This window comes from Carcharhinus amblyrhynchos, chromosome 3 (assembly GCF_965287045.1).
Source record: "Carcharhinus amblyrhynchos chromosome 3, sCarAmb.v2.hapA, whole genome shotgun sequence".
Classification (NCBI taxonomy): domain Eukaryota; kingdom Metazoa; phylum Chordata; class Chondrichthyes; order Carcharhiniformes; family Carcharhinidae; genus Carcharhinus; species Carcharhinus amblyrhynchos.
The window spans coordinates 55922730-55994818 of record NC_137326.1 but is presented as its reverse complement, the minus strand read 5'-3'; the positions used below and the strand labels follow the sequence as shown (position 1 = coordinate 55994818).

The 72089-nt window shown below is 43.4% G+C and overlaps 1 protein-coding gene across 1 annotated transcript; it reads right to left on the bottom strand.

Annotated features, from left to right (window-relative positions):
- Window positions 1–41318: 41318 nt before the first annotated feature.
- On the bottom strand, window positions 41319–71839 carry sec13 (SEC13 homolog, nuclear pore and COPII coat complex component). Its single transcript, XM_080184132.1, has 9 exons — window positions 71802–71839; window positions 68703–68747; window positions 60813–60928; window positions 56174–56325; window positions 51639–51772; window positions 49147–49280; window positions 47420–47540; window positions 45235–45381; window positions 41319–42607 (listed from the first exon to the last, which is right to left on the bottom strand). Exons 1-9 carry the CDS (start codon window positions 71802–71804, stop codon window positions 42497–42499), a joined length of 963 nt encoding a protein of 320 aa, XP_080040258.1. The 5' UTR covers window positions 71805–71839; the 3' UTR covers window positions 41319–42496.
- Between the last annotated feature and the right edge of the window lie 250 nt (window positions 71840–72089).

Below are 72089 nucleotides of genomic sequence, written 5' to 3'. Positions count from 1 at the left end.
TACAAGACTGAGCTGCCTTGTTATTCATTAGGAAATGGAGAGACACAGTCAGGTAATGGTGGGCGCAGCAAACAGCTGCTTGTTTGATCAAACTGGTGCATAATTCACGCAGAAGAAGAATGCAACCTAATGCAAGAGGTCATAAGAAAAATTGTAGACTCAGCATTTAATCAACATTAACATAGATGGACAGAAGGTGATGCACTTTGGTAGGATAAACAGAATCATTACTTAGACCTTAGAAAAGAAGAAACTGAATGCAGTAGTACAGCTAAAGGAGGTAGGGATACAGGTAAACTGCTAACAGGACCCTAGCCAGCTGCAAACAAGACATGGAGCGTTCCTTTACAAAGAGAGTTTATTGACTTGTTCAGTCTCAAGCTCTTCTCAACCCAGTGTCCCAGCAATCACCAATCTGTACACTTTTGAAAGAAAACGTGATCAATAAAACTAACAAAAAGGGGCGAGAGCCCCTAGTGTGGTGTTGAAATAAAACAAAACATCAAAGGAAAAATAAAGAACTAAACCAAAACATAATTACCGGGGACAATGATGCACCCCAGCCCCAGCAGCACCCACCAGTCACTCAAGGCATAATGAATATCAATGCACATTGCATGCACCCTCTGCAGAGTCACCTGGCCATGAATTTAGCTGCAGTCGAGGGACAGACAGTTGAGACAGGCAACCCCCTCGACTGGACCTGTTAAAGGCCACCTTGGTCATCCCCTACTGTTATGTGCTCAAAGACAATTAATACCCACCCCTTGTTTCTCTTAACCTTAACAACGTAATTGACAAGACATTAACAGAAGTGAACAATTAAAAGCAGCATCATGGCATGTTAACAAAGCATTGGGATTTATTTCCAAGTGTATCAGATCCACAAGTAGTGAAGTTATGATAGACCTTTACAGGACATGAGGGAAAAAGGCATAGAAAGATCTGCTGAAAGGCTGAAGTGAGGGGGATAGAATGGGAGGTGACTCATGTGGAGGATAAATACCAGCACAGAGCAGTCAGGCAGAATGGCCTGTTTCTGTCTTGTATATTATTTGTAATACCAATAAAGCGGAAAAGGACCCCATCCAGGGCCAGGAACTCTGCTGTGACACAAATTAATTGCCAAACAGAAAATCTATTCTAAATTTTTAATTAGCAAGTTGTTGATATACGAAGCACAATAAAAGTAGCCTGATTACCTACAACTCTAATTAAAAAATAAGAGAAGGGAGAGCTGTGGGGAGTTGATTCTGTGTGAAGCCTTCGTCTTGGTTCTCTGTTAGTTGAATGGATAGATTTTTAAACAGAGGCACCATCTACCTGTGGAGGTGAACACAAAAGGCCCCATGGTACAAATCAAATCAGAAGAGAATTCTCCTGGTTTCCAACTCATTTCTATAAACCCATTAAACCAAATCAAACTAACTGAGGAGCAAAGTAAAAAGAGCAATCCCTTAAAGGGATACTGCCTTCAGCATAAATGAATCACAAATGAGGGGGATTGAATATAAAAGTAGGGAGGTCTTGCTGCAGCTGTATAGGGCATTGGTGAGGCTGCAGCTGGAGTACTGTGTGCAGTTTTGGGCGCCGCACCTGCGCAAGGATATTTTGGCCCTGGAGGGAGTGCAGAGGAGGTTTACTAGGCTGATGCTGGAGTTGAGAGGGTTGAGCTATGAGGAGAGGCTGAATAAACTAGGCTTGTACTCGTTAGAGTTTAGAAGAATGAGGGGAGATCTCATTGAGACGTATAAGATGATGAATGGGATGGATAGGATAGAGGTGGAGACACTCTTCCCGCTCAGAAAGGACAGTAGGACTAGGGGGCACAGCCTCAAGATAAAGGGGAGGCGGTTTAGAACGGAGTTGAGGAGGAACTTCTTCACTCAAAGGGTGGTGAATCTCTGGAATTCTCTGCCCGTTGAAGTGGTGGAGGCTGCCTCGCTAAATATTTTTAAGAAGCGGGTTGATGGGTTCTTGATAAGAGAGGGGATTAAGGGTTATGGGGAGAGGGCGGGAAAGTGGAACTGAGCCACAACAGATCAGCCATGATCTTATTGAATGGCGGGGCAGGCTCGAAGGGCTAGATGGCCTACTCCTGCTCCTATTTCTTATGTTCTTATGTTCTAGAATATCAAATCCAAAGGTGATTCAGGAGATCAATATTGCTCCTCTATCCCTGCAATGCCCAATTAGTGCAGAAGGCCTCCATGGTGCCCAGGAAAACCATATGCTCCCTCTCGAGGGACACCCGGTCGCCAATGTAGTCATGGTAGAGGGAGAGACAGTCAGCTCCAGCAATCCTTTCAGTTGCCCATTGCCTGGGCTTGTTGATGGTGAGTTTAGTCAGGCTCAGGAACAAGCTTGTGAAGAGGTGATCTTCCTTCCCACCACCCTGCTCTGCATCAGATGGCTGTAGATCACGAGCATGGGACTGAAGTGCAAACAAAACTGTAACAAAAGATATTTTGAATAACTAAAGTCAGAGTCAGTTTAAAACATCCTATATACGTGTGGTCCACGGAATCCACGACGCCACAAAAAGGACAGGCACCTTGGGAATCCGTGAACTGATGCAACCTAAGATTCTATGGGAGTGCTGCATGCAGCCACCTTCATCCCACTTCCCCAATGTTAAAAGGGTCTCCTGGTCTCCAAAATGTGTGAAGACAGGTTGGCTGGAATTTTCCCGTTGTGCCCACCACGGGAATTGTAGAGGGTGGTGGTCAGACCCTGTAAAGGTCCACTGACCTTGGGCAGGATTCTTCAGATTTAAGGGGAGCGTGGCCAGAGAATCTCAACAATTATCTTTTCATTCATTCAATTGGTCTTTGTGGGCTAATTTCAGCCAATGGATTACTCTTGAGATGAAGCCAAAGTGCTTTGGGATGTCCTAGAGAAAAAAGGCAATATATAATTGTAAGTTTTATATACCTCCTTTGGCACAGCTCATGATTAGCCTGCAGTCTGCAACAGGTTAGTGATGTCTAGCTGTTAACCCAGTCCACCCATGTAGTAAATGGGCGAATGTAATTTGTCTCTGTTTGGAAACTATTGAGATAATTCACAAAACAGGCTCAATTACTTGCAAATATAAAAATTATTTGCTCTTGGTGTGTTACTGACCCCAGTATTTCCTAAACCTGGCTGTCCCAAGGGCACCCTTTTTTTTATTCATTCATGGGACATGGGCATCGCTGGCTAGGGCAGCATTTATTGCCCATCCCTAATTGTTCTTGAGAAGGTGGTGATGAGCTGCCTTCCTGAACAACTGCAATCCTGTATGGTGTAAGTACATTCAGAGTGCTGTTAAGGTGGGAGCTCCAGGATTTTGACCAAATGACAGTGAAGGAATGGCCAAAATATTTCAAGGTCAGGATGGTGAGTAGCTTAGAGAGGAACTTGCAGATGGTCGTATTCCCATGCCTCTGCTGTCCTTGTCCTTCGTGGGTTTGGAAGGTGCTGTCTACAGAGCCTTTGTGGGTTCCTGCAACCCATCTATAAATGGTAAACACTGCTGCCTCTCTGCATCACTGTGAATGGAGTAAACATTTGTGGATGGGGTGCCAGTCAAGCAGGGGGCTTTGTCCTAGTGTCAAGCTTTTTGAGTATTGTTGAAGCTGCATTCATCCTAGCAAGTGGACAGTATTCCATTACACTCATAATTTGTGCCTCGTAGGTGGTGGGCAGGCTTTGGAGGAATCAGGTGGTGAGTTACTTGCCACAGGATTCCTGGTCTTTGACATGCACTTGGAGCGATAGTATTTATATGGCCATTCCAGTTCGGTTTCTGGTCAATAGTAGTCCCCAGAATATTGATAGTAGGGGATTCAGTGATGACATTGTCACTGAATGTCAAGGAGCGATGGTTCAATTCTCTCTTGTTGAAGATGGCCATTGCCTGGCACTTGTGTGGCACAAATATTATTCGCCACTTGTCAGTTCAAATCAGATATAGCTGCATTTGAACACTGATTGAGTGTGTGATGTTTATAAATGCTCAGCATAGAGAATGAAGCATAAAGAATTATAAGATCACCTTTCAGGTCCTCAGAACTTTGCAAAGCATTTCACAAGTAGTTGGTTAGTTTGAGAAGTTATTTCCCCTTGTCTGGAACAGTAAACCAAGAGGATACTACCCCTGCTCAAAGAGTTGTAAATCAAAACTAACCTGTGGAAATATTCAAATACCAATTAGGTGGATTTATTTCTGAAAGTAACTGTTTTGGAATACGCTTTGAGCAGTTTGAGGCCTGACATGTGGTAAGTTTTGTATTCTTGAGAGTAAGCAGTGCCTTAGGATCTACAATTCCCAGAGCTCTCCAGCACTGGGGCTTTCCTCGTCTCATGCCTGGATCTGTTGTTGACTAATTGATAGAGACTGATTCTCATGATTAGTTGACAAATACATTATTGTATCAAGTGACCACCAGGAAGGTCCTAAGGAAAGCAGATGGGATTCCCACCTTAAATCCCATCTAACTGCAGTGCCTGTTGTCTTGTAGGTGAATGCAGCAGGCAACCTATGCACCTACAGAGACAGTTATCATTTAACCTCTTCTCCAGGGCAGCGGTAAATGTTTGCCGGGATACAAGGGGAACACTGATCTGTCCTTCATTAGAACATGGGATCTTATAAATTCACATGAATGGGCAGACAAAACCTCAGTTCACATTTGAACAATGTCTCTCCAGCAGACCCTGAGTACTCCACTGACCAAGATTACTAGCTCTAGGCCAGGATTGGGGCTTGAGTCTATAGCTTTCTGCTTCAGCACTGCAAGTACTACCAACTGAGCCAAGCTGACACAAATGGATATGTTGCTCGTGATAAGTCCGGTACTATCTGTTATCTAAGGATGCATTGTTAGAGAGTATTGTGTCGCTGAATGAGGATGTCTAACTGCTGGTGAGGTCAGGGTTTAATTTCTCTTCATGCCACAGCTCTAGCTTTCTTCAACACTTGCGTCTTCTAAGGTTACTCAGAAGTGATCCTATTTTGACCCCAGCTTATTATTTTGTGATGGTGCTCAATATTTATTAATGCCAGTCTCTCAGAGAAATCCACCAGCAATTGGAAACCTGCCAGTGGCCTTCAAGGACATACAGAAGTGGCCAGGAAAAGGTGTAACGTGGATGTAAACCCTCTCAGGTTCCTGTGTCTTTCTCACTTAGTGTGTTACTCAGTTCACTGAGTTTACAGATATTCTGGTCCCTTTATTAAATCATAATCACTTTTTTATTTCACGTTTTCATTTATTAGTGTCACAAGTAGGCTTACATTAACACTGCATTGTTCAATGCAGTGTTAATGTAAGCCTACTTGTGACACTACTAAATAAACTTAAACTTAAAATGTGACAAGAGAAACTTTTAAGTCATATTTCAGGTGTGCAGACAGGAGCTGTACAATAAATATTTTTTGGTATTAAACATTCCCAATCCCTTTACACATTCAAACACCATTATTTTTAGCCTTCTGGAAACATACAGCGGCAATCTCACTTTGCTCCCTATCTGCTGCAATGTGATATTTTTCAGTTGTGCTCCACCTCCACAATAGAGTTCTCCCATTAATTGTGAATGAGAATCACATTTCTATTCATCAGGTGGGAATTGATTGAGACAAAAATGATCTCTTGTCAATGTGAGAATGATGAGAGAGAGATTCAAACCAATGATTCCCTTGTCCCTCAGGTAAATTTCTAATCTCAGATCCATGAAAACCAACAACCAGAGGATGAACTTTATTTACTTTTCTCCTAAGAGACTGTCCATAAGTCTGACTCCGATTATGATTGTAGAATTGGGGTGTTGGGGTGTTGGGGGGTGAGGGGGGGCAATGTTCAATATTTATTAATGCCAGGCTCCTGGTGAAATCCCACCAATTGGGAGCCCTCAAGAAGTTACAGAGGATGACAGAAGAAGGTTGAATAGGGCCAGAAGCTACTCTCTCCACACCTACACCCCCGCCATGGCCACAGAAGGGGGTCAATCCATCTACGCAAAGCATAATCAAGCCTGCTGGCTTTCAGCAGTATTCAGGGAAAAAGGAGCAGGAACCTCTTCTACCCTATCTCTCTCCACTTAGAAATTGAGAAGCCATTCCTGCCATACTGAGGGGAAATCATTATAGTCAACTGGATACTTCGAGATGTGGCAGATAGAAGGAAACCTGAGTCAAACACACCCTCAGATCACCAAAAACATCACAGCAATGGACAGGGGAGAAACGGTGGTCCAGGAAAAGGTAGAAGAAAGCAAATTTAGTAAGAAAGTGGTATTGCCCGATTTTGTCCCATTTCTTCCACTTTTTTTTGCTAATAATGTACTTTATTCATGAAATTTAAAAGTACATTACAAAACAGTTCAAAGTTGGTAGTATGTATAGTGCAGAAAAAATCAGCTTCTTTCAATACATTATGTGAAACTCTGACGTACCTCATGACATATAAATTGGCATGTTATTAATATTATTTTTATGTCAGATATGCAGCCTAAAGGATTTTACATGATTCCCAGCTCCTTGGTGTATTATGGAGGAGGAGTTTTAAACAATGCTCTTCCTCACTGAGACTTTACAACAGCTGCCCCAAGCTTCAGTGTATCCCTCAACATAAATGTTGGAATTCTACCACCCTGCCCACCGCAGAATCGGAGCAGGCAAGGGGCGGACAGTGGAAAGTCTGTTAACTGCGTGGGATTTTCCGGTCTCAGGTCAATAGAGGTTGTAAAGTCCTGCCCACAGTCCTGGACCTTGAAATGTGCGAGGCTGCAATGCTTGGCAGTTGTCAGCTTCTTGCATTGGATAAGCAGCAAGTTTCAGGCAGACCAAAGAATATCAGTCACTTGGTTGATGGGACTGCAGCTGCAGTGTATCTCTGTGCCATTACACACACAGTCCTGCATCACAAAGCAGCACAGAGCTGCCAGGGATGAACCTTGACAAAAACCACTGCATCTCTTTCCAGAACACCTTTGCAATGGCACATTCTGGAAGCAAGTGAGCAAAGGCTGTTCTCCACTACACCCCTCAAGGGCATTGTGCAGAAGTGGTGAGATTCTGAGTGTGCGGGGAGAATCTGACAAAGAGTGCCCTTCTCACCAGCAGCCAAGTGAGGTCTTGGTGCTTGTTTGAAAGTTCTGGTGATGACTTTGACAGCCTGCTGCAGGGAACTATTTGAATAGGATACACCATCTCTTTCTCCCAAGGGGCTTCAAGAGCATTGCATGCAGGCCACCGCTTGGTGGACTTGTAGTCAAAACCGTTCTTCTGCATAATCTTTCCCACGAGGGGCAGGTGACATGGTATGGCCCAATTGACTGACACTTCCTGTGATGAAGTGACCAAATCCATCCTTCACAGCACCAGGAACATGTAGACCTTTGGCACATAACGAAAACTAGAGTTTGCATACCTGGGGCTTAAGCCCAGCTTGATGACGCTGCACTTAGCAGGGGAGCACCATTCAACCATAACCGCTCCCCCCTCCCCCCCCCCAATCGGGAAAAAGAGCAAAGGTCATCCCAGAGATAGTCGTACAAACTCCCAGTGGTCATTACAGAGTAAAACTGATAGGATTCACACTTGCCAGCCTCCACGGTTCAGTGATGGTGAGGGGGCGGGCGGGGACGAGATATGAATGAGTGGGTGGGTAATAAATACCATTTATATTAGAATCATCAGGGGTAGATCTGAACTCCTGGATGTAAAACTCTACAGCATCACTCCCCTCCCAAACTGGTCACCTTGTCATATTTAAAGGAAGAAACACTTCGGAAATGTAAGGAAACTCGCCAAAGCAGCCGGATGGAGACATTTGCTGCTGTATATGTTTTTACAATTTAAATGACACTCGTCAAAGGTCAATAAGCAGCGGGACAAGCTGCGGCATAATTAACTCCCAATACCTCCTGAACATCAGACACTTTGATTGCCTCAATTGGACTTTTGAATTGGGCTTTGAACTGGGAACAAAAATCAATTAGGTGCAAATAATGAAACAGTAACATAGTTCAACGAAATCTGCCCTCACCACATATACATACACAACACACACACCAGCTGATGCCCGGGACCCGGTGGCAACTTTCAGGAAACTGGCCTGAAACGAACTCCATTCATATTTAACCCTTACACACATCCAGGCGGGACCGCACTCCCCCCTTCAGTTTTATTTCAAATAAAGATCCACACTTTTTAACCAGGTTAACGTAAACTTCTAAGCACTATTCACCATTCTCTGCCAAGCCAACAAACGCCTTTAGCTGAAACACACGTGTCTATAATGTGGCAATATAAACACAGTCCCAATAATAACACTGCAGCCAGCTCCACTTCCACCTCTAGCTCATTTACAAACACCCAGAACAGAAACAGTAATAGCGATTTATTGCTATTTGCACATTGTATCTAAAGGGACTGGCAGATAGCACTGCATTATTTCACAATTGTTAAAACTGCAACAAACGCCACTATTTACTTTCAATGAACGTTTGATCGTCAATCAACTCTCACACATATATGTATATATAACATATATATAATAAAGATGTGCAAATCCATCCAGAGCCGGACAAGAAACAGGAAGCCAGTGCCTGTTAACCAGCAATTCTCCCTCCCCGCAAGATGCACAGAGTCTGGGTGAGATTGCCTGCACAAAGCCGGGCTCTGCAGCCTCACTGTAAATTCCACATTACAATACCACTTGCCTACCTTCATCGTGCACTCTCTGCAGGCACGAAGTGAAGCTCTTCCTCCAGCCTGGCATCTCGCTTCTCCTGCCCGAATGGGATAGATTTGCGATCAATCTGAAGAAGACGTTAGAGGAGCGACTCCTCTCCCTTTCTGCTCGCCTCTATAGTCCAGGGGTGGGCGGCTGTTGAGTCAGCGCCAGTCGCTGGGCTCCGCGGTTACTGTACCATCCCCTCTCAGCGAGCTGTTCTCTCTCTGTTTCTCTCTCCTCGCCTCGATATCGACTGCCAGCCACAGCACTTGGTAAGCTCGCAGAGATCCCAAGCCGGCAAAACCCCCTGCTCCAGTGAGCGGAGGGACCCTCACCTATCCTGGGGTGGGAAAGAGGGGGGGTCACATCTTTCAAACAGAAACACCTATCTCAGCTCAGAGGCCACCCCCTCCACTCCTCATCACAGTCCCCCCCCCCCGACTCCACACTCCACATCAGAATCCCCCACTCTACATCAGAATCCCCCCTCAAACCACATCAGTCCCCCTAACCCCACATCAGAGACCCCCACTCCACATCAGAGTCTTCCCCCACTCCACATCAGTCTCCACACACCACATCAGAGTCCCTCTCACTCCACATCAGAGTACCCCACTCCACATCAGACTTCCCCCCCATTCCACATCAGAGTCCCCCCAATCCACACCACAGTCCCTCTAACCCCACATCAGAGTCCCCCCACTCCACATCAGAGTTCCCCCCAACTCCACATCACAGTCCCCCTAGCCCCACATCAGAGTGCCTCCCACCCTACATCGGAGACCCCCACACCACATCAGAGTTCCCCCCCACTCCACACCACAGTCCCTCTAACCCTACATCAGAATCCCCCCAATCTACATCAGACTCCCCCCCCCCACATCAGAGTCCCCACCACTCCACATCAGCATCCCCCCAACTCCACATCACAGACCCCCTAGCCCCACATCGGAGACTCCCCCCCATGCAAAAACCTGAAATGTTCACAAACAGTCGAACCACCCTCTCCCCCCTGTACAAATGTATCCGAGAACTCAATGAACCTTTCAGACATTCAGTGGTAACACAGCTCCTGGATTGATCTTACTCTGCTCATTATTAATCTGCACATTCTCCGATGAAAATGATATTAACACATCTGGTTTTGGAGACTATGGCAGTGATCCATAACAAGCTTTCCCTGCTGGAAAAGGACAACCTGTGATAAAAGTTAAATGCAGTCTCAACAGCATCTTGTGCTCTGTCCCATCAAACAATCCCCACAGCCAGGGCCAAATGGACATGAAATCTCTATGAACAGACCATATAAGGGTCAACCTCCCTGTTTTGTCCCAACAAGACGTTGTGACACTCCAAGCCTCACCCACCCCCACCCTTCTGCCCCCCCCTCCGCCTAGCCTCTGCTACTCTAACAATGCCTCTGGTATCTCTGTGAGCCTCCAATATGTCCTAAACTTTCCTCTGTGGAAAGTGGGTCCTGACTTGCTCCCAGAGTCAAATTTTGGATAGCTTCATCCGACAGCTAAGCGGGAGAATGGGAAAAACCCTTGTATTGTCTTGCCTGGATTCACTCTAAATGGAAAGACTTCAGCAGATGCCATCAAATTCTCAGGGCCTGCTCCCCAAAGTAAATTAGTTGGTTGACCTCAAACCTGTGCCTATTCCTCTGTCTCAACTATATGTTTTAAGATATATTTAATTTCTAGTTGCACACAATAATCCTCCTCTTCCAGGTACCATACCATAAGAGGGTGTTGGTGACTAGGGACTTCCAACGGAATGCCCCATGATTATGCTTGGCAAAGAACTGCAATGGATCACCATTGCCTTCTGCAGTATAGCTGACCAGAAAATTCTCCCACTCGGCATATTGGAAGGATTTACAGGCAGATAATCAATCTGTTTGGCAACGTTACAATTGCACCTTCTTTGGCCATCATACGATCACAAGATGAGAGAGCAGAAGTAGGCCATTCAGCCTATCGCATCTGCTCCAATTAAAATATCTCTGACTCAACCTTGAGAACACTTAACAATCCAACCACTACAACCCTCTGCAATAAAGAATTCTGCAGATTCACTACTCTCTGAGAAAGTAAATTCCTCCTCATCTCCGTCTTAAATGGGTGACCTCTTATTCTGAGATCAAGTCATCTGATCCTGGACCCTCCCACAAAGGATAAACAACCTCTCAGCATCTACCTTGTTGAGCCCTGAAAATCCTCAGTGGATTTAAGGTCACTTCTCATTCTTCTAAACTCCAATGAGCACAGGCTTAACATACTCAACCTCTCCTCATCAGAAAATTCCTCCATACTGGAGTCAGAACCAAAACTTGGATCCATAGCTTCTAGTTCAGAGGTAGGAACACTACCACTATACCACAAGGCTTCCACGTTAGGCACTGCTTAATTATAAAATATACATTGTGTGCATCTATACATTTTACATTGCTATGATTAATTAACAATTCAGTTTTCATTTTGCCAGAATGGTAGAAGGTGAACCAGATGGGTTTAGGCTTTTATTTCCATCTATCAATTTCTAACTTCTTACATAACAAACTGAGCAACATCACATTAAACATTCCCAGGTCTAAAGTCTCAGTTTCTACAAAATTGGAGTCTCAGCACAACTGGGATAAGAGAGGGAACCTAAACAGCTAGCAGTTCTCAATCCTGTGTCTCCTTGCTGGAGTTTGTGGGCATTGGAGGGAAACCATGGATCCACCTCAATTAAAAAGTGGCATACTTATTACCACTCACCAGGCAAGGGTCACACAACAAAATAATTGAGGCATACATCCCAGATTTTTTATTAGTTGAATTTAAATTCCTTCAGCTGCCACAGAGGGATTTGAACCCATGCTCCCAGAATAGTAGGTTTTGGGAGAGCTAGAATATTATTGCAATGCCATTACCACTACACCACCATCACTTGATTCCATTGAGTAAGAAATGGCCACTTGAACACTCTGTGGAACTATATTCCCTCAGGGAAAGGTAGACAGAAGAAGAAGCATGTGCAATTTGGACCTTCAAATCTTTTCTATTATTTAGTAAGATTCTGGTTGATCTGGATCTTGAGTCCAACTACCCGCCTTAGTTGCAAATCTCTTATTACTCTTGCCTAATAAGAATCTATCAATCTTAGTTCTGAAGTTTTTCAATTGACCACCAACCTGTTGGAGACAGTTCCAAATTTCCACTCCCCTGTGTGTTTCCATGACATCACCCTGGGATCCATTAAATATACGACTTTTCCCACTGGTTCTGGACTCACCACTAGAGAAGATGATTTCTCTCTATTTGCCCCATCAGCTCCTTTAATTATTTTAAATACCTTTGAAACTTATGGAAAAGACATTAAAATTAAATGAGGAGTCTGAATGATCCTGCAGCCAACACATGTTCAATGTCTGAAGAAACGAGTTTAAATAAAATTGACTGAATTCGGTGTGTCAGGCATTACAATACATATAAAAAAAGCAGAATTAAGCAGCGGAACAGGGCGCTTAGAATAAATCAGCAGCTGTCACTCACAGAACGAATCTACAATTATAATCCTACATAGAATTAAAAGGGATTTAGAAAAAAAATAAACAGGCAAGCAGTAGGTTTTGGATAGATAGTAATTTCATTTCAACTTCTGCGTTTTGAACATTTTCCTCAGCAAAAAGTTCTAAATGCCAGATAAGTTCAAAGTGAAAAACATAATGAAGTTGGCAAGCCAATTTCCCAGCCTGATTTCCTCTGTATATTGTAAAGGTGCTGAGGCTTTCTGAACATTTTATTCACCACCCTGTCGCTTTCTCCCCACCTGTCTTGGATGCAATGCCTCACATCGGGACTGCTGTCGACTGGCTCTGGTGGCCACCTTCCATGCACTAGCATCCACAGAAGGGAGCTGACTGGGTTGAGTGAGAAGTGGTAAATGCAATTTTTGCCCTGCTTTCTCTTGGAATGAAGTAACCTTAAGGCTCCATTGAGTCGCTCTGTTCTGCCTCGGTTTGTCATGCTGAGCAATCATGTCTGGAGATCTAAAGATGTCGCCTGGGATTCGCCCAAAAGACTTCTAAGTCCCAATTTGTGATAAAATGGGAGTAACTGCTGCTGTTTTTTTTCAGTGTGATTTTCAGAGCAAACGTCTGACACTCTGTGCATCACTGAGTTCCTTAGCAGGACCTATTCCCACTGGAGAGGCCGGCAGCATAGCGCTGAGTGGGCCATTGCACATGTACCAATCTGTCAGTAGGAAGGTTGGCGCATGCACACCGGTCCCCCATTGTGAGCTTCCAGATCACTAGCCAGTCCAATTGCTTGCCTTCTGACGCACCCTCCATCCCCACACCCCCCACCACCACCACCACCTACAGCTGGCCTCCCGGACCTCCTCAGGCCATCCCCTTTCTCCCCTCCCTCCCCCCAGCCCAGGCCAGCCTTGATCTCCCTGACTTTCCCATCCCCGCAGGCCAGCCCTGATCTCCCGAACACTGGCCAGCCCTGATCTTCTGAACCTCCTCCCACAGCCCTGAACCGTCCTCAGACAGTCCCGATCCCCCACCCTCCCCCATCTAGATGGCCATCTCCAATCAACATCCTCCCTCCATCAGCCCACGATCCTAACTGCAGATTGGCAGCGGGAAGCCCCCAACCCAAAAGGCCCTTCCTCCTCTGGCTCCATCCCCTTATCCTGCCGAATGCCTGGTGGGCAGTGCCCAGGTGCCCTTTTGGCAGTGCTAGTTTGCCCCTTGAGCAGTGCCAGGCTGGCACTGCTCAAGGGGCATCCCTTTTAATCTGTACCTACTGGGGAGGCATCAATGTCCTCTGTTACCTCCAGCAAGGTTGGCCACCTGTTCCCCACTAGTGGGGAGTAGTGGTGAACTTGGTTGTGGGGATGAGGGGAAAGACATTAGCAGGCCCACTAATGACATTAAATCCCAATTTCTATATTGAAATTAGCTCTGTGCTGATATCTCGCGTGGAGCTGACTACTCTGGAAACCTAAGCTGCAGAGGTTCGCAGAGGCCTTGATGCCCAGTAGGAAGTTCACGAGACAGCCTCTGCTGATGTTGCCCTAGTCCGTTGCATGGCTCAAGCAGCACAGCAGGCGAGGAGATTTGCCCCCGTCCTTTCAACTTTCTGGTTCACTCTTACATAGGTCATAGGGCATGCAGAGGGCGAGCCCAGTGGTCAGCGTAATTCCAGGACTGGGCATGGACAAATGAGCAATCTCTTAGGGTAACCCCACTCTAATAACCCATTCAGAACCAGCAGGCAGAGCTGGATAGCCAACAAATGTGGCACCAGCACTTGCTGGGATTGCTTATGAATTGGTATGCAGAAGATGATAGGCAAATTCATTGAAACCTTCAAAACTTTGAGGGGGCCTGATAGGGTGGACACTGAGAGATTGTTTTCATTAGTCAGGGAATCAAAAACATAGGGTACAGTCTCAGGATGGGGGGGTGGGAGGTCACAGTCATTTAAGATTGAGATGCAGAGAAATTACTTCACTCAAACAGTAGTGAATCTTTGGAATTCTCTCCCCAGAGGATAGTGGATGGCCCATTGTTGACTATATTCAAGGCTGGGATAGACAGATTTTTGGTGTCTCAAGGAATTAAGGGATAATGTCAGTGAGTGAGTTGAAGCCCAAGATCATCCACGATCATACTGAATGGCAGAGCAGGCTCAATGGATCGTGTGGTCTATTTCTGCTCCTATTTCTTGTGCTCAGTTGAGATATCATATTCCCAAGAGGAACCACAAGGCAAATAACAACCTAGCACCACAATTCATCCTTTTAGAAGGGGCACTAGATTAAGCATTCTGATATACTTTTCATGCACAGACACAAGAGATACTCACAACTATTGTGCTGATGAATTGGTAGAATTGGGTTTGTACCCTATGTGAAGAATTTTCCCAAAGCTACATTTCAGCAGCAGTTGATGAATGCAAATGTATACAATGTTGGAAAGGTAAAATTCCAGGATATGACACTGGAATACTGCAGTCTGATGACTTCAAGTTTAATTGAAATATTTCTCTATTTAATGTTACATAAAAACAGTAAATGCTGGATAAACTGTTTGGCAGCATCTGTGGAGAGAGAAGCAGAGCTAATGTTTCAAATCTGTAGATTCTCCTTCTGAGCGTTGTTGGATTGGTCTTCCTTGCTGCTGCTCCAGTGGATTTTATATCTCCTGTGCTATTTTTCACGCTGTTGTTCTTACATCTCCTGTGTACTGGTTCCTGATAATATAGTATACCTGGTACAATTTTGTTAGTAAGAAGTCTCACAACACCAGGCTAAAGTCTTATTTGGTAACCTTATTTGATTACAAACACCACTACCTTTCAAAGCCCTGCCCCTTCGTCAGGTGAGTGGGGAGTTCTGATCACAAACAGTGCATGTAGATGCACCCACTCAGTTTACAGAATATTGATTAGAATGCGAGTCTTTACAGCTAGTAAAGAATATTTGGAATTCTCTCCCCAGAGGATAGTGGTAAAATAAAGTTGAAGCCCAAGATCATCCACGATCATATTGAATGGCAGAGCAGGCTCGATGGATCGTATGGTCTATTTCTGCTCCTGTTTCTTGTGCTCAGTTGAGATATCATAAAGATATCGTAAAGACTAGCTGTAAAGACTCGTTCGTGGTGTTTATACCAAATAAACCTGTTGGACTTTAATCTGGTGTAGTGAGACTTCTTACTGTGTTTACCCCAGTTCATCGCCGGCATCTCCACATCACAATTTTGTTACACAGGGTTGGACAATATCTATCAATTCCTATTCTGTATCCATATGCAGCGGTGTGGGGAAATACTCCTCATTACATTTTCATTCTTTTGTTGACAGATTTCAACACTGGTGCCATCAGTCATGATCTGGGAAGGTATCCCGATTCGCCCAAGATCCATAGGATTAAATTCCATATAAGAACCTGGCACTGCTTCATGGCAGCTTTCAGGTTATCCGGTATCTGCTTGCATGATGGTCACATACAATCTCAGGCTCAATATTAACCACTTAAGAACTCTGGACTTCAATTGAATGGAATTCCTCTCTATTCATAAATGCTATTGCATTGGTGGGAGGGGCACCTCTGGTCACACTAGTAAGAGCCTTGTGCTCCTGGCTACCCTGAAAAAGTGACAAGTTTTGTTTCACTTGTGGCTACTCTCCTCTGGAAAAATGAAGCAGTCCGTCCCTCACTTTAATATCAGTGATATCAGGTGCACAGCAGACTGGCTGATCTAGCGAATGCAATGTGAGACAGTTTAAACGCGAGCACTCACCTGGAATGTCAAGGCATTTTACTATCCCAGCCATCCAGCTGTGGAGAAGAGACCAAGGTCTGACAGCCAGGAATTGCAAAGCTCTGAGATTGCCACCCCAATAAAGAATCAGCCAACTAATGAATCTCTTCATCTGATGCCTCAAGTTCTGTTCTTGAACAAGGTGCGATGCCAAACCTGGATTCACAAACAGCAACTAAAAAAGCAACCTTCATTTATATAGTGCCTTTAACACAATAAAACACTCTAAGGTGCTTCATGGGAGCTTTATCAAATAAAATTTGACACAAAGCCACATAGGAAGACAGACGCGAAAAGGTTTTATCAAAGATGTAGTTTTTAAAGAGTGTCTTAAAAGGAAGAAAGTGAAATACAGAGGTGGAGAGATTATGGTGGGAATTCCAGACCTTATAGGAGCTGAAACAGGGCCACCAATGGCAGAGCGATTAAAATCGAGGATTCTCAAGAGGAGCGCAGAAAAGTCGGAGGATTGTATGGAGATTACAAAGACAGGGAGAGGGGAGGCCATGGAGAGATTTGAAAACAAGGAATAGAATTTTAAAATTGTGGCTTAAGCAGGAGCTGATATACGTCAGTGATCACAGGATGATGGATGATTGGGACTTGGTGCAAGTCAGGGCAATGGGCAGCAAAGTTTTGGATAACCTCGAGTTTATGGAAGATTGTAAGAGAAAAGGAAGGATGAGGAATGGTATAACTTCCCAAAGCACTGGAGTCATGGAACAGAATGTAGTAGAGCAGTGAATACTGAAATAGAAAGGAAGAAGACAGAGAGAGGGAAATGATTAGAGAGAGGCTAAATGATAATACCATAGGGAGGAGTAAGAACATGCACAATGCGTTTCGGAGGAGGAGATTTGAGGCTACTGGTGAAAGAAAGATTGTTTTATTTCATATTTCATGAGAACTCTGCAGTTCCTGCGGTGATTATAGAGCTCCAAAATCCATTTGGACAAGCCAACTGGAATGGAAACAATTAAATTCCCTCTCTTTATGTGGCTTTTTGTTGTATTCGACAAACATCTCAAAGTGCTATTCAGTGAAAAAGTGCCAAGTTCAATTGTTGAATTCATGCTGTTGGAGTGCGATGGTCACACCTCTGCAGGAACTTTAGTCTGAGCAAACTTGGTGGCTCCATGGGTAGGTATGCTGCCTTGTGTTGAACTAAACTATACATTCCAAAACCAAGGTCTTGGTTTGCACTTAGTTGATTGCACCTGGGTAATTTGCACTGTAAAGATAATACAGACAGCCTCAGTGTCTCACGATTAAAATGCAGAAAAGACAGCACAGCTCTCAACTCTTGATTACCACTTAGTAACACTGAAAATGTGTGTGCTTGACAGTTGGATGAGAACAATTGATTGAGTAAACTCTTTACATTCATTGTCCATTTTCACACATAATGGCCACTGAAGAGGTGAATCATGTGAAAATGTTCTTTTAATTCATTCTTCAAATGTGAGCACTGCTGGCAAAGAGAGCATTTATGGCCCATCCCTTATTGCCCTTGAGGAAGTAGCAGTGATCCGCCTTCCTGAACTGCCACAGTCCATGTAGTGCTGGTACACTCCTGGTGCTGTTCAGAAGGGTGTTCCAGGGTGTTGACCAAGCAATAATGACAGAACGGCGATATATTTCCAAGTCAGGATGGTGTGTGATTTGAAGGGGAATTTACAGATAGTGATGTTCCCATATCTGGTGGTGGTAGAGATTGCAGGTTTAAAAACTGCTGTTGAGGGAGCCTTGGCAAGATGTTGCAATGTAGGTGGGTTGAGTCAATGTTTAAGTGGTGAATGGGTGTCAAACTACTTAAGTGTTGTTGGAGCTATACTTATTCACTCAAAAAGAGAGTATTCCATCACACTCTTGATTTGTGCGTTGATGGTGGAGGAGCGGATGTTTGTGGATGAGGAACCAGTCAAGCGGAACCTTTTGTATTGGATGGTGTTGAGCTTCCTGAGTGTTGTTAAAGCTGCACTCATCCAGGCAAATGGACAGTATTTCATCACATCCTGACTTGTGCCTTGTAGATGGTGGACAGGCTTGGGGGAGGGGGGTCAGGAGCTGAGCTATTCACTGCAGAATTCCCAGCCTCTGACCTGCTCTTATAACCACAGTAGCCAGAATTCTCCAATCTCACGCATTTCGCGACTGCTGCCAGTGAGAATGGAGGATTTGGCACTCAGCTAGATCTCTGTTCACAGCAGCAAGATCGGATATTTCCAACTATTGGAAGATTGAAGAATTCAGGCTAGTATTTACATGGCTAGACCAATTCAGCCCCTGAGCAATGGCAAACCCCCCCAAGATGTCAGGATGTTGATGGTGGGGGTTTCAACGATGGTAATGCCATTGAATGTCAAGGGGAGATGGCAAGAATCTTTCTTGTTGGAGGTGGTTATTGTCTGGCACTGGTGTTGCAAGAATATTACTTGCCACTTACCAGGATGTTGCCCAGGTCTTGCTGCTTGCTGACATAGATATATATTGGTGCATGAATATTCAACATCAGTGAACATTTCCACTTCTCATCTTATGATGGAGGAAAAGATTATTGATAAAGCAGCTGAAGATGGTTATGACTAGAATAGTGTCCTGAGGAACTCCTGTAGCCACATCCTGGGACTGAATGATTGGTCTACAAACTTCCCAATCTTTGATACAGATATAGCTCCAAACAATGAAGAGTTTTCCCCCTGACTTCTATTGACATCTATTTTACTAGGGCTCTATAATGCCATGCTCAGTCAATACTGTTTCAATGTCAAAGTCAGTCACTCTGATCTCATCTCCTTGTTTGGCTAAGACTGAATGAAGTCTGGAACTGAGTAGCCCTGGCAAAACCCAAACTGAGCGTTGGTGAGCAGATCATTGCTATGGAAGTTCAGCTTGATAGCATGATCAATGCTCCACTCCATCACATTGCGGATGATCGAGAGTAGTGATAATTGACTGAATTGAATCTGTCCTTTTTTGCAGAGAGGACCATAATGGACATTACCAGGTAAATGCTAGCTGGTGTAGCGTGAGTTTGTAGCTGTATTGGAACGGCTTGGCTAGAAGCATGGCTACTTCTAGGGCCGAAATCTCCAATATTATGGCTGGGATGTTGTCAAGGTCTTCAGCCAGTGTCCATCGCCTTCAGCCATTCCTTGATATCACGTAGAGTGAATCATTATGGCTGAAGACTGGCACTGCGGATGATGGGGACCTCAGGAGAGGATAGAATGATAGAATCCCTACAGTGCAGAAGGAGGCCATTCAGCATATTGAGCCTGTACTGACAACAATTCCACCCAGGCTCTATCCCCATGACCCCACACATTTACCTTGCTAATCCCCCTCTCATTATGGGGAAATTTATCATGGCCAATTAACCTAACCTGCACATGTTGGTGTGTGGCAGGAAACTGGAGCACCCAGAGGAAATCCACACAGACACAAGGAAAATGTGCAAACTCCATATAGCCAGTCATGCAAGGCTAGAATTGAACCCGGATCCCTGGTGCTATGGAGTAGCAGTCCTAACCATTGTGCCACCTGTGCCGCCCTAATCATCCACTCGGCACTTGCGACTGAAGGTGGTTGCAAATATTTCAAGCATTGTCTTTTGCTCTGATCTGCTGTGCTCCCTTATTATTGAGGATGAGGGTATTTGGTTAGTTATTTAATTCTAGACTACCAATGGAACAAGACATACCAAGGGATCATGATGGTTAGTATGAATCAGTAAGTATGCCTTTGTAACATGATTAGGTTGTGGGACAGCTGTCCCAATTATGTCACAAGTCCCTATGTGGTACTGAGGGGGACATTATAGGATTGACATGGTTTGCCGTTGTCACTTCCAGTGCCTCAGTCAATGCATTCAGTTTTATTCTTAGTTGGATTTCCTAGAACACTTGATACAACTGAGTGATTTGCCAAGTCATTTCAGACCACATTGCTATAGGTCTGGAGTCACATTTGTGTCAGATGGACAAGGACGGAGATTTTGACCGGTTATGATAATCCAGTAGTTTCACAATCATTATTGATGAGATTATCGTTTTATTCTAGATTTATTAATTGAATTTAAATTCTGCTGTGGTGGGATTTGAACACATGGCTCCGGGAATTTAGTCTGGATTACTAGTCCAGTAACATTATCATTATGCTACTGTTTGCCCTGCCAGCAAGAGTAGCAAAAGTATATGGAAAACTTTATCACTTGCAAATTAGTATTTAAAATTGCACATACGACCACACTTTGTAAGCAATATCATATTGACCTACAGGAATAGTTAATTTCTCTATCATATATACATAAATAAAAACCTTGCTTCGGGTTCACATTTCCTGTCCACATTCACAAATCTTACAACTTATTGCTATGATTTCTGGTCATATTTTTCTGATAACATTTACAACTTTAAGTTGCTCTGTAAACATTCCATATTTTGGTCAATTATTGGAAGGTAGTTGGAGGATCTAGCTGGTAGACAGTTCTGTAAGTTCCTGAAGACTACAAGCATTTGCATTCATCAACCGACCTTGAAAAGTCCAAGGGCAACAATATCTAGAAAGCAGCATTTAAAATGTGCTTGTACTTAGTATGCATTTTGTGCCTTACACTTGAGGCCATGCATTTGCATGATTGGCCCAAGTGTCACGAATGCAAAACTGCAAGAAAATTGGGAAGATTGGGACCAACAATAAAATTACACCTTTCAAAATAATTTTCTGTATAACAAGCCGCAAATAAACTCAGAACTGACGGATGTCAAAAGGAATGTCTGTGAGGACCACTGGGTCATTCCTCCTCCGGAAGATAATGGAAAGACTGATCGCCATGGAAACCTGTGTACCTGAACTGCTTCAAAGACAAGGGACGAGTGTTGAATCAATCTTAGAGAGGCCATTCAAAGGATAAACAGGAGATGAAAGAACTCAATGTAAACATGTAAGGAATGCAAGTCGGAACCCTTGCTTCTGGCCAGTGGACAGTTCTGCAATTGCTTAAGAGTGGCCTCAGTCAAGGAGGTAATAAAATGTTTTGTCCATTTCTCAGCACAATGTTCTCCCCCCAAGGTTGGCCTGATGATTCTTCTTCATTTCTCGCCATATTGAGAAAAGAACACAAACTGCTCCATCACCTGCTGACATTTACAAGGCCTTAGCAGACATCAAAGCCGAGTACGTCTAAAATTTTCTTTAATTGTATTGGAATATTGCAGCACTTCCTCTTTAGCAAATGATGTATTTTGAAAATAGAAGGTGTATTCTTCTTTAAAGTATTTCTAATTACCATAGATTTCATTAATCCCCAGTTGTGTATGGACCACAAATATCAGTGATTTTTATCTCACACCCTTTCTCTGAAACCCTTACCCACAGTTTTATTTGGTTCAGGCTCAACTTTTCTAAAACTCTCCACACTGTACTCCCTGTCAATCCATCCTGTCAAATCATCCAAAATTCCACTGTTTGAAATGAAGTCCTGCTTGCTCATCAATGTTCCCATTGAGTTCCTTGAGCTACTTGTCCCCCACTAAATATCAGTCTCACTTATATACCCCTCCAAGCCCTTACCATGGTCTACAACTGAAACCTTGTCCAACCCAACATCCCAAGCCAACTCCTTCAATCCTGATGACTCTAACCTTCTGTGCAGCCCCATTTCCTTTATTTCTGATGTTCTCTAGGAAAGGTCATGTGCCGAATATTCCAGCCCTCCCCGCCCATGCCAATGGTGACTCCATGCAGCGGATTTCCTGGTAGTGCGGCCAGTGAGCAATACAAAATGCCATTGACATTGGTAAGTCCTGCCACCGGCCAATGGCAAACTGCTTCTGCCACTGGGGGGAATGCAAAATCCTACACCATGTTTATTTTGTAGTTTAGTTATGCAAAATGATCAAATAATCAAAGCATTTTAATCATAGAAACCCTGCATTGCAGAAGGAGGCCATTTGGCCCATCGAGTCTGCACCAAAAACAATCCCACCCAAGTCCTATCACCGTAACCCCATTAATCCCTCTAACCTACGCATTCTGGGACACTAAGGGCCAATTTAGCATAGCCTGTGCACCGAACCCGCACATTGTTGGACTGTGAGAGGAAACCTGAGCACCCAGAGGAAACCCACGCAGACACAGGAAGAACATAGAAACTCCACACAGTCAGTGACCCAAGCCGGAAATTGAACCCAGGTCCCTGGAGCTATGAGGCAGCAGTACTAACCACTGTGTCACCGTGCTATCCAACCGATTAACCTAATGTTATATCCTACTTAATTGCAATCAACAACACTGTTTCCATGTGACTGTATTCCTTGTGAAAAAGCAACTTCCTCTTTACTGGACAAGTGAAATATACCACATGGTTCTTGGCCTCTGCACAGTTATGCTTGTGTACTTTAATTGCAGGCTATTGCGGCGAAGCCCATTAAGGTTGAACAGACCTGAATATGAAACTGTTGTATTCCAGAGCAATTAACACTTACCAGTTTGTACTCAATACCTGAGATTCAAAAAGGGGAGTTAAACAGGCCTATTGTATGAAGAGAACATCTGTGAGTTTTCGAGCCTTCAGCTCTATGTACTAAATTAGCTTAATCTTTTAACTTGCAGTGTTTAAAACAAAAATGATCACTTTATTTCAAAACTATATAACAAGCTTGAATATTGTTTTGCTTCTATAAACTTAAGAAATAAGTTCTGTGCTTTGTTTTTTTTAATAGTTCTTTTGCTCCTATGATTGATGACCTTTTATCAATTGAATGTATCCTGCAGTATTTTGTAAGCTTATCTTGCTACCAGCCTCAACACACTCACTGGGTGGGATTTTCCAGCTGCGCTCACCCCGCCATCAGAAAATCCCACCCAAGCTCAACGGACCTTTCCATGGTCTTCCCCTCATCTGCTATGATTGTCACCCCATTGTCTTTATGCACTGATTTTGTATGCATGTTTTGTGTAGATTTTATGTATGAAGTAATTTTTTAATTTCTGTATCAGTTTATGTTATAAGTTCAGAGAAAAGCATATGATTGCATTAGAGAGGCTGCAATAGAGGAGATTCACTAGGCTGTTACCTGGGCTGGAGAGTTTCAGCTATGAAAAGAGGCTGGTAAGGCTGGGGTGGTTCTCCTTGGAGCAGAGGAGGCTGAGGAGGAACCTGATCAAGGTGCACAAAACATGAGGCATGTAGATAATTTAGATAGAAAGAAACTTTTCTGCTTAGTAGCGGGGGGTCAATAACCAGGGGGCATTGATTTACAGCAGGGGCTGGATATTTAGAGGGGATTTAAAGAAAAGCTTTATCATCTAAAGAGTGGTGGGAACCTGGGACTCACTGCCTGAAAGGGTAGTAGAGGCGGAGAGCCCTCACAATTCTTAAAAAGCATTTAGATGAGCAATTGAAATGCCATAGCATCCTTGGCTACAGTCCTAGTCTTGGAAAATGGGATTACAATACAAAGATGCTTGATGGTTGGTGTAGACATGATGCAGAGAAGGGCCTCTTTCTGTGCCATGAAGCTGTATTACTTTATGAGGCTGACCACATGCTGCCCAAACCAATCGAAGTCCAGGAACACCACTGACCATGAAGATGGTCCGTGCATCAGAAAGAGTTAATAAGCACCCGCTTTCAGTCACAAACCACACTGAGTGGGAAGATGAAGAAGTTAGATCGTGACGAGTAGCAGGGCCACTGCGATGAGCACGGAAGCCCAGGGTGCAGGCCCGGGTGGAGCCGCCGCCGTTGCAGATCTTGTAGTAGCAAACATTCAAATAAGAACTTTGAAGGCTGAAGTGGAGAAGGGTTCCATGTGAGCAGCAGCTGAACATGGGTCAGTCAGTCCTAAGAGTTCTCTCCCAAAGAAGAGAACAGAAGAACAAAAACAAAGAGAGAGGAACCAACCTAAATATTGGCCAAAGTCTATCCAGGCGTCAAGAATCACGTTAAGCCAATAAGGTCACCACCTAATTTTGTTAAGCAGTACCTTTTGTTATGTAATAAATGTTTGCCAATATTATATCACCAGACCATCTCAAAGTCCCAAAAGGACAAATAAATATTAAGGAAGTGAAGACTCATGGAATTAGAGTTCAAACATTCCCAGAAACACTGACAGTTCATTTCTCTTTCTTGAGGAATAGCTTGAGGATCTGTTGTGGATTGACCATCACACACAAATCTCTTGGTCAGAAGGCTGTGGTTTCTATTCCCTGTTCAAATTTTGAGCACAAAATCTAAGTTGACAGTGGGAGTGCTGCAATGCTGGAGATATTGCCTCTTGAAAGATGTTAAACCAAGGGATAATCTGCCCTTTCAAATAGACAAATAAAAATAAAAAAAAAACTCCATAATGAGAAATACTGTTCCGTAGGGAACTGACACCTTGGGGATCCAAGCAGGAGATTGAAGGATTGGGGGTCAGGTTAGCTCAGTTGGTTGGAGAGCTGGTTAATGATGCAGAGAAATGCAGGTTGAATTCCCATACCAGCTGAGGTTACTCTGAAGGCCCCATCTTCTCAACTTGACACTTCGCTTGAGTGTCATGATCCACAGGTTAAATCACCACCAGATAGTGCCTATGGTCTTTTGGGACTTTGGTGACTTTACCTACCATTAAAGGATAACAGCTGTAGGTGACTACTATCCTAAAGAAACTAGTTGCAAACTGACCAGGCCCTCCCCAAAGCAATCAAAGTCCAGGAACACTTGAACATTATAAAGATGGGCTGTGCATCAGAAAGAGTTAATAAACACCAGCTTCCAGCAGTAAGTCATGCAGACTGGGAAAATGAAGAAGTTACAGAGAAGAGAGACTACAAAAACAGATGGTGGCACAGTGGTTAGCATTGCTGCCTCACAGTGCCAGGGACTTGTGTTCGATTCCTGACTTGGGTCACTGTCTATGCAGAAGATGCATGTTCTCCCCATGTCTGCGCGCGTTTCCTCTGGGCACTCTGGTTTCCTTCCACTGTCTGAAAGACATGCTGGTTAGGTGCATTGGCCATGCCAAATTCTCTCTCAGTGTACCCAAACAGGAGCTGGAGTGTGGCGACCAGGGGATTTTTACAGTAACTTCTTTGCAGTGTTAATGTAAGCCTACTTGTGACAATAGTAAATAAACTTAAATTTATTAACTGGATATTATCACAGTGCTGTTGATTTGGATCTTTCTATGCATAAATTGGCAACTATTTCTTCATCATAGCAGTGACGATAATTGGCTGTAAATTGCTTTAGAAATGTCTGAGATCATTAAAATCGTTTCTTAAGTTTCTGTAGTGTGTCATAGGAAAAATGTAAGTTGTTTGCAGATCACAAGCATGTCCAACTGTCATTTTAAACAGTTGCCCGCACCATGCACCTCAGGAGAAAGGCCAAATTAAACAACAATTCTGGTTTAATGGTTAGACATCACAGATGTGCTCCAGTGCTAGAGTACTGTAAGTTGCACCATGGGTGATCCATTAATTCATCAATTTAAACTCATCACTTGTTACTGGAGCAGATGTTTGCCTTTTTCCTTATTTGGTTTTTCAACTGAAGAAGGTGGCCCCAAGCAAAGCGTGTTCCACAGTAGCTTGTGAAATATCGGAATTTGTCTTCTTTGTTTGCCAATGCAGTTAAAGTTACAATAAAGCTGGAAGCATATTTGCTGCAAAATCAGATAATTAGAATGTAGACAATATGCTACAACTGCAAAAATGTGGTGAGTTTGGCTTATTTTGGAATACTATACAGCCCACTGATGGCCTGGGTGCCACATGCTGCCCATGAAAATTCTGAGTGTGGGCATGAGACATCTTGTTGGCCGTTACCCACAGGCGTAGCTGCCACATTCCGTTGGTTTCCATCTACATAGTTTTTGTCCCACCGGTATGACTGAAGTAATACACATGTAAAGCAAAAGCGAGTTAAGTGAGGAGCATGCTGATTGCACACACCATTATGAGGGCCGTGCCCTCCCCCTGTGTCCAATGTGTAAATATTTCTTTTGTCTTTACCATTGACACTTCTATTAATACATGAATGATTAAACACTTTCTATAGCTCGTTATGAAATATTTGGCGTGTTAAAAGTATTTGATCTTATTCGTGGGGGTCATGGTTAGTGAACAAGCCTGATTTCGATCTTGTGGCCCACTGAATTGAAGGAGGACCACACATATGGCCCACTCACTAGCCTAGATTGCCCATCACTGCTATAGACTCATTGTCACTACTGCAAAATAATGATATTCTTGATTTCTAAGTATGGTAAATGGGAACAGATGCCATTTGAAAAGAATTCCCCCAATATGTCTTCAACTTCCACAGGGGCAATAGTTATAGGCAACTATAATTTACCTTCATATCTTTCACTAAGAAAGGTCAATTATCCAGCATTCCTGCTCCCTTAGAAAAGTGCACATATCTAGTGTAAGTTTTAACCTGTAAGCTTTCTCCCAGAACATTTGATTTCCACTAATTAAAAAGAGGCAGCCTCCATAAGCAGATCTCTAATCAACTGATTCCTGGGCACATAGATGTTGTTTGGTAATAGCAACTAACTCTGAATAATCATAAGATGTATTGGAGACTATGTCTCATGTTCAGCATGATTTTTTTGCTGAAAGATGGTAAATATCACATTGTCGGACTGTTACCTTCAACCTAAATCAGGTAAGGAATACAAAAGCTGAAAGCTGAAATCAAGATCAGAAACAGACAAGAGTTAAAATATTCTTTTTGGAACATATTACTTTAATTGTCCAATAAAGTTACAGGATATTTGGTCAAAAGTCTTTAATTGACTTTCCAGAGCAATATAATTCCTGTGTCAACTCTAAGGATTCAGATGATTTGCTCAGAATTGAGCTGAAGATATGGAGAAAAATACCTACAATACATCAAGAATACAAAGATTCTTGATCAAGGTCAAAGACACTGGCTGTTTAGTTTGTTAACTCCTTAAACATTATGGAATCATAGAATGGTTATAATGCAGAAGGAGACCATTGAGCTCATAAAGCTCATGCTGGCTCTGTGTGACAGCAATTCAGCTAGTCCCGCTCCACTGCCCTTTTACTTTAGCTCTGCAAAGTTTATTTCTTTTCACTTGTTTGAACATTCCCTCTTGAAAGTCCAAATAGCCTTTATAGTGAGGGGGATAGAATATAAAAGCAGGGAGGTCTTGCTGCAACTGTACAGGGCACTGGTGAGGCTGCAGCTGGAGTACTGTGTGCAGTTTTGGTCGCCGCACTTGCGCAAAGATATTTTGGCCTTGGAGGGAGTGCAGAGGAGGTTCACTAGGCTGATACCGGAGATGAGGGGGTTGGACTATGAAGAGAGACTAAATAGACTAGGTCTGTACTCGTTGGAGTTTAGAAGGATGAGGGGGATCTTATAGAGACGTATAAGATAATGAAGGGGATGGATAGGGTAGAGGTAGAGAGATTCTTCCCACTCAGAAAGGACAGCAGGACTAGAGGGCACAGCCTCAAGATAAGTGGGGGGGCAGTTTAGAACAGAGTTGAGGAGAAACTTCTTCACTCAAAGGGTGGTGAATCTCTGGAATTCTCTGCCCGTTGAAGTGGTGGAGGCTACCTTGCTAAATACATTTAAGTCACGGGTAGATAGGTTTTTGGTGGGCAAGGGAATTAAGGGTTATGGGGAGAAAGCAGGAAAGTGGAACTGAGCCACTTCAGATCAGCCATGATCTTATTGAATGGCAGGGCAGGCTCGAAGGGCTAGATGGCCTACTCCTGCTCCTACTTCTTATGTTCTTATGTTCAAATTGTATCTGCCTCCACTACATTTTGTGCATTCCAAATCATACCAATTCACTGTATTAAAAAAAGATTCTCATCACCCCTTTGGTTCACTTGCCAATCTCCTTAAATCTGTGCCTTCTGGTTATTGATTCTTACATCACTATCCACTCTGTCTAGACTCATTGGGACTTCCATCACCATTCACTTTGTCTAGGCTGCTTAGGGGATTACTGCCACTATCTACTCTATCTAGATGCCTTATGATTTCCTCCGTTATTAATTCTGTCTAATCTCCTCTCAACCTTCTCTTCTCTAAGGCTTTGGACTTTAAAATTCATCTAGTTCAAAGGCTTTGTGTCTGGTTAATGACCAATTCAATCAACTTGCCCTGTTTTTCGGGAAAAAAACAATGGAATTCCTTCCCAAATTTGAAGTTGAGTAAGGACAGATGATTTTGCATTAGTCTTGTCATTTCAAAACCATAATACAGAGGTTTTCCCTCTGATACACAACAAAAACTTCCCTCTCATCACAGTTGGGTTGGAATGGGATTGTGTTTAGTTGTGAAGCTCCATTTCCAAGTTCTCAGGGAAGAATTCAGAGGTGAACAATGCCTACGGAACTAACTGTTGGAGCAGAGATCTGAAAAAAAATCCACCTTACCCTGCTGTCTTTATCATCTATACCAATTCATCTCACTCCTGCAGACAGAAATTTAAATGAAATTTGTTTTTGGGACAAGTAAAAAGACAAGGTAAAGTATAATTCTGTCATGTGTGCTTTGAGTGATTCCAAGCCAAAAGCTCACTGTCTCTCTCTGCTTCCTGCACACTAAGGCAATAATTGGTTGTGTTTTCTTTAAGGCCGTGTTTGTTCAGTAATCATGCCTTGCTTCTTGGGAAAAGAAGATAAGTAAGCTTTCTGATCACATGACCAACAGTCTTGTTTTCAATATTCTTGTTCCTCCAAATAAGAATGCAGTGGAATTAGCCTGTTTAGTTTTCAAATCACTTGGAAGTGCAAAAAAGCAATAAAGACAATATTAAACAGATACCATAAGGGAACAAGCTTGTATAAGCGGCTATTCACATGTTCCTGCTATACCACAATCATTTCTGTTGAAATCACACTGGGCAGGTCTCTCCTCCAATACTCTTACCTCTCTCCTTCGCAAAATCTTCTTACTCTTTGTTCTATTGATTTTACAAGACAATAATAGGCCATTCAGCCTAACTGGTACACACCGATCTTTATGTTTCATGCCAACCTCCTCCCAACTTATTTTATCTGATCCTCTCTGCGTATCCCCCAATTCACTTTTCCCCCCATATTGTTCCCTAACTGCTCCTTAAATTCTTTCATGCTATTCACCTCAACTACTATCCTCAGTGTATTGTTCCTCTTTTTATTTAATCATTCATGGCTGGCCATCATTTATTGTCCACCCATAATCGCCCTTGAACTGAGTGGCTTGCTAGGCCATTTCACAGCGCAGTTGAGAGTCAACCACATTGCTGTGGCTCTGGAGTCACATGTAGGCCAGACCAGGTAAAGATGGCAGATTTGCCTCCCTAAAGGGCATTAGTAAACCAGATGGGTTTTTCCAACAATCAACAATGATTTCATGGTCATCAGTAGATTCTTAATCCCAGATATTTTTTTTTATTGAATTCAAATTCCACCATCTGCCATGGCAGGTTCTGAACCGAGTCCCCAGAACTTTAGTTGAGTCTCTGGATTAGTAGTCTAGTCATCGCTTCCGCTATCTCCAGGTAAAGAATTTTCTCCTGAATTATTTATTGGATTTAATTGGATTGAGTTTTGGACTGCCCCAGACATGGAAACATCATCACTAGGTCTACTTCACAAAAATCTTTCAAACTTTTGAACATCCCTCAGCCTTTTGTAAGAAACCAACCCCTGTAATACCATTCCTGTTTGCTATAGTCTTTCAGTTCTGGTATGTAAATCTGTAAATATAATCCATGTAAATCTCTTTTGCACCTTACCTGGTGCCTCCATATTCTTCCTGCAATTTTGAGACCAGAAACATGCACAGTAGTCTATAGATTCTTTGCTCCAACGTGACTCTAAATACAATCATTGGAATGGCAACAGGGAGGATTTATTGAGCACAGAAGTGTGAGGGAACATCAGCGGACAGAGAAACAGAGAAATTATCAATATTAATGGTTCAGTATATTCTGCTATTTCAGCTGAGGTACGAACAGTTCCATTCAAAGAATAGTCAAAGGAAGCTTATATGAATGTGTTAAATATTCTTCTGCTACTGTGGCAACCGTAATTTTAGGCATGCTAGATTAACGAGATAGAGAGGAAACTATCTTCGCTTTTTTTCACATCTCTCCAGTCTATGCACTGCTTTACTGGGCAACCATTTAAGAGCATAAGAACATAAGAAATAGGAGCAGGAGTAGGCCATCTGGCCCTTCGAGCCTGCCCAGCCATTCAATAAGATCATGGCTGATCTGTCGTGGCTCAGTTCCACATTCCCGCCCTCTCCCCATAACCCTTAATCCCCTCTCTTATCAAAAACCCATCAACCCTCTTCTTAAAAATATTTAGCGAGGTAGCCTCCACCACTTCAACAGGCAGAGAATTCCAGAGATTCACCACCCTTTGAGTGAAGAAGTTCTTCCTCAACTCTGTTCTAAACCGCCCCCCCTTTATCTTGAGGCTGTGCCCCCTAGTCCTACTGTCCTTTCTGAGCGGGAAGAGTCTCTCCACCTCTATCCTATCCATCCCATTCATCATCTTATATGTCTCAATGAGATCTCCCCTCATTCTTCTAAACTCTAACGAGTACAAGCCTAGTTTATTCAGCCTCTCCTCATACCTCAACCCCCTCAACTCCGGCATCAGCCTAGTAAACCTCCTCTGCACTCCCTCCAAGGCCAAAATATCCTTGCGTAAGTACGGCGACCAAAACTGCACACAGTACTCCAGCTGCGGCCTCACCACTGCCCTATACAGCCGCAGCAAGACCTCCCTACTTTTATATTCAATCCCCCTCGCTATGAAGGCCAGCATCCCATTCGCCTTCCTGACCACCTGCTGCACCTGCAAGCTGGGTTTTTGCGACTCGTGCACAAGGACCCCGAGGTCCCTCTGCACCGCCACCTGCTGCAGTTTTTCTCCACGTAAGTAATAATCCTTCCTACCATTATTCCTACCAAAGTGGACCACCTCGCACTTGCCAACATTAAATTCCATTTGCCAGTTCCTGGCCCATTCGCCCAGCCTATCTAGATCCTTCTGCAGACTCTCCACACCCTCCGCACAATTTGCCTTTCCACCAATCTTGGTGTCATCAGCAAATTTCGACACCATACACTCGGTTCCCTCCTCCAGATCATCTATATATTTCCTTAGCCTCCGTTGATGACTATAAGAAGTTTAAGTGTAACTAAGGCTGATTCCTCCTCTGGCTCAGCTGCCATTTTTTCCAGCAATTACGCTCAGTCTGTGGAGAATATGGCTCATACCATCACTTTAATACGCACCTTGCTGCTGTTCTTGGAGCATTGTTGCACTGCACCAACTGAAATCACTTCATCCAGAGATTTATGCTCCCTGACGTCAATGGGATTTCTAACTCCTCTCTGCCAGTTCCACTTTTGATGGCAATGAGACATAGCCAAACCCAACAATCTCATTATAATCTCATTCAACTTGCATAGGGATCGACTGGTGCATTGCACAGCTTAGTCTTGAAGCCAACATTTGCTGGAATAATAATCGCTTGTTAACAACAAGTTTCTATATTAAAGCACATGGTGGCATAGTGGCACAGTAGTTAGCATTACTGACTCACAGCGTCAGGGATCTGGATTCGATACCAGCCTTGGGTCACTGTGTGGTGTTTCCACGTTCCTCCCATGTCTGCGTGAGTTTCCTCCACGTGCTCCAGTTTCCTCCCACAGTCCAAAGATGGACAGGTTAGATAGATTGCCCATGCTAAATTGTCCTTAATGTCCAAAGATGTGTAGGTTAGATAGGAGTAGCTTTGGTAAATGTATGGGATTACAGGAAAAGGGTGGGGGAGAGGGCATTGGTAAAAATACTCTCTAAGAGTGTAGGTACTGATTCAATGGGCTAAAGGGCCTCATCTGCATCGTAGGGATTCTATGATGATATGATTCACACAGCAAGCTATTGCAGTGAGTGGCAAATCTCCAGATTGTTTTGGTTGATTGCTGTTGCTCCATTGAATGCTACAGAAAGTTATGGTTGGTGATAGTATGAGTATCTCTTCAATGTGATTATTTTTAAGACAAGAAATGGAGCAATTAAAACTTTTTTCTCTTCCTTGCGTGCACTAAATTGTTAAGATTTTAAAAACTTAAAGTTTCACTTTGTTAAAAACAAAGTTCTTCCTGCCTTTTTCCTCAAGCTCATAATCTCTTCCTTGTTTCCGTACCTGCTTTGACTCTAATTCATCCACATTCTTCATTGCCCCTGCTTTCTTTTTCAATCTTTTAATCTTAGTGGCTCTGTTGTTCACCAATGTCCCAGATTCTCCTTTGCCATACACTTACCCACTCACACTTGCAGCAATGGGTGACACAAAGAGCTTGAGCTGAAGGACGAAAATAAAGTAAATAGCTAATGTCATGACATGCCCCACTTGGGCAAGATTGATCCATTGCTTTGGGGATCTAACAAATCACACTAAACACGAGCAACATGATGACATTCTACTTGACACAATGTTTTAAAAAAATTTTAAAAAGAAGGGACTCTTTTCCAAACTTCTTCACAGCTAAATTAATAACTTTTTTAAGGGCACCAGCATTTGTTATGTCTATACAACTGCCAATTTCCACACATCAAGGTCCCACAACAGTATTTTTAAAAAATGAGTCATGGGATGTGGGTATCAGTGGCTAGGCCAATATTTATTGCCCATCCCTATTTGCCTTGAGAAGTTGGTGGTGAGCTGCCTTCTTGAGTCACTGCAGTCATGTGGTGTAGGTACAGTCAGAGTGCTGTTAGAGAGGGAGTTCTGGGATTTTGACCCAGCGAAATGAAGAAATGGCAGTAAATTTCTAAATCAGGCTGATGTGTGAATTGGAGGGGAACATGCAGGTGTTGGTGTTCCTATCTGTCTGCTGCCCTTGTCCTTCTAGATGGTAGTGGTCATGGGTTTGGAAAGTGCAATGGAGCTTGGTGAATTCCCGCAGTACACCCTGTATATGTACGTACTGGTCATGGATTTGGAAGGTGTGAAGGAACCTTGATGAGTTCCTGCATTATGTCTTGTAGATGATACATACTGCTGCCACTATGTATAGGTGCTGGAGGGAGTGAATGTGTGTGAATGGAATGCCAATCAAGCGGGCTGCTTTGTCCTGTATGGTATCAAGCTTCTTGCGTGTTGTTGGAGCTGCACCCATCTAGGCAAGTGGGGGGTATTCCATCACATTCCTAACTTGTGCCTTGTAGATTATGGACCAGCTTTGGGAGATAGGAAGTGAATAACCTGGAGGATTCGTAGCCTCTGACCTGCTTTCTTTTTACCGTATCTATATGGCTAGTCCAATTTAGTTTCTGGTCAATGGTAACCCCCAGGATGTTGATAGTGGGAGATACAACAATGTTAATGCCATTAAATGTCAACCAAGAGAATGATTAGTGAATATGTTTTGGGGGTACCAGCAGGTGACCCTTAATTTTTGATGAAAGGTCATTCACCTGAAATCGTAACTTGGTTCCATTCTTCACAGATGCTGTCCAACTTACTGAGGGCTTCCAACATTTTCTATTTTATCATTCCCTCCTTTGATTCATGACATGGGATTTGTTATATTCCCTTGATTAAGCATACCGAACTTCAGTTCAATGTCTCATCAGAAAGATGGTACCTATCTCCCTCGGTACTACATCTAAGTATCAGCCCAGAGTATATCTTCAAATCCTGGAGTGGGACTTGAAACCCCCAGCCTTGAGACTTAACAGGAAGTCTGAGCCAAGGCTGTCAATTTTTAAAGACTGCACCTAAATAGGATAATTCTACTTTCCTGCATCAGATTCCCATCACTATCACTCAATATCATTACATCTGCTCTATAATATTGTTAACAAATTTATGTCAAGGGACAGTTTCATACCCACCAAAACAATCTCTCCAGCACAAGAACTCTTTAGGCTGTTGTCCATTTTTAATTAATTTTCTGGGCTGCACACTTAATCACATCTCATTCAAGTTTTCTAGCACATTTTTTGTTATTCCGGCAGACTATGCAAGATTTATTTATCTAATTTTGTTAATTTTTTTTCCCAACATGCAATATTAAATACCAGTGTATCAGTACATTTAAGCTTCAACAGTTAATTATGTTGGCACAAATGATCATTCACATGAGTGAATTAATTGAACAAAGCATAGATTAGGGTTATATTCTAGTGAGTTATCTGCGTCAAATTATATTGCTGTATGTAATAACCCGGGGCAGTTGCACAGTTTATTAGTCATTGGCTTCAGGGAATTCCATTTCTATTGCAATATGCATTCAACTTCCAAGCTGTTGGAAAACCTGAAGGCAATCAGTTTATACAGCTATTTATATGTTATCATTAGTAATAATGTTTTTTTTTCTTCAAGCGTCAAATCATTCATACTTGCTTTTAGGTGCTTCTCAATTCATTTTTAAAAAAATATCCCGAGGTACTGTAAAATATCATGTTCTCAACTGCTTTGCTTCATGACATACCTTTAATGAACACCTCACATTCTGAGCTTTTGTTACAAATTGATCTTTTAAGATCGGTTTACTTCCCTCTGCCCTCCAAGGCACACAGCACAATCTGCAAACATTTCTCTCAAGTCGATCTAGCCTCCCATCCTGTACTGGTAGTCAAATCCGCAGTAATTGCTAGCATGAAAACTTACCGACTGTCCTGCATTGAGATTCATAAACTTGCTAAATAATATTGGTTTTCTCATAGCAATATGAAGGCACTCTACGGTGATGCTATTATTGCCACGATGCAGTGCAGAATATTGTCATTTTAAAATGATGGATTACCCATCCTACTTAGATCCTTGAACAGCCTTTTATTTTTGAGCATCTTTCATTTTAACGTACTTGGAAGTTGATTCAAGTGAGCGGCACGGTGCTGGCACAGGGTTCAGCATTGTTGCTTCACAGCGCCAGGGACATGGGGAGAATGTACAAACTCCACACAGTCACCCAAGGCCGGAATTGAACTTGGGTCCCTGGTGCTGTGAGGCAGCACTGCTAACCACTATGCTGCCTAGAGTTAAATTAGCCTTTCCAATACTTAATTATCAGAAAGATTATCTAAATATATTACTGTTCACCATCCACGTCCTGATTGTTGCTTAACATTGGATCTAACAATATCTCTATTCAAGTGAGCTCCTTAACCTGTAATTGCCAACATTTTGTTCAGGATCATCTTTGTTCATTTCAACAGTCTACAGTCCAAATTTTCTGCATCTGGCTGCAGGATTCTGTCCAGGTCTGTCTTGGACACCTCAGTGATCCAGTTTCCTCCCACAGTCAACCTGTAGGGTCAACCTGAAGAAGATACTGCCATGGGGTTTTTCATACACAATGGTACCCGGTTGACTATTACCCTCATTGCTATTCACACTTTGGGGAGTGGACTTGAGGTGAGTCCCTGATCTAGTGCTATTTGCAATGTTTTATTCATCACATCCCTGAAATGGCAAATGCAGCACCTTGCGATTAAGCACTTCCAATTTGTACCACTGGACTTTCCCAGTAGCTAACAGCATTATGACAATGAACTATAGAAATCCTTATGGCTCTCAACTGGCTCCTTCTTGAGTTATGTTGATTGACTAAAGCTCTGTGAATACTAACTTGTGTTAATCCAGTGAGATGATTCTCTCTGTATGTGGATAGCACAGTGGCACTGGGGTTGGCACTGCTTCCTTACAGTGCCAGAGACCCAGGTTCAATTCCAGCCTTAGGTGACTGTGTGGATTTTGCACATTCTCCCCATGTCTGTATGGGTTTCCTCCGGGTGCTCTGGTTTCCTCTCACAGTCCAAAGACGCATAGGTTAGATGGAAAGGCCATGGTAAATGTGCAGTGTTATGGGGATAGGGCAGAGGGTAGGGCCTGGATGGGATACTCCTTCAGAGGGTCATTCAGACTCTTTCTGTACTGTAGGGATTCTATGGTTCTATGTATGGAATCCAATAGTTAGAAAGCTCAAATAGAGGTGTAGAGGATGGGGAAAGATCATTAACAATCCCTTTCATAGTTTATGAATTAACTACGTTTTAAAGAGAAATGGAGATGAAAGCATGGCTGCTTTGGGAAGGGATCAATAATGCCCTGGACTATATTTACAATTCAATGTATTGCATAATTCCAGTAGCCTCTTGCTACTGAACATAACCACAACATCCATCTCTGGATAGCTACATTTATCAGTTGTAGAACTGATCATGGGTGAAGGATCCATTCATGTGGACCAGCTTTGCTTCATTGAACACATTAGCAGAGGTGAAACCTTTACAGCAATACTTAAATCGAAACCCTGTCATGGATTTCTTGGAGTTGATATAGATATGTAGGATCCCAACTGACTGTTTAAAGGGTAGGGCACTTTCCCAAAGTTCTGGCCTACATTCATCACTCTAATGGTTCATGCCATTTTCTGCTTTGGGATCAATATGCAAATTGGCAGCCACATGAGAGTGCTTCAAGAAGGATTTTATTGAACGTGAAACACTTTGGGACATCCTGCAGCCAAAATGCTATAAATGAATTCAGGTTCTGCATCTTCAACAGTACTCTTCCACCTCAGCACAGGCTGTACCATAACTAGAGGAGTACTACAGGGGTTAGTGCTGGGTCCTTAACTTTTTAGAATCAATATCGATGACTTGGGTGAACAGACCAAATGCATGGTAGCTAAATTTGCCAATGACACTAAAATATTAAGAGGAGGTAGAGAGTCTACAAAGGGATATAGACAGGATAAGTGAGTGGGCAAACATTGGTAGTTGGAGTCTCCACATTGGTGGGAAGAATAGAAAAGCAGTATACTACCTAAATGGAGAAAGATTGCAGAACTTATTGGTTCAGAAGGGTCTGACTGTGAATCACAAAATTAGCATTCAGGTACAGCAAGTAATTAGGAAGATAAATGGAATGTTTGTCACTTATTGCAAGAGGGACAAGTCACTTCTGAACAATAGTTTAAACCTGAATTTAGCTACACAAGTGTTGAATGGTGTGGACAGACACCTGGACAGGTCAAAGGAGACCTCTGTTCTAAAAAGGCTGGCCATTTCACGCGAAGTGCAGTATCTAAAGTCAGAGCAGTTCTGAAATTGTAAGACTGGAGGCGATTCTCTCAAAAGTGCTGAATTGGTGAGAAAACTGTTCTAGATCACGACTGTTTTCTCAGTTCAACTTCTCACCTGAATCTCCCCATTCTATGCACCGCAGAAGTCCCAATTGTGAATCTCATTAAAAACTCAGGGGGAGGGAATGGAGGTGGTGGTTGCGGTGGGGGGGGGGGGCGTGGTCGAGGCCTATTCACGCTAGAATCTGACAGTTCTGGTACTCTGCGCAGGCACAGTGGCCCCGATCTGTCAGCCTCCCCATTTGCTGGCCAGTTTGGGACCCCAGCAGTGCTGCCCTTCCAGCAACCCCCATGGCCCAATCGCAGTCCCCAAAACAATTCCTGGGCCTGTCCTGACTCCCTCCATCCCAGAGTGCCCTGATGTACAGCCCACCCCCCACAACAGTGGCGATCCCCCACCCCCCTCCCCAACCCCCGGTTGGGGTCAGACCACACCCACCTGGGAGGCAGCCCCTCCCCCCACCCCCACCCCAATTGCTGCCCTCCCTCTATCCCAGCAAGAACCCCACTCCCACTGATTACCTCTAGGCCCTGCCCACAGTAGGCCATGCTGCCTTGGCACTGCCCAATGCTGATGGGCAGTGCTAAGATACCTCCTGGACATGGGCACTTTCCCCTTTGGGCAGTGCCGGGGGCACCGGCTAACACTGCTGTGGTGCCCATGCCCAGGGGGGCCCCCACCCCCCATCACCTGAACCCCTAGGGGGGCCCCAATTGCCCCCCTTCATTCTGACAGGGTCTCCCTCTAGTTCCCTGAACACGGGGAGCTACTCTAAACTCTGTCGGAATGAAGTACTCCTGGCAGGGTGGGAGATTCAAATGGGACTGGCAAGTCCCCGAAAATGAAATGTAAAACATACTTAAACTCATTAAAAAGAATTCAAATGATTTATCTGTCTTCCCACTGGTTTCCAGCGTGGTCTGAACTTCGGCTCTGGGAGATGTGCATGCAGTCCCGGTGCATGCACAATTCCCAAACAGGGCTGCCGACGTGCATTTCCCAGCCTGACCTGCCAGAAAAGTTGCGGGTTGCGATGGGAGAATTTCTGCTACTGGAGCAACTGGTTAGTTTTTGTGAACAGCAGTGCGAGAGGTTTAGAGGTTGGTTTGGCACCTGATGAATTGGCAAGCTAAATTTCAAAGAAATTGAAGATTTCAAAGAAATCAAAGAAAACAAATGGAATGACAAATTAAATGGCCGAAACAGAGTACAGATGAGAGGAAGGTATGTTTAAACCAGATAATACGCTGAGCTAGACCACGTTTCGAACACTGTACCAAGTTATGGTTACTGAGATACAATGATTACAGCGCAGGAGACCATTTGATGTCATGTCTCTCTAAATGAACAATTCACCTAGTACGACTCCTCTGCCTACGCCTTATGGCCCTCTACGTTCTTATTTTTCACATGATAATCCAATTCCTTTTTGAATGCCTCAGGCAGTTCATTCCAGATCCTGACCACTCGCTGAGTGAAAAAGGTTTTCCTAACATTGCTGACACATAGGACATTAAAGCCCTGAAGGCAGTAGAGAAGGCAGTTGTAAAGTCAAAACATTGTGCCTTTTAGCCTTGAAATAGTGAGACTGAAGAGATGTTTTGCTAAGTATGTAATTGAAAATTGCATAAATAAGTCAGCAATACTATTTAAAATTAAACCACATCAGAACAGTTTCAAATCTATTTAAATTTAAAATGTATAAAGAATGATCAATACATGGAAGTGACTTACAGAGTTAGAAGCAAAAACCCTGAAATAATTTTAACATGATGGAGAGACTGGAGGTTGGGAGTGGTGTGTAGTGGTAGTCTTTAATTAGCCAAATGGCCATGCTCATTTGCATCCACCTTGCAATGGTGTGCAAATTTAAAGTGAAATTTATGGAAGGAATTTGGAATCATGCTTCATCGAACTCCGTTTCATGACTCAATACCCAACTCCATACCTCCTTTAGTCTACACTTCCTCCAATAGCTTCAGAAACCTAAGCTAAATGCTAACACCTCGCTTCTTGATCCACACTTCTGCCGTCTTACACCAATATATTTATTAATCTGGATGATTGGCCAAAGTCTAGGGAACTTTAAAAATGCATGTCTCAAAGTGCCAGAAACCTGGGTTCGATTCTGGCCTTGGGTGATCGTCTGTGTGGAGTTTGCACGTTCTCCCTGTGGCTGCGTGGGTTTCTGCCCACAGTTCAAAGATGTGTAGTTAGGTGGATTAACCATGATAAATTCGCAAGGTTACAAGGATAAGGTGGAGTGGAGGGGAGGGCCATGGTGGGATACTCTGTTGGAGAGTTGGTGTAGACATGATAGGCCAGATAGCTGCTAATTGCACTGTTCTATAGAACATAGAACATAACAGCGCAGAACAGGCCCTTCGGCCCACGATGTTGCGCCGACCAGTTAAAAAACAGTGACCCACTAACCTAAACCAATCCCTTTTCATCCATAAACCTATCCACAGATCTCTTAAACGCCCCCAAACTAGGCGCATTTACAACTGCAGCAGGCAGGGCATTCCAATCCCTCACCACCCTCTGGGTAAAGAACCTACCCCTGACATCCGTCCTATAACTACCCCCCCTTAATTTAAAGCCATGCCCCCTCGTGCTAGATTTCTCCATCCGAGGAAAAAGGCTATCACTATCCACCCTATCTAAACCTCTAATCATCTTATATGTTTCAATAAGATCCCCTCTTAGCCACCGCCTTTCTAGCGAAAACAACCCCAAATCCCCCAGTCTCTCCTCATAGGACCTCCCCTCCATACCAGGCAACATCCTGGTAAACCTCCTCTGCACCCTCTCCAAAGCCTCCACATCCTTCCTATAATGTGGGGACCAGAACTGCACACAATACTCCAAGTGCGGCCGCACCAGAGTTGTGTACAGTTGCAACATGATGCTGCGACTCCTAAATTCAATCCCCCTACCAATAAACGCCAAGACACCATATGCCTTCTTAACAACCTTATCTACTTGATTCCCTACTTTCAGGGATCTATGTACACATACACCTAGATCCCTCTGTTCATCCACACTATTCAGAGTCCTCCCGTTAGCCCTATACTCGACACATCTGTTATTCCTACCAAAGTGAATTACCTCACACTTCTCCGCATTAAACTCCATCCGCCACCTCTCGGCCCAGCTCTGCAACCCGTCTAAGTCTCCCTGCAAACTATGACACCCTTCCTCACAATCTACCACACCTCCGACTTTGGTGTCATCAGCAAATTTACTAATCCACCCAACTATACCCTCATCCAGATCATTAATAAAAATTACAAACAGCAGTGGCCCCAAAACAGATCCCTGAGGCACACCACTCGTAACTGAACTCCATGACGAATATTTACCATCAACCACCACCCTCTGTCTCCTATCTGCTAGCCAATTCCTGATCCAATTTCCTAGATTACCCTCAATCCCATACATCTGCATTTTCTGCAGAAGCCTACCATGGTGAACCTTATCAAACGCCTTACTAAAATCCATATATACCACGTCAACTGCCTTTCCCCCATCCACCTCTTTGGTCACTTTCTCAAAAAACTCAATAAGGTTAGTAAGGCACGACCTACCCGCTACAAAACCATAGTTTTGTAGATAGTAACACTATCTATTGACATAATCCTTTAAGTTTTCAGAAAACTCTTTCTTTCAATTTTTTCATTGGATATAAGGTTCACAGTGAAGGCCAGCATTTGTTTCCCATTCCTAATTGCTTTTAAATCAACTGAGTGGCTTGCTCAACCATTTCTGAGGGCAGTTAAGAGTCAAGCACACTGCTGAGAGTTTGGAGTCACATGTAGACCAGACCAGATTTCCTTCCTGAAATAAAGGACATAGCAAACTCAGATGGGTTTTTACAACAATCAATGAAAGTTTCATGCTCACTTCACTAAGACTAGTTTTATCTTCCAGATTTTATTAACTGAATTTAAATTCCACCAGCTGCTGTCCCTAGAACATGAGCCTAGGCCTCTGGATTACTAATCCATTGACATCACCATCTTCCCCCCAAAATTCAGGCAACAAGTCCTTTAAAGAGCAGATCCTCATTTTGAAGAGCAGGATGTCAAGAAAGTCCTCATATACATCAGTAATATTAAATCAGTTTATTGAACACTTCCATTTAAACCAGTGAGTCAAAGAGCCACAGGAAGCAGGCACTAAATATTTAAAGCAGATGGCTTAATTTCTATTCTTTTGTAATGAGGTTTTTAAAAGAGCTCACATTATACAACTCCTTTAGTTTACAGTTTGAATTATTCCTTGTAACAAAATATTGATGAAAATGGATTGCAGCCAAAGACTCATTTACAGAGACTTGAACACTGCATTCAGACTAGTTTGTAGGGCGAGAATGAACTTTCAAATACTAGTGTTGCAGGTACAAGCTAGGGTGCACAAAGCCAGTACTAGAATGGATCAATTCCCCACAGGGCGTCCCTTCTGAGTTTTGAAGCTGGAAACTTAAGTCACTAATTTAAAAAAAATTGAGCCATTTAAAAAAATTTTTTTGAAGAGATTTGGAGGCATTTTAAATTGTCAAGACAAATCCAGGGCATGTAGCAAAAGGATTCTGGTCTGGGTAAAAGATTTGGTGGTTAGGAACATTTAGTGGAGAAACAGTGTAGTGTCATTGCATAGCAACTTTTCTCCCCCGCTTCTTAGGGTTAACTGATCAGTGGCTAACCCACTCCATATTCTCGCTACACTATTCTGAAAGGGGATGGCCAGGAGCAATTCAGGTACAACCCTTCCTTCCAGTTTGCTTGTTCTTCATTAAGGGAAATTCCTCAGAGGAAAAAAAACCAAACAAGCTCATTGCCTGAACACTATTGTGTAGTTCTATGCTGTAGTTCGGACGCATTGGCCATCATGTTGTCTAAACATTCCTAATATACCATCTGTTGCTGGAGGTCAGTTATTGCAGGATGACAAGACAAGCTAATGGCTTGTGTCAAGTGTACAACCACAGGCTGTGACTACTTTACTGGCTTAATCACCTCAGACACACGTTTATCGCTGCACCTGCCTTTTGATCAACTGACCAGGCAAACAGCACTTCCTTACTGCCCCCTACAAGACACTCCGAACGAATCTTCTTTACATGGCATTGACAACAGGAATTGCAGCAATATATTTTTCCTCCCAAACAGTACTGGGCTCCAGGACACAAAATATCTAATTTCTTTTGTTTCCAGTTTTTTGTAATCCATTTTATTTTGACAAATATACAATTGAGGACATCATGGCTGTGATACTTCTTTGCCATTCACTGCTCATTTTGCTGGCCCTCTGTGATGCTCGTCACTGATCCCTGGCCTTTGTTCACATCACTGATGCAAACCCACTGGCCTTCCACTGACTCCTTCCACAAGCTGACCTGCATAAACAAATTAGAAAAGAGAGTGATGGTAAAATTATGTTACGATAAAAATCAGATTTTACAAAGTACCTTTGTTAAAACAGTTGCAAGATTACCCTTCCTGTAAGAACCATTTAGAACCACAAATGCAGAAATGCAGTTGAGGGGGAATGATAAAGCAGGAAACTATTTTTTGTTAATTAACTCTCAGGCAAGATTGACATTTATTCCCCATCTCTGAAGCCCTTCACTAAGTTGCTTCTCAGGGGCAACCATGTTTGTGTGGGACTGAAATCACGACTACCAACTGAGAGGTTTCCTTTACTAAATTACATTAGTGAACCTATTGGTTAAATATGACAATCCAAACAGCTCATGGTATTTATAATCCGTACAGGCTTTCTACTTCCCAATTTAATTGGGGATTTTAGAAATATAGGAAGAAGAATGGGTTAGTTAGCTCCTCAAGCCTGTCAGTCAGCGAGATCATGGCTGACCTGGGATCTAACACCACATGGCCACCTTTGCCCCATATACCTTAGGATTACAAACATCTATTAACCTCAGATTTAAAAGTATCAACAATCAGTTGTGCTTTGTGGAAGAAGATTCTGCACTTCTACAATCCTCCATTTTAAATCTTTTGCTAACTTATTTCCTGACGTTCTGATTCAGTCCCCACCATTGGCACAAACACACACATCTATTGGCCTTCCTTAAAGTAGTGCTGGTTGTTTTTACAATTCAGTGGTTGCTCCAGACATTGTAGGGCATGGGGACGCAAGTAACACGAAGGCCAAAGTGAACAGGGGTTCCTTAGCCTAGAGGACGAATCAGCCCAATTGGTTTTTAATGACAATCTTATTTCTGTGGCCAGTCCACTAATTGCTAGATTTATTGGATTCAATTTCTCAACTTACTTTGGGATTTGAACTTTCAACCTCTGGGTTGCTTGTTCAGCACTATAACCACTACAGTACCATAGCCTTGATTTGTGGACATCATCTGAGTGTCCAGATTAAATTGCAGCCTCATAAATTATGGACAACTGATGTTAATTGATGTAAGGAAGTGCAGTGCTAATTCAAGTAAGGAAAAAAATTGCATTTATATAGCATCATCCACTGCTGTAATGTAGTGAACACAGCAGCTAATTTTCACACAGCAAGGTGCCACAAACAACTGCGACAATGACCAGATCATCTGTTTAAGTGATGTTGGTTGATCGAATGATGTTGGTCTAGACATTGGGTAGAATTCCCCTGCTCTCCTTGAATAGTGTTATGTGATCTTTCACATCTGTCTGCAAGGGCAGCCTTGGCTTAACATCTCACTTGAAAGATGGAACCTCCAATAGTGCAGCACTCATTCAGTGCTGCACTGGAATGTCAGTTTAGATGAGATGTATAAGACTGTGAACCCAAAACAGAGCTGAGCTCTTTCCATGGTCAAATCAGCCAAGGTACTTATCTGGTGGAGTAAGCTAAGCCATAGAGCCTTGAACAAGACCAACAAATTGTGCAAAATAAATTAATCTTGAGTTCTGCATGTCCCAATTCCCAGTGATCCTCTGCTCGAAGCTGTGGAACTGGGCTAGAACACGTACGAGCTTGGCTGTAATGCCCTTAACAGTTGAACGGCCTGACACTTGCTTGGATAAAAATATTAATATTGGAAGCCTATAGACTTAAAGAGTATCCGAAAAGGAACCAACACTCAAAAGAAAAGGACGTTAGAACAAAAATCAAAATACTTCAAAACGACTGACAGTATACATGATGTGAGGGAGAAATACAGTAAATAGTCAGAATTCATAACATCATCTATCAAAATGTGATTATAATTACACCACCCCCTTTATTTTTAGGATAAATATATATATCTGATTTTGTATTTGTGAAAGGCAAAAGGAGTTACTATCTATCTACTTCACAAAGGTTTTATTACTCTATTGTGTGAAAGGACTTTTGTGGAATAGCTAGGAAATTAAATAGAGTATTAAATAAAGCACAGAAGTGTTTTACTGATGAAAATATTCCCGACATCACCAAAGGCTTAAATGTGTGATGTTGGTACAGTAAGATCATAGCAGCCTAATCATCAGTGGAGTACTCAAAGTAACCCCGCTCAGTGAATTGTAGACAGTGTTACAGACCCTCAGGAGTAAATTACAGGCTTGAGTTTCAATCAAGGCATTAAGATGGTTTATATGACATATAAAATAACAGACCCCTGGGAGAGTGCTATGGGCTGGAATTTAAATCAAGGTGATTCAGATTAGATCATGAACCACAGCTTTAAGATTAGATTACCACAGCCAGATCCATCCAGGGTGCATTTAAAAATATATATGCACTATTCCTGTGGGATACAGCAGTAAACCAGACGGGAAAAATATAAAAAGTAAGAAAAGGGCAACTGCAAGGAATGAAGGAAGCAAAAATTCCTTAGAAAAAAGTAGAAATTGAAGGAAGGTATGAAAGTGATTGAAACGAGCGTTTCTGAAAGCACAGAGACAGCTATTTTACGCACATTTCAAGTGCCACCTAGTCATTAAAGATCAGGACAGTGCCTCTTCAGAAATTCAGAGTTTGCACATGCCATTCATTAGGATAGCAAACACGTCCAAAGCAAGCAATTATTACCTTGTTGTCGCCTCCAGAGACAGCTAAGATGTTGCCTGTGATGGACCAGCTGACGTGCCACACTACATCATTGAACTTGTGCAGCAGTTTGTGCGTCCACGTGTTCCCAGCAGGGTCATCACAAATCCAGATGAAAACTCTGCCATCCTGTGGGGCCCAGAGGTTAATCACTGAATCATACAACTTGTATCCAAAAAGGACCTTTAATGTAATAAAACAGCTCCGAGGCATTTGAAGGTAAAACCTGACATCACACCACACAAGGAGATATTAGGATAGATCACCAAAAGCTTGATCAACGAGGTAGATTGTAAGGCATTTGTGAAAGGACAGAGAGTAGAGAAGTTAAGAGAGAGAATTCCAGAGCTTAGGGCCAGGGAACTGAAGCCACCAATGGTAGAGTGTTTAAAATCGGAGCACAGGTATTTAACAGGGGTGTACAATAGAGGGGATGTCAGAGTTTTCTGAAGAATTTATAAAAAGAATGAGAATTTTAAAATTGAATCATTATTTAATCAGGAAACAACATGAGTCAGTAAGCATCAGGATGATGGGGAACAGTACGTGCTGTGAGTTAAGGCATGGCAGCAGAGATTTGGATGACCTCAAATTTACAGAGGATAGAATATAGGTGGTCAGTCAGGAGTGCATGGAATAATCAAGGCTAGAGCGAGCATAGATGTGGGTTAAGGTTGAAAGAGGCTGCTCTACCCATCAAACACATACTGGCACTCTCAAAAAGAAAGCAATTTGTTCCACTTTCCCACATTTTCCCCATAACACCTCAAATTTCTCCTTTCCAAGTATTTATCCAATTCCCCTTTGAAAGCTGTACTGAAACTGTTTTCAGGCAGTATATTCCAAACTATAACTCACTGAGTTTAAAAAAAATCACATCTTTCACCTCTTTTTCCCAATTATCTCAAACCTATGGGTTGCTCTCTTCACTCTGTATTAAATCACATAACTAACAAAAGGATTGCTTTTATGATTAAAGATTTAGAACATGCAAATCTAAACCAGCAGATCAGAGTTTTACATCTCTGATGGCAAGTTAAAGTATTACCAGGTGCAAAACTGAAATCTATAACTGAAAAAGTGAACCAGCATTTCAATAACTATACTTAGATTTCCAGTGCAGTCCTTTTGTTAATATCTGGTATTAAAGCCTGCCATAGAAAGCCTTCAGTCCTGATTTGGGACATCCATTTTCAAATCATGTTTCATCTACTTCTCTTTCTATCCCAACGTCGCCCAGTGTGTTAGCCACTAGCCATATGTGGCTAATTGGAAATCCAGATGTTGTGCATTCAGAAAGTAGAAATAAGTAACAGATAACTGCAATTGTGCATGTGAACTCCACATTCATTCACATGGTGTATGCATGCGAGACCTTTTGGGTGTTTGTGGTCAAAGAATATGAAAAGCAAAAGGGGAGAGTTTTTTGATTATTGATTGCTTTACTGGTTTGTTTGTTCAGTAAGTATGCACATATGAAGTACATTGCCTGCATTGTATAAATTTGCACAAGGTGTTTTATACTAAGACTACCGCATATGGCTAAACAGCAGCCTCCACTGGAAAAAATTAGTGCCAACCTCCTCCACCACTTCACAAACCTAACAGCACGTATCGGTTCCAGCACTTCATATTATTTCAGATTTCCAGCATCTGTATTTTGCTCTGCGTATAGCACACCTAGATGTCCTGCTCCCCAAGGACTACCAGCTCTGTTGCACAAAGCGCCTTTACCTTAGATTTACTGCCGGTGTGTTGAAGCATCTAATGTCTGCTGGGAAACATCCCAGAGGTAAGGGTAGACCCGCTAGCTCAACACTATGTGGAGGTGTTTTAGAGGGCTAGTACAAGAAACAGTCAATTCTCTCAGTCTAGTTTCATCGCAAACCAAAGATAACAGCCCACAGCCGCTGTTTTTATTAACCTTTCTGCATGCTGTGTGATCTGTCTGGATGTGACTACCAACAAAAAGCATTGCAAATATCTTCAAAATGTGAGATATGATCAGTCTGGTTATTCCTTACATTCCACCCTCAAACAAAAAAATTTACAGCAGGCCCCAAATCACTGCTATCATTAGAAGTCGCCTGTTTTGTCCTGTGCTGACTATCCAGATGGTACTGATTCACCACACTTTGCTCATACGTCCCTTATGCACAGAGCTTACCTGGGAGCAGCTGGCGATGGTGCTCGTGGGAAGTCCAATAGATGGAGCCCAGGCGACATCTCGAACCCAGTCACTATGGGCTTCAAGCTTTTGATCCTCCTTCCACTGACCTTCCTCTTCCCTGCAGCAGAAAAAAAACAAACAGTGAGAAATATTTCTTACTTCTTACTAAGTTCAAATCAGATGTGCAAAATATTACAGAATGGAATTTTCTGAGGGAATTATTGAGATAAATTTCATATACAGCATCTTGCATTTACGTAGAGCATTTAATACAGGAAATCATCTAAGTTGCTTCATGGGAAGGTACTTATACACCATCTGAAATGAGCCCAGGGAGACAATTAGGAACAGAAATTTCTTATGTTTGTGGACAAAAGGAGATGGTGAGGTTAGGAAGGGAATTCCAGAGCTGAAGGCACACTCCTCGATGGTGGGATGAAGGGAAAATCAGAAATGCCCACGTAGGAAAATGGGACACAATTTAAAGTCCCACCCATACTGCTTGATATAGCGGCTGAGCTGTACCATGTGAAAAGGTTGCTTGTTGTTAGGCACATTTATCATATTATGTTATGTTAGAGGGAAGATTAGTCTTCAGGTCAGCTTGCTTTGATAAAGTACAATTGATTGCTGGTAGACTGCTTTTAATCCATCACCTCACATCACTCTCCCAACGAACATCAGTCACAGGAAACTTGTGACCAGCAGAATTGCATCCTAGCATTAAAAGGGCAGCATGGTGGCACAGCGCTGAGCAATTCTGCCTCACAGGGCTAGGGTCCCAGGTTCAATTCCTGGCTTGGGTCACTGTCAATGTGGAGTCTGCAAGTTCTTCCCGTGTCTGCGTGGGTTTCCTCCAGGTGTGCCGATTTTCTTCTACAGTCCGAACGATATGCTGGTTAGCCATTGGCCATGCTAAATTCTCCCTCAGTGTATCTAAATAGGCACTGGAGTGTGGTGACTAGGGGATATTCACAGTAACTTTATTGCATTGTTAATGTAAGCCTATTTGAGACACTAATAAATTAACTTAAAAAGTTCAAAATGCTTTTTCTAGACACAATCCTAGTTCAGAAGAATAAAGTTGACAGCTGTGCTGCTAGATTAGTAAACACAATGTGCTCATCATGGTTAACATCTGATTTGCACGTCTGTTTGTGAAATTTCTATGAGTGGTAGACGTTTAACAGTGATATGAATCAACAGAAATAAACTTTTCACTCCAAACTGTAACAATCATGTTATTAACCACTGGCAGCCAATCAGGATGGCATCACTGAGAACCATTTGGTTCATTAATATCCTTCAGGGAAGAAAATCTGAAATCCTTACCTGGTCTGGCCAACATGTGACTCCAGAACCACAGCAATGTGGTTGACTATTAACTGCCTGTTCAGTTCAACGGCAATTAGGGATGGGCAACAAACACTGGCCTTATTGCGACACTCATGGAAAAATTAAAAAGAAAAGTAGGACAGGTGCAAAGATGGGTGGAAGAGGTAAATTAGAAACAAGAAAAAATACTGCAACACCATATAAAAACAGTGAAAGCAAACTCCCTCCATCTCTCATTTCAATCCCACATGGACTTGTGTAAGTCTGATGATACTTGCTGAACCTGTGTATCCTCTGCACTTGTATGTTTAATACTAAGGTAACACCCCATTTAGCAGCACAGAACCAAACTAGTAAGCATTTTGTACACAGAGACTGACCAAACTTACTTCCAAATTTTGACTAGATTGTCACAGCCTCCTGACACAAATCGCTTGACGTAGTTTGGCTTCTGCCCCGAAGGCTGGTCTACAAGACTCCCAGGTAAAACAGCAGGAGCCCAACTGACAGCATTGCAACCGATCTGCAGGGAGAGATAAACAAAAGAGAGCCATGTTTGAACTTGAGCCTCCCCCAAAAACTTAAGTCATTGACAGGCTGTACAAAACAAAGGCTTCACATAGTCACAACTCCTGGCCAAAATGGAAATGAGTGGATAGTTCAATTGTACTTGGAAATAGCACTGCTTTTAAGTGACTTGCATTGATTTTGCACTTATATATTAAGTAACTATCTTTCAGTCATCACATTTTGCTGAGATATAATTGTGTTTTTATTGGCAGATTTTGCTGTAGCTCCAGTTTCAAATACTGTTTGCTATAGTTTGTAGAGACTGATTAAATACGCTGTTGGTTGTAATATAGATTCTGTTTGTTGAACATAGACTGTTCGCTTTATGTCCTGTCTCCAATTATAGAACATAGAACATTACAGTGTAGTACAGGCCCTTCGGCCCTCGATGTTGCGCCGACCAGTGGAACCAATCTAATGACCCTCTAACCTAAACTATTCCAATGTTATCCATATGCCCTTCCACTGACCATTTGAATGCCCTTAAAGTTGGCGAGTCCACAACTGCTGCAGGCAGGGCATTCCACACCCTTACTACCCTCTGAGTAAAGAACCTACCTCTGACACCCATCCTATAATTACCACCCCTTAATTTAAAGCTATGTCCCCTCGAGTTAGCCATCACCATCCGAGGAAAAAGGCTCTCACTGTCCACCCTATCTAACCCTCTGATCATCTTGTATGCCTCAATTAGATCACCTCTTAACCTTCTTCTCTCTAACGAAAATAACCTCAAGTCCCTCAGCCTCTCCTCATAAGACCTTCCCACCATACCCGGCAATATCCTGGTAAACCTCCTGTGCACCCTTTCCAATGCCTCCACATCTTTCTTATAATGCGGCGACCAGAACTGTACACAATTCTCCAAGTGCGGCCACACCAGAGTTTTGTACAGTTGCAACATGACCTCACGGCTCCGAAATTCAATCCCTCTACCAATAAAAGCAAACACGCCGTACGCCTTCCTAACAACCTTATCAACCTGGGTGCCAACTTTCAGGGATCTATGCACATGTACACCGAGATCTCTCTGCTCGTCGACACTACCAAGAGTCCTTCCATTAGCCCTATATTCCGTACTCCTGTTACTCTTACCAAAGTGAATCACCTCACACTTTTCCGCATTAAAGTCCATTTGCCACTTCTCAGCCCAGCTCTGCAGCTTATCTACATCCCTCTGCAAACTGTAACATCCATCCCCACTGTCTACAACTCCTCCGACTTTGGTGTCGTCAGCAAACTTACTAACCCATCCTTCTACACCCTCATCTAGGGCATTTATAAAAATGACAAACAGCAGTGGCCCCAAGACAGATCCCTGAGGTACACCACTTGTAACTGAACTCCAGGTTGAATATTTCTCATCAACCACCACCCTCTGTCTTCTGTCAGCTAGCCAATTTCTGATCCAAACTGCTAAATCACCCTAAATCCCATGCATCTGCATGTTCTGCAGTAGCCTACCATGTGGAACCTTATCAAACGCTTTGCTAAAATCCATATATACCACGTCAACTGCCTTACCCTTATCCACGTCTTTGGTCACCTTTTCAAAAAAAGGTCGATAAGGTTTGTGAGGCATGACCTACCCTTCACAAAACCATGTTGACTATCCCTAATCAATTTATTTCTCTCCAAATGATTATAAGTCCTATCCCTTATAATTCTTTCCAAAACTTTGCCCACAACAGAAGTGAGGCTCACTGGTCTATAATTCCCAGGATGGTCTCTACTCCCCTTCTTGAACAAGGGGACAACATTTGCTATCCTCCAGTCTTCCAGCACTATACCTGTAGCCAATGACGACATGAAGATCAAAGCCAAAGGCTCTACAATCTCCTCCCCAGCCTCCTAGAGAATCATAGGGTAAATCCCATCCGACCCAGGGGACTTATCTATTCCCACACTCTCAAGAATTGCTAACGCCTCCTCCTTATGTACCTCAATCCCATCTAGTCTCAAAGCCTGTATCTCAGTATTCTCCTCGACTACATTGGCAGTTTTCTGCGTGAATACTGACAAAAAATATTCATTTAGTGCCTCTCCTATCTCTTCAGGCTTCATGCACAACTTCCCACTACTGTCTCTGACTGGCCCTAATCTTGCCCTAACCAATCTTTTATTCTTGACATACCTATAGAAAGCTTTAGGGTTCTCCTTGATCCTATCCGCCAAAGTCTTCTCATGTCCTCTTCTAACTCTTCTTAACTCTCTCTTTAGCTCCTTCCTGGCTAATTTATAACTCTCCAGTGCCCTAACTGAGCCTTCATGTCTCATCTTTTAATATTCATTGAAAAAATAATTTTCGTACCGTGTGCGCATTGCTGATTTTCTTCATTTCCCACTGACCATCGCCTGGGTATGAAAGCACCGAGATTGCACCGTCCGAGCTACCACACGCGAGGATCAAGCCAAACTCATGGGGTGCCCAGCATAAAGAGTTGACTGCAACAAGAAAACCAGAATCTCTCAGTTCTAGATCATGCTCCTTTATTCTTACAACACTGACACACCAGCTGCATGGACAAAATATACAATACTCTGACACTAGCCTATTCAGTCAGAACCTACATGAAACAGCTACTTATGCCAGGGATTAATGAAAGAACGCAGAGATATTAATATTATCGAGTTATTTCCAATACCTCATTTCTATCCCGAGCCACATTACTTTCCACCACCTGCACCTCAGAGGACTGAGAGATTTTGGAACTCTCTGCATACTGAAGACAGTGGAGGTACAGTCATTGAATATTTTTTGGTTGTTAGATTCTTGTTAGGCAAGCGAATCAAAGGTTATCAGGGGTAGGTGGGAACAGAGAACTTGAAACATAAACAGATCAGCCATGAACTTATCAAATGGCAGAGCAGGTTCAAGGGGCCGAATGGCCTGCTTCTGCTACTATTTTATATGTTCATATCAGGAACTAATCTAATTCAGGGCATCATAGGAGCAGACATTCAGGACCTCAAACCTGCTGAGCCACTCATTAGAACATGGCTGATTGGATTGTACCCTGAACTCCACATTCCCATCTACCCCAATAACTTTTCACCCCTTGCTTATCAGGGAATCTACCTACCTCTGCCTGTAAAATATTCAAATATTCCACCATCTTCTGAGAAAGAGAGTACCAAAGACTCATTACCCACTGAGAAAAAAAAACTCACCTCTGTTCTAAATTGGTGATGGGTGACCTCTTATTTTTAAACAGTGGCCTCCTACTACTAGATCCTCCCATAACAGGAAACGTCTTCTCCACATCGACACCGTCAAGGCCCCTCAGGATCTCATAGATTTCAACCAATACTCTATATGTTGACATAAACATCTGAAATATCTTGCCTGCCTTTGAAACGCTTGCACCCATAAAAAGGAACAGAATGATGCAGGTTGATTGTTCACCATACTGAGAGGCTCAAATACTGGGAGGCAGAGATTCAAAGTGAGAGAGTTAGTTATATGGGAAATTGGGATGAGATTTTTCCACTGGAAAAGGGAATCAAGCGATTGAATTAAATTATGACAGGCGACTGAAGTGTACAGTGGAAATGGGTTAGAAACAATTTAATAGTTTTTTGGATGGAGAAGGGTTTAAGGTAGAGTCATAGAACATAGAACACTACAGCACAAACAGGCCCTTCGGCGATCATATCCATACCTACCAGGCCACAGGACTATCTATAACTCTCAATCCCATTGAATTCCATGTACTCGTCCAGAAGTCTTTTAAAAAACCCCAGCAAGTTCATCGCCACCACCACCGACGGCAGCTGATTCCACTCACTCACCGCCCCCCGAGTCAAAAACTTACCCCTGACATCTCCCCTGTACCTGCTCCCCAGCACCTTAAACCTGGGCTCCCTCGTAGCGACCATTTCAGCCCGGGGAAATAGCCTCCGAGAATCCACCCTATCTATAGCTCTCAACATCTTAAAAACCTCTATCAGGTCGCCTCTCAACCTTCATCTCTCCAGGGAGAAGAGACCTAGCTCCCTCACCTATCTCCATAAGGCATGCCTCCCAATTCAGGCAACATCCTCATTCTCCAAAAAGAATGTATTTGTTGAGTCCAATGATCTTTCCCAGTTCCTAAAAACTCTTATATCGTGTTTCAACGTGCCTTTCCCAAATCACACTGTTTAATAAGCAATGATCAATACGAAAAGCTGAATGCTGCAGATGTTGCAAATCTGAAAAAAATACTTAGAAAATGCTGGAAACACTCAACAGATCTGGCAGCATCTGTGGAGAGAGACTGTGTTAATATTTCATGTCTTTGAAATCGGAACCTTCCGCCTCCACACCATGCTGTGTCATAACCCACATAAACAGGCTCCTCGGAGCTCATTTCTACTCTCACAGTCTGGCTGTAAGTTATTTTAAGATGCACAGGTCATAGCAACTTTTCTCCTGGCACAGGAGAAATGTTTGGCAAAATCTCATGTTAGCATGTGCGCATTTGCTTATCCGTGCTTTTGTATTAAGAACCACATTTTTTGTAATCGTCTCTTCACAGTTTGGGCACTAGTAGCAACAAGTATTCAGGTCAGTTCAATATTGTTAAAAAATAAAGTTTCCTGTATTTGGATTATCTATCGCTTATTACTTCAAGGTTTAAAGTTCCCTTTACTCAACCCCATACCTGGAAAAGCATCTATTACTGTACAAGTGCGATCTTTTTTCATCTCCCTTGCAGACAAACTTGTAATGGAGCTTTTGATCAACCGATAATATTGTATCGCTGTACTTCAATTCAACTCTTTTGTAAAACTATTACAGACCATATCTTTCAGCCTTCCTGCTACAGTATAGCATCATATTTACATGTAATACGATGCAGTAGTGCAGGACAATCTGCTGGGGAAGGAGAACATACAAAGATAGTAGTCCTTGTTGGAACCGATGATATAGGTAGGAAACAGGTTGAGATCTTGCAGGCAGAGCTCCAGGATGAAAGACATAAATATTGAAGAACGGGATGTCAAATCTTTGGGTTAGGTTTTTAAGTTTTAAGTTTTTAAATTTACTTATTATTGTCACAAGTAGGTTTACATGGACATTCAATGAAGTTGCTGTCAAAATCCCTTAGTTGCCACACTCCGACACTTGTTCGGGTACACTGAGGTACATCAGCATGGCCAACGCACCTAACCAGCACGTCTTTCGGACTTCGGGAAGAAACCAGAGCACCTGGAGGAAACCCACGTAGACACGGGGAGAATGTGCAAACTCCACACAGACAGTGACCCAAGTCGGGAATCTAACCTGGGTCCCTGGCGCGGGAGACTTTGCCAACCATTTCTCCTGTGCCAGGAGAGAAGTTGCTATGACCTGTGCATCTTAAAATAACTTGCAGCCAGACTGCGAGAGTAGAAATGAGCTCCGAGGAGCCTGCTTATGTAGGTTATGACACAGCATAGTGTGGAGGCAGAAGGTTCCGACAGTGACCCAAGCCAGGAATCTAACCTGGGTCCCTGGCGTTGTGAGGCAACAGTACTAACCACTGTGAGACCATGCCGCCCTCAGTGCCCACTCCCAGTGCCACATGCTAGTGAGTACAAAGCAGGAAGATAGTGCAGGTGAAAACATGGCTGAAGAAGTGGTGCAGAAGGGAGGCATTCAGATTCCTTGTGCACTAGGACTGTTCTGGGGCAGGGGACTTGTGTGCAGGCTGACAGGCTGCACCTGAAGCTAAGTCTAACGTCCTTGCAGGAAAGTTAACACGTGATGTGGTGGCACGATGAAGAGTATCAGAACGTAGCCGCAGAGAGCAACACAAAGCATAAAAACCAAGGGTGGTCAAAGATTAACAGGACACAGAACCGTGTCAAAAAAACAAGAATTATATAGAGGAAAGGGCAAAGCTGAAAGCAGGATATTGGAATGCAAGTATTAATGAGTTTGGTCACAAATAAGATGGAAAAATTACAGGCAAAAATTGTCACATGGTGTCATAAATTTTTGGGGAAAACAGAGATCTGACATGATAGGAGTGAGAACTAAACATTCCTGGTTGTAATATATTCAAGAGGGACAGGGAAGAGAAAAGGTGGCAGTATTGATAAAAGGTAATATTACAGTTCTACAGAGCAATGACACACTGAAGGGTTCGATTTAAGGAACAGAAAGGGAGCTTATATATGGCTGGATATTCAATTTCCAGTCAAGGTCGATGACTAAACCGGCCAATTTTCTTCTCCCTAACCTAGAGGTGCTATAATTGGACTCACCACCCCTCGCAATCTCAGCTGACATCAGTTAACTCAGATAATGGGAACCAAACATGGGACAGTCCTGGTCTCTGGGCATCAGATATGACTGTAGTCACTGGGTCATCAGGAGAGCTCTGGTGACATATCCCAAAATACAGATATTGACTTCCACTTTATCGCCCCCATTAAAAGTTACCTCAATTTAACCCCTGTGTAGGTAAACAACAGCTTTACTCTTACAGGCTGCAAGAAATTCTTTTTGCTTTTTGTCAGTTTTAACATTAAAGAACAAGGCTGACTCCTCACTCTATGACAAGCTAACTGGCCGACTTCGCAAAATCTGGCACTACCTCAGCAGTCACACATAAAACAGACTAGGGAATGTGTCCAGCAGAATGATGCATTTGCCATGATTGTTCTTACTTGATATTCAGCAACAACAGATTGTGGCACACAGAAAACTTGGTAAACTGACTGCATCATTTATATCTGACTGCCCAGACAGCAGGAATAAAAAAATCCATTTACCTGAACAAATATTTGAATCTCAAAAGACATTCTATATTGCTCAGTCAAAAAATTCTGTTTAAAAAGTATTGCCACCTGTAACCTGAATGCAGCAAAGCTCACCGGATGAATCGTGGCCTGTGTATTCATACATCTTGTCCCAAGTTCCATTCTCCTCCTTCCAGATGATGATTTTCCGATCGTACGAGCAAGAGGCCAAGATGTTGCCATACATTGGGTGAGCCCATGCCACCTGCCACACAGGACCTTCATGGCTGAATAAGGATTTATTCATTTAAATATGTAATTGGTCAGATTTATGGTAGTAGATAAATTAATTGCTTTATGTTGGGATGGATGCTTTGGGTCATTCCAGCTCATCAGGTATGAGTATAGAAGTAACATTTCTACAAAGTGCGAGCGAGGAAGGGGGCCAGAGTGCAGGTAGTTGGCGGGTGGGCAGTCGGGGGAGAGCATGGGGGTGGGGGTGAGGGTGGGCAGTGGTGGGGAGCATGGGGGGGGGGGGGGGGGGGGAAGAGGAGCGTGGGATGGGGAAGAGTGTGGTGGAGGGGGGAGGGAAGAGAGCACAGGGGGAGAGAGAGAGAGCGTGGGGGGTGGAGGGAGAGAGCGCACGGGGGGAGGGAGAGAGAGCGCACGGGGGGGGGGGGAGAGAGAGCGCACGGGGGGGGGGAGAGAGAGCGTGGGGGGTGGAGGGAGAGAGCGCACGGGGGGGGGGAGAGAGCGCACGGGGGGGGGAGAGAGAGCGCACGGGGGGGGGGGAGAGAGAGCGCACGGGGGGGGGAGAGAGAGCGCACGGGGGGGGGGGGAGAGAGCGCACGGGGGGGGGAGGGAGAGCGCACGGGGGGGGGGGGGGAGAGCGCACGGGGGGGGGGGAGAGAGCGCGCACGGGGGGGGGGAGAGAGCGCGCACGGGGGGGGGGAGAGAGCGCGCACGGGGGGGGGGAGAGAGCGCGCACGGGGGGGGAGAGCGCACGGGGGGGGAGAGCGCACGGGGGGGGAGAGCGCACGGGGGGGGAGAGCGCACGGGGGGGGAGAGCGCACGGGGGGGGAGAGCGCACGGGGGGGGAGAGCGCACGGGGGGGGAGAGCGCACGGGGGGGGAGAGCGCACGGGGGGGGAGAGCGCACGGGGGGGGAGAGCGCACGGGGGGGGAGAGCGCACGGGGGGGGAGAGCGCACGGGGGGGGAGAGCGCACGGGGGGGGAGAGCGCACGGGGGGGGAGAGCGCACGGGGGGGGAGAGCGCACGGGGGGGGAGAGCGCACGGGGGGGGAGAGCGCACGGGGGGGGAGAGCGCACGGGGGGGGAGAGCGCACGGGGGGGGAGAGCGCACGGGGGGGGAGAGCGCACGGGGGGGGAGAGCGCACGGGGGGGGAGAGCGCACGGGGGGGGAGAGCGCACGGGGGGGGGAGAGCGCACGGGGGGGGGAGAGCGCACGGGGGGGGGAGAGCGCACGGGGGGGGGAGAGCGCACGGGGGGGGAGAGCGCACGGGGGGGGGAGAGCGCACGGGGGGGGAGAGCGCACGGGGGGGGAGAGCGCACGGGGGGGGAGAGCGCACGGGGGGGGAGAGCGCACGGGGGGGGAGAGCGCACGGGGGGGGAGAGCGCACGGGGGGGGAGAGCGCACGGGGGGGGAGAGCGCACGGGGGGGGAGAGCGCACGGGGGGGGAGAGCGCACGGGGGGGGAGAGCGCACGGGGGGGGAGAGCGCACGGGGGGGGAGAGCGCACGGGGGGGGAGAGCGCACGGGGGGGGAGAGCGCACGGGGGGGGAGAGCGCACGGGGGGGGAGAGCGCACGGGGGGGGGAGAGCGCACGGGGGGGGAGAGCGCACGGGGGGGGAGAGCGCACGGGGGGGGAGAGCGCACGGGGGGGGAGAGCGCACGGGGGGGAGAGCGCACGGGGGAGAGTGAGTGAATGAGGGGGAAGGATGGGGAGGGATGGGACAGGGAGCGAGCAAGTGAGAGTGAGTGAGAGAGAGAGTGAAAGAGTGAGTGAGAGAGAGTGAATGAGAGTTTGGGAGACTGAGAAAGAGAGAGTCAGAGTAATAATTAGAAAGTGAGAGTCGGAGAGAGAGTGAGAGAGAGTGAGAGGGAGAGGAGTGTGCATGCGTGTGTGTTTTACAGGAATTTCCCGAGAAGAGAGGATCTACAAACAACAGTCAGATTGGATAGATAAAAGCAAAATATTACGGATGCTGGAAATCCAAAATAAAAACAGAAAATGCTGGATAAAGCTGCCTCTGTGGAGAGAAGGATCTAAATATCCTACTACAGAACTGTTAAATGTTAACTCTGTTTCTCTCCACAAATGCTGCCAGACCTGCTGAGTTTATCCAGCCTTTTCTGATTTTAAGTCGGTATGGGTAGGTTCCTTTCTTAAACATGTTAAGCCATTAGCCCATGAAAAGGATTCAGTGCAGAGATTTAGAAGCTCTGTGAGCTATCGCAGAAGGTTCTGTACCTAAAAATGGGCCACTTGTTTAAAATATACATATTCTTATATTTTGGGCAACAAGTCCTTCTGCAAAAGGAGTCAAATTGAGCAGACTGACAGTGGTATCTGTGTTGGTTTGATTCTGCTTAAATATCAGGTGGAACAACTTGTCATCAGCCATCTGATGCTGTTGTCATTTCTCACCATTCCAATGTAAGCAGCTTGCTGATGGCGTCAACGAGAAGGCAAGAGTGGCACAGTGACTAACACTGCTGCCTCACAGCACCAGGGACCCAGGTTTGATTCCCAGCTTGGGTCACTGTCTGTGCAGAGTCTGCACGTGCTCCCTGTGTCTGTGTGGGTTTCCTCCAGGTGCTCCAGTTTCCTCTCTCAGTCCAAAAGACATGCTGGTTAGGTGGATTGGCCACGCTAAATTCTGCCTTAGTGTACCCGATCAGGTGCCGGAGTATGGCAACTAGGGGATTTTCACAGTAACTTTATTGCAGCGTTAATGTAAGCCTACTAGTGACATTAATAAATAAACTTTTGAAAAAAACTTAAATGAAGAGTTCAACTGTTCAATGAGCCTCTAACACAAAGTGGCACGACACAGACCTGTGTTTAGGAGCAGGCAAGGTACATAGATTCTGACTTCAATCAAACTGAAACTGAACACTAGTCATTGGGTCAGATATTTCAACATAGCTTTGGGGGAAAACATCTCCTGTGACCTCCAGGTATGCACTCACTTAGCATATGATTTGGCCCATGCACAATGGCGGGAGCAAGGAGTAGTGGATGGAAATACAAAACAGTAGTTCATTCTCATAGCCAGATTGCACAATGCAATCATCATCTCATGGCCTGAAGATCTGGGAAAAGTCACCCACTCCACTTGCCTTTTCGTTAGGGTCATCAGCAAGCAGCTTACAATTGAATTATGAGAATCAAATGGCAATAACATCAAATGGCTGACGACAAGTTATTCCACCTGATATTTAAACAGAATCAAACCAACACAGGTACCACTGCCAGTCTGTTCAATTTGACTCCTTCTGCAGAAGGACTATTTCTTGCTGCCCAAAGTGTCACTATAAATTGTGATGCAAAGCTGTGGCAGTTTATATTTTGAAAAAAAAAATGATTATGCCCTTTAGCAGAGGGCATGCAAGAAGAGGAGGAACAAGGAGGGATTATAGGAATGCTCACTAGACAATGTGAACTAAACAATTTTCATCATTCGTTTCTTACCGATGCTAAAGCTTTAAATTAGACAGCTTCTTGTACTTATTTCATGCTAACCAAATAGTTTGGAATTACAAATTTTATTCACCACAGTATCCCGGGAGGGAGGGGAAGGATCTTAGGGCGTGGGCAATATAAGCAAGTCCACACTGATTGCCCAACCTTGTTGCCCCAAGAAGGCAATAGAGAGCTTTCTTGAAAGCAATTGATTTTACAACTAAGTGCCTCTTCAGAGGCCATTAAGAGTCAACCACAGGCTGCACACTAAGACCATCTAGTTCCAACTCTAACGTCACCTGATTCAGCTCATCAGTTTCTGAACCCCTCATCCATGCCTTTGTTACCTCTATTCCAACGCATTCCTGGCTGCTTCCTATATTCGACCTGCCATTAACTTGAGATAATCCAAAATTTTGCTGCCCGTGTCCTTCTCACACTAAGTCTTAACTACTCATTATCCTGTTGCTCGCTGACCTACAAAGGTTCCCTGTTAAGCAATACCTCAATATTAAAATTCTCGTCTATGTTTTCAAATCTCTCTACACCCTTCACCCCACCTACCTGTTGTCTCCTCAAGCTACACAATACTCAGATGTATCCTCTACATCTCATCAGCAAGCAGCTTACTTACTTACTTGCTCCACCATAGCTGGTCATCCCCTCAGGTGCCAAAGATCTAAGTTCTGGAATTTTCTTCCTAAACCTCTTCTCTTCTCTTTCTCCCTTAAAGGTGCTCTTCAAAACCTAATCCTTTGAACAGACATTTGGCCATCTTGTTCTTATGTTCCCTATTATCTCCTTAGGTGTTAGACTATGTGTTAGATTTTCCTTTTAACGCCCTTGTTAAGAGTCTGTGGGACATTTTATTACTACACAAATAAAAGTTATTATTCTTGTATGAAATCAATTTGAGTTGAGGAATGGCCAAATCTATCTGGATTAAAGGGAAATGAACAGTATTTTGTTTTTCAGAAAAGGAAGTGTGTTACTGAATGCCGTTAACAAAGTTGAACACATGTTAACACCTCTAGATGAAGATCTCTTGATAATAAAACTTTCCACTTACCCCCTCAGATCAGCAACAAGGATCTGACCTCCATTTTTAACATCAAATATCTTCACGGAACGGTCTGAGGAGCAGGTTGCAAGACGGGTGCCATAGTAATCCATCTGTGCATCATGCTGCATGTGAAAAGGTGGGGGAAGCATGAGTAAACTTACACTGCATGCTGCCACTGCTCAAATTACACCAGTAACTGTTGTCAAAACAAACATTTTCATTATGAATTTAAATAACCCAAAGATCTCTTGTAGTGATATTTGCAGTTATCTAGATGGAGGCATATCAGAAATATCCAACAAGAATATGAAGCAGCTACTTTCAAGCTCTTAGCTAGAGGTTGGAGCAGGTACACAGAGTAGGTAGGTCAGCACATCAGCATTTCCTTAGCTATCTTCGCAAAGCATATCAACCTTTAACAGACAGCTAATTGACTGGAACTTGAAAACAGATGATGAGCTAGGCTTCTGTTGTTCATTTTCTCACTGGCTCAGGTCGGGATACATATCACCTTCCGGTTGGTCTTCAGTCCCTCAACCCCATGTGGCAATGTCAGCAGGATATTCAACTGTATAAGGCATTGCAGCCCAACTTGATCCTATCAGACATTCCTACCTTCAGCCCCACAAACAGCATTTCCTATCATTGGATATTCAGTGAATACTGTTTCTTGTTCTCAATCCCGTTCTAAGTCCAAGAGTGGCTGAGACCAACTGAAGTGTCTTAAATGGTATCCTAGGGATTACTAAGTCAACAAGACCAGGATCAAATCTGGGCTGTTGCAATACATCTGGCTTCAGTGCAAAACTAATGCTATTACCAATGAGGTAATAGTGCAGAGAGGGAAATATGAAAGTATATAAAAGGAATATTCCACGTAGTAAGTTATTTGCATGGATTAGAAGAAGCAACTTTAACAGGAAACCACTTAATGAAGCCTTTGAAGCTTGATGATTAGAAGGAAAGAATGTGATCGGTGGAAAAAAAGAGGAGCAAGCTGTCACTGCAACCTGGTAAATGTAATCACTAATTCTGCACACCAACAGTCACCCTGCTGGTGATTAGCTAATCCTGAACATTGCTGAGGAATGATGGGCTCAACTCCTCTCTGCATTTTAATCTACACGCCCTTGATTCCATTTCACAATGCTCTTTGATTTGTAGTTAACCTGAATGAATCAATTTTATTTGAAGTGTAAATAACCTTTACTGATCAACAATGATAAAGCACATGTTAATTTGTATTCTTATGCAATTTTGATACATGGGCAACAAACAGCTCAACAACAGAGAAACATGTGTGATAGAGACAGCACTCAGTCTCCCCATCCTGATGTTCTACCTGATCAACAGTGCCATCGTCTGGATTTGATATTACATAGCCAAAGGGTCTCCAAGTCACTCCTCCATCAACACAGAGATTTTAACAATGATTGGTCTCCAGCTTAACAATGTGAAGAGCAAAACCATTATTTCTAGTTACAAATTTGCACCATCACCGTATCACCCTCCTTGACGACTGTCCCAAGCCAAAATAGTTTGTTCAACCCAAGCTGATTCCAATCCCATATTCTCTCCAACACAGAGACCAGCTCTGTCTTCCTCCTTAAAATGATTCACATGCTGCTAAAATGCCTTTGTCACCTCTATAGTCAATTGTTTCAATGTTCACCAATCTTCCATTTCACATTCTGTAACTTTGGTTCACTCAAAACCCCGCTGCCCTGGTCCTGGTTTCTATGATTCTACTGTGTATTAAGTGTCACTGGACAATCAGTCCTGTCTTCATCAACTGCAATGGAGATTGGACCTTAACACCTAAAATTCTAATTCTCATCCTTGTGTATAAAGCCCTCCATGGCTTTGCTTCCCCCTCATTACTAACTTCTTCAGCCATACAGCTCCTTTCAAAATCTCTGTTCCTTGTACTGCATCACCAAGCACCATCTTCTTCACTCCAGTGGAGATATATCTTCAGTCCCTAGTCCTACTGAACTGGAACTCCCTCCCCTACCTCCTTTGAGATCCTCTTTAAAACATAGCACTTTGACCTAACTTTGGGTCATTTCACAAATATGATCCTTAGCATTCATTTTTCCAGATTCCTACCTGAATTCTGCTCTCTCAGCTGAGTGTAAAAGATCCCATGGCACTATTCAAATAATGCTGGGGCGTTATCCTTGGTGTCCTGGTCAATATTTATGTCAACCACTGCCATTAAAACAGATTATTTGGTCGTTCATTTCATTGCTGTTTGTGGGATCTTGCCATGTACAAGATGGTGTTTCCTACATTATAAATACACTTCAAATGTATTTCACTGGCTGCAAAGGGCTTCAGGTATGAAAATTACAATATAAATGCAAGCTTTCTTTTAAACAAGTAATTTTGTTTTAGTTTCCAGTGAAGCTATGACAGGGGAGGAAATGCGATCAGGAAGCAGATGCCAACCATTCTTTCAGAGAAAGATGTAGTCTATACATTTTTAACTTATAATATGAGAGCTAAGTGTAGTGGGATATTTAATGGAGGGAACAGGAAAAGGATCGGACTACCTGTCCTGTCTGGGGAACACAGAATCTGCGGTGAAGGACTGAGGATTTCAAAGGGAATGACAATTAATAGAAAAAAAATCCTGCTGTGTTGGCATTTCAAAAAGAAAATCAGGATTACATTCACTATAGATGAAAGCAGTTTGAGTAGGTACGTAATGCTCACCCTGAGATACCAGCTCTGCAGTCTGTATGTCAAATTCATTAAACTAACTTTTTAAAAAACTTCTCCCTCAGAGATTGTGCACTTATTAAAAATATATTTTAAAAATATCATTGCATTGCGATGAGGCATATGGGATCCTAACCAGTACTGAGTATTCAACAAATGGTGGGATGGGATGACTGAACCCCACCTCTGTCTAAGTCATAAATATAGATTATAAATAGCTAAGCCTTCAGCATTGCTCGTTACAGTACCCCAGTGATAATTAACTACCTGCCAACTTGAAAATGACCTACTTATTGTTTTTGTCCTTTAATCAATCCTTTATCCGTACTAACTTATGAGCCCCAGTCCAATGAATCCTTATCTTTTGGAACAACCTTTTGTGTAGCCTCTTATCCAACACCATTAAAAATCCAAATTGCATTTCTTTAACCATACTGCTGGTAACATCCTCATAAAACTCCTGCAGATTTGTAAAAAAATTTCTCTTCCATGGAACATTTAAATTATGAAGAAAAATTATGTAGGTTTGGGTTGTTTTCACTGATGCAGAGAAGATTGAGGGGTGACATGATTGTGGATTATGAGAGACATGGACAGAATGGACAAGGTGCAACTGTTTCTCAAATGAAAGATTAGTCACGAGAGGACACAGGTTCAAGGTGAGGGGTAAGAGATTTAGGGAGGGGGGGGAGGGAACATGAGGAAAAGCTTTTTTACCCAGAGGGTGGTGACGGTCTGGAATGTACTGTCTGGGAGTGTAATGGAGGCGGGTTGCCTCACATCCTTTAAAAAAGTATCTGGACGAGCACTTGGCAAATCATAACATTCAGGGCTATGGGATTAAGTGGGAGTTCAGGTGTTTCTAATGTGTTGGTGCGGACTTGATGGGCTGTACGATTCTATAATTCAACTATGCTGACTCTGCTTCATCAGGAAATGATTTTCTTGCAGCATAAATATGATGTCAGTAGTTTCTAAAAATAATTGTTAATCTTTAGCTCAAAGAGCTTTTCTCCCAAAACAGTCTGTCTAGTCCTTGCTGCAATCCTATAGGGTACATTCCCAAAAAAAAGAAAGTAGTGGAGGAGTGGGAATTAAGCAGGCAGGGTACCAGAACCTGATAGCTAACCAGTAACATTTCCTTGAAATGCTTTGGTTTAGATGCTGGGTGAGACTGTGATCTGGTTGGGTTCACAGCTGGAGTGTGATCCTTCAGGTCAGATACCAATGGCGGCCAGTGTTTCTGGAAAAATTTCCCAGCACAGGCTGTAGTCCTCTTAGAAAGGAGGGGTAAGGCATGAAAACTTTTTAAAAACACATCAAAATATCTCATTTCCCACACATCACAGTAACCGCAGAGCAACAAAAGATGGGTGAAAGTGTGATTTTGCCAGCACTGCCGAGTGCTAAGGACAAGGGGGAAACTGAAAGTGGTCACAATCAGAAGTATCTTCAGCTCCTAACTTTTGCATTTATTTTCAAGAATAACAGGCATGAGAAAATACAGGTCCTTATAACAGACTTGGAAACAAAAGGGCCTATTTATGGCAGTACAGAAGATCAAGATGAGATCTTGTAGAAATATTCAAACGAGTTTAAAAACATTTATCTGACTCTCTCTAGTAGGGGAATTGCTAACAATGGGTCATGAATTTAGATCAGTACTAGAAGCAGAAAAGAACATTCCTTTCTACTGCAAAAAGTTATTGGAAAAAGAAATCACTGATTACAGCACAGCCTGCACATCATTCCTGAGCAACCTGTATCCCATGGATAAACCACTGGAAAAATCTCCAATACATTCCAGCATATATCTTGCACACAGGCATCTACTTTCTAGTATAAGTAAGAAATAAGAAGAAGTAGCTGATTCAGCCCCTCAAGTCTTTCTACCATTCAATAATGTGTTTGTGTTTGTAATTCCACATTCCCATCTAGCCCTTGATAATCTTTGGCTCCTTTGTCTAACAAGAATCTACCTACCACCATCTTAAATATTCAATGACCCAGCCACTACCGCCTTCTGAGGCAAAGAGTTCCAAAGTCGCAAAGCCTTCAGAGAAAAATAGTTCCTCATCTCTGTCCTAAAAGGGAGACCTCTCACTTTAAACAATGCCCCCTAGTTTTGGACTCACCCACAAAGGGAATATCATTTCTGCATCCACTTTGTCAAAACCATTCAGGGTCTTAGATACATGCTTCAATTAAGTCAACTTGAATGAATGTTATGGAAATTTCTGTTACAAGTCTTTCAAAATTACAGAGTGCAATTATATTTGCTTATCGACCTCTCTTCCCTTTCCAAAATTACTGAATTTATTTGTGCCCACTTTCCATCAATGCAGCACTACCTCATTCCGCTATTTAATATACTGGTGAAACTGAAACTTATTACTGAGTAGCTCCTCTTGCAAAGTGAGAGCCTGTATACTGTGATGGACAAAAATGAGACAAACCGCATTGCAAATTGTGTGACGTGCAATGGACAGCCAGCTATTAGAAATAATTGCAGTGTGGGCTTAAGTGTAGTTGGGTTTAAGTGACAGAAACAAGTGTCAGCCCCAAATGCTCTATCTCCCTGAGATTCAGCTGCCAGCTACAATCTGCAAAGGGAATCCAGGTCCCCCCCAGGAATGCTTTAACCGGTTGATGCAGGGAGTCATAAACATTACCTGTGACCTGCGAAGTGGATGGTTCAAAAACACTTAAAGGACAACATATCTACGCTGAAGCTTTCATGATAGGGGCATAAATACGCCAAGTTCAAATTGCACAATGATCTGTTCATTAAGCTACAGTAATATAGTTAATATATGCAAAATTTATCAAGCTAATACTCTCCACAGTTATCACCTGATCCATTTCCATCATCAATTTTGAGACTTTCGCCATGAGAAATTATAACAAATTTCAAAGGTTATTCGACTTCATTCTTAGTCATTTTCAGGTTACAAATCATCTAACAAAAAATATTAAACTGCAACAAAAAAAATCACCCAATCACTATTTGAATTGCAAAGTGACATCACTGAAGTATGCTGCACTGGCCATTCAAATAGCTGAAGTGCTGAGTGGTTGCAAGGTGCAGTGTAGAACACTGAACCACACTTTCATTAGTTCACTTGGTAGAGCAGAATCTGAGGACAGCTTTAAAAAAACATGCTATTAAAGCTTTGCATCTTGCACTCATCAGGACAGCTGGTCTCAAAGAGAAGAACAATTTACACTGCATAAGAAGAGAACTGAGAACCAATCAGCATCCTATTCCACTTAACAAGCTGCAATGAGATGAGCTTGTACAAGCAAAGTTCAAGGAGTTTACAGCAACGTAAAACCCGATGAGGTTGCAGTTTCACAACCATGATTCACTTGAAGACATCTATTTATTTATTATTTGTGTACATGTTCTTTTGTGGTGGTTTTGTCCCATTCTTGTGCTTTCCCCTAATATAGGAATTTTTATGAACTTGAGGAGGAGGATACCTAATGAAACTGAAATAACGTTCCACTTCTCCCACCCATATTAGCATCAAGCATTCCTCACGTGAAGCAGATAAACTACAAAAAAGGAACAGCAGTACGCCATTTAGCCCCTCAAGCATGATCCGCTATTTAATAAGATCATGGTTGACCTGATAGTAACCTCAAATCTACTTCCCACCTACTCCGATAATCTATCATCCCTTGTTAATCAAGAGTCTATCCACCTCCGCCTTAAAAACATTCAAAGGATTTGTTTCCACTGTCTTTCAGGACTCATGGCCCTCTGAGTGAAACAAAATTCTCTCATCTTAGTTTTAAATGGGTGACCCTTATTTTTAAACACTTACTTGATTCTCATACAAGAGGAAACATCCTCTCCGCATCAAACCTGTTAACACCCTTCAGGATCCTGTATGTTCCAATCAAATCACCTATTACTCTTCTAAACTCCAGTGGATACAAGCCGAGCCTGTCCAAACTGTCCTCATAAGATAACCTGCCCATTCTGGTCTGGTAAATATTCTCTGAACTGCTTCCAACTTATTTACATCCATTCTTAAATAAGGTAACCAATACTATACACAGTGCCCTAGATGTGGCCTCACTGATGTGCTGTATAGCTGAAGCATAATCCCCCTACTTTGGTAATCAATTTCCCTCACAATAAATGATAGTATTTTATTAGCTTTTCTAATTTTTGTCTGTGATTCATGCAGTAGGACACCCAGATCCCTCCGCATCTCAAAACTCTGCAGTCTCTCACCATTTAGATCATCTTTTTTATTCTTCCTGTTAAAATGGACAATTTCACATTTTCCCACATTTTACTCCATTTGCCAGAATCTTTGCCCAATCATTTAACCTATCTATATCTCTTTGTAGTCTCCTTATGCCCTCTTCACAATTTACATTTCTAAATGTAAATTATGAAGAGGACATAAGGAGACATTTACATTTGCGTCATCAGTACACATGGCAACCATCCCTTCAATACAAGTCATTTATACAATTGTAAACAGATGAGGTGTCAGCACTGATCCCTGTGATATACCATTCATGCTACTCTTGCTAACTTGAAAAAGGCCCCATCATGCCCACTCCCTGCTTCTTGTTAGCCATAGTAAGAAGTCTCACAACACTAGGTTAAAGTCCAACAGGTTTATTTAGTAGCACAAGCCACTAGCTTTCAGAGTGCTGCTCCTTCATGAGGCCTTCATCATGTTCCTTTATTAGCCAGCCAATCTTCTATCCATGCTCATATGTTACCATGAGGATTAGATACAGAGTAAAACTTCCTTCACAGTGTTCCTTTAAATACTCCTGTGTCAAATACAGGATAAAGCTTCCTATGCACGGTCCTTTTAAATACTGATAGATAAGGTACTAGACTGCCCAGGACATATATTCATGAACAGTTTTTACTGCTGAAGGATTTTGCTCTGCAGTGTAGGATCAGAACCATTAAGGAATTTCCTAACATTCAGCTCTCCACTCCCTTAGCCTTTACCAATGCAGTTTCAAACATTCACGTGGACATACAAATGTATCTTAATAAAAACCTCCAGATTCAGACTGAACTACATTGCCTATAAAGTGAATCAATCTCTAAATATTTTTGATGGTAGCAATTTAAGCAAATTGCAATTTTTTGCGAATTCATACTGTAATAATAATGGCTGATCCACTTACAATCATATCCTCATGGGAAGTATCCACTGTATTAATTACAGAAACCTGTGAAAAAAATACAGACAGATTAAGTGAAATGACCAGGATATTTTTAATGGGAATCTTTTCTAAGGAAGGCAAAAGATGTTCAGCCCACTCCCACAATTCCCACCATACAAGGCACACCACTAGTCACAGTATCTAACTCTTCCAATTAAATGCCCCAACCACAACCTCAGAAGAGTGCTTCTTGCTCACCAGTGTGATTTTTTTTTTAATTTGCACTCCAGTGGCCTTTCAGAAAAGGCTGCAAATGAGCATCAAAATTTCTGTTGTCCCTGCCCTCCCCAATAACCCATTTCACATGGAGCCCTTATAATTTACCGACAGAGGAAACTTGCATCCCAAGTGGGAGTTGGGATTTGAACCTAATCTAGTTGATGAAAGGCCAGAATATAACCCATTCCTTGAATTACATTTCCGAAGCCCCCGGCTCTGCAGAAATCACCATTATATAAGATTTATCAAGATTCCTTCAAGGTATTTGTCCCTTCCAATTCAGTGATTCAACAATGAGTCTTACAAATTTAGATTATTCAGATAATCCAATTAGTCCCCACTCCCCATTGTCCTGCAAATGTTTATTTTTCATGGGTATATCTAATCCCCTGTGAATGTTACTCTGACACAAGTATCATGGGCTGAATAGCTTCCTTCTGCTGTCTCATTCTAGAATTCTATGAGGCTGCTTCCACCACTCTTCTGTGCCCACTTGAATATGTTAGCTTTTAGCCCTTCTGAAAGATGGCACCTCCAAACATGCGGTGCTACTTTCCTACCATATTGAAGTGTCAGCATAGATTTGTGCTCAACCCATGACCTTTTGAAACCATTATCGCTCAGGGCTTTCATAGTAAGACAGACACTGGAATGTCCCAAGGATATGGAATACAATTTTTCCCTTTTCTTCTCCCAAAGCATGAACATGGTGGATTAGACTTCTGCCTTTCATCTCTTGGTACAGGTATCACTGGATAGCAACTAGAAATTATAACCATTGCCCTTCCTGATTGTCCTGAGATCACATATAGCAATGCTGCATTGCCTCCGAGGAGTCACCCTGGCTTGTATCGATCAAAGGATAGCCACTGAGATGCTCCTCCACAGGTACCTGCTGCCAGTTTATTTTGTGATTGTGGGATCTTAATGGAGTTCTTCTCAGAAATCTGTCTGGAATGGGATGGATAAACAGGCAAGAATGTTCAAGAGGGAGTAAAAGGAGAGGGGCAGAGGTAAGCAGGTCTCAGAAGGTGAAGCTAGGGGAAGGCAGGACGCAATTGAGGAGTCAATGTGAATAAGATATGCCAGATGACGATGAGAGATGATGGGTCGGGGCTTAAGGGGGAAAAGACTCCTAAGCAGGAAACACAACAGGAACTGAAGCTCAGACCAATTAAATCCCCTTCCCTCAACTTGTGACTCTGTTCCCTCTGACACATCAAAGAACAAACAGTAGAGCACAGAAACAGGCCCTTTGGCCCTTCAAGCCTGCGCTGACACGACACCTTTCTAAACTAAAAACTTTTTGCTTCTACGCAGTCCGTATCCTTCTATTCTCTCCTATTCATATATTTGTCGAGATGCTTCTTAAACGTTACTATTGGATCTGCTTCTATCACCTCCTCTGGTAGTAAATTCCAGGCACTTACCACCCTCTGTGTAAAAAACCTGCCTCTCACATCTCCTTTAAATTTATGTCCTTTAATAATTGACATTTCTATCCTGGAAAAAAGATTCCGACTATCCATTCTATCAAGTCGCCCCCTCAGCCTCTGACATTCCACTGAATATAAACCAAGTTTGTCCAATCTCTCCTCATAATTAATACTCTCAAAACCAGGCAACATCTTGGTAAATCTTTTCTATATCCTCTCCAAAGTCTCCACATCCTTCTGGTAGTGTGGTGAACAGAACTGTATGCAATATTCCAATGTAGCCTAAGTTCTATACAGCTGCAACATGACTTTCCAATTTCTATATTCTGTGCCTTGACTGATGAAGGCAGGTATGCCATGTCCCTTCTTGACCACATTATCCAATTTCAGGGAACTGCGGACCTGTATGCCTAGATCGCACTGTGTATTAATGTTTCTGAAGATTCTGACATTTACTGTATACTTCTCTCCTATACTAAACCTTCCAAAATGCATCACCTAAATTAAATTCCATCTGCCATTTCTCCGCACAAGTCTCCAGGCTATATCACGCTATATCCTCTGACAATCCTCCTTGCTATCCATAGCTCCCCCCCCATCTTTGTCTCGTCCACAAACTTACTAAGCAAATCAACTACGTTCTCTTCCAAATTATTTACATATATTTACAGACAACAAAGGTCCCAATACAGATCGCTATGGAACACCACAGGTCACAGATCTCCTGTCAGAAAAACATCCTTCCACTCCTATTCTGTCTTCTATGCCCAAGCCAGTTTTATATTCATCGTACCAGCTCGCCGCGGATCCCACGTGACTTCACCCTCTGTATCAGACTGTCACGAGAGACTTTGCCAAAGTCCATGTAGATAACATCCACCGTCCTGCCCTCATCAATCATCTTTGTCAATTCCTCACAAAATTCAATCAAATTTGTAAGACAGGACCCCAGTGGACAAAGTCATGCTGCCTTTAGCTGATGTGTCTATATGTTTCCAAATGTGAATAATTCCTATCCCTAAGAATCCTCTCCACTGAGTTAAGGATCACTGAACTCTAATTTCCCAGATTATCCCTGCTGCCCCAAAGTATTACAGCCACAGAGCCACAGACCGGGGGCAGTTAGCCCTACCCAGGGGCAGAGTCAGGATCCCGAGGTGGGGGGAGGGGGGGGGCAGGATATCCCGGGGCGGGATTCAGGACCCGGGAAGGGGTCTGGGGGTGTAAATTCAGGATCTGGGGGGCAGACAGTCACCCCAATGCCGGGGCAGATTCAGGGTCTTCTCTTCTCTCCTCCACCTTCCCCCAACCCCGGTCATCACTCACTGGATCCCCTGCCGGGCACACTGTGGCTGCATCCCCTGCCCAATGCCGGGTATGACGGAGGCACCCAGTTCCCACTCACCATGGCTCCACCGCTCCGCTCCCGGTCCCGGTCCCGCTCCCACAGCCACTTCCGCTCCGCTCAGACGTGGCAACCGGAAAACTGTCCCACACCACAAACCGGCCGGCTCCCTACAACAGACACAAACAAAGGTTCCGCACAGACACTGCAACCCCTGTACTGAGTAGCTCCAACAATACCCTAGCCAGCACCCACTGCATCCTGATCATCATCCATTGCACTTTGAACATCACCCACTTACCCTGAGCAGCTCAAACAATACTCTGGCTGCACCTACAGCATCCTGAG

What these genes read in the sequence shown, in the direction of transcription:
- sec13 (XM_080184132.1), bottom strand. An exon ending in CTTCCCATGAGGATATGATT is followed by an intron (nt 60,929 to 68,702) that starts GTAAGTGGATCA and finishes TTTCACATGCAG; the next exon opens with CATGATGCACAGATGGATTA. An exon ending in CACAGGCCACGATTCATCCG is followed by an intron (nt 51,773 to 56,173) that starts GTGAGCTTTGCT and finishes TTCTTGTTGCAG; the next exon opens with TCAACTCTTTATGCTGGGCA.